The 70,596-nt window shown below is 35.6% G+C and overlaps 7 protein-coding genes and 1 non-coding gene across 11 annotated transcripts; 3 read left to right on the top strand and 5 right to left on the bottom strand.

Annotated features, from left to right (window-relative positions):
* Window positions 1–1,700: 1,700 nt before the first annotated feature.
* LOC140873376 (U6 spliceosomal RNA) lies at window positions 1,701–1,803 on the bottom strand. Its single transcript, XR_012148009.1, has one exon. It is a non-coding gene; the product is annotated as a U6 spliceosomal RNA (small nuclear RNA).
* Window positions 1,804–2,827: 1,024 nt separating this feature from the next.
* Window positions 2,828–10,765, bottom strand: LOC140873043 (protein phosphatase 2C and cyclic nucleotide-binding/kinase domain-containing protein). Of its 4 annotated transcripts, none has more exons than XM_073276012.1 (16): window positions 10,613–10,764; window positions 9,047–10,164; window positions 8,409–8,540; window positions 8,059–8,286; window positions 7,834–7,959; window positions 7,028–7,090; window positions 6,736–6,818; window positions 6,029–6,260; window positions 5,641–5,951; window positions 5,391–5,478; window positions 5,247–5,313; window positions 4,793–5,070; window positions 4,622–4,687; window positions 4,374–4,504; window positions 3,551–3,704; window positions 2,828–3,469 (listed from the first exon to the last, which is right to left on the bottom strand). In XM_073276012.1, the coding sequence occupies exons 2-16, from the start codon at window positions 10,079–10,081 to the stop codon at window positions 3,227–3,229; spliced, it is 3,237 nt and encodes a 1,078-aa protein (XP_073132113.1). In that variant the 5' UTR covers window positions 10,082–10,164; window positions 10,613–10,764; the 3' UTR covers window positions 2,828–3,226. The 4 variants fall into 4 exon arrangements, with proteins under 4 accessions (XP_073132113.1, XP_073132114.1, XP_073132115.1 ...); XM_073276013.1 differs by lacking the exon at window positions 10,613–10,764 and adding an exon at window positions 10,373–10,483; XM_073276014.1 differs by lacking the exons at window positions 2,828–3,469; window positions 3,551–3,704; window positions 4,374–4,504; ... (2 more) ...; window positions 5,247–5,313; window positions 5,391–5,478 and having other exon boundaries at window positions 5,814–5,951; window positions 6,029–6,078; window positions 6,171–6,260; window positions 10,613–10,765.
* A 5,122-nt stretch (window positions 10,766–15,887) lies between these two features.
* LOC140873053 (probable lactoylglutathione lyase, chloroplastic) lies at window positions 15,888–20,303 on the top strand. The gene is made up of 9 exons (XM_073276035.1): window positions 15,888–16,051; window positions 16,991–17,195; window positions 17,288–17,412; window positions 17,568–17,632; window positions 18,012–18,224; window positions 18,409–18,456; window positions 18,719–18,826; window positions 19,452–19,592; window positions 19,922–20,303. The coding sequence occupies exons 1-9, from the start codon at window positions 15,931–15,933 to the stop codon at window positions 19,961–19,963; spliced, it is 1,068 nt and encodes a 355-aa protein (XP_073132136.1). The 5' UTR covers window positions 15,888–15,930; the 3' UTR covers window positions 19,964–20,303.
* An 859-nt stretch (window positions 20,304–21,162) lies between these two features.
* LOC140873277 (probable RNA methyltransferase At5g51130) lies at window positions 21,163–24,892 on the top strand. The gene is made up of 10 exons (XM_073276363.1): window positions 21,163–21,338; window positions 21,448–21,500; window positions 21,615–21,823; window positions 22,400–22,514; window positions 22,624–22,671; window positions 23,393–23,618; window positions 23,893–23,980; window positions 24,082–24,147; window positions 24,366–24,434; window positions 24,516–24,892. The coding sequence occupies exons 3-10, from the start codon at window positions 21,635–21,637 to the stop codon at window positions 24,603–24,605; spliced, it is 891 nt and encodes a 296-aa protein (XP_073132464.1). The 5' UTR covers window positions 21,163–21,338; window positions 21,448–21,500; window positions 21,615–21,634; the 3' UTR covers window positions 24,606–24,892.
* A 3,025-nt stretch (window positions 24,893–27,917) lies between these two features.
* Window positions 27,918–28,727, bottom strand: LOC140873115 (uncharacterized). The gene has a single exon (XM_073276095.1). It carries the CDS (start codon window positions 28,725–28,727, stop codon window positions 27,918–27,920), a length of 810 nt encoding a protein of 269 aa, XP_073132196.1.
* Window positions 28,728–47,916: 19,189 nt separating this feature from the next.
* LOC140873181 (uncharacterized) lies at window positions 47,917–48,582 on the top strand. Its single transcript, XM_073276196.1, has one exon. The coding sequence runs from the start codon at window positions 48,001–48,003 to the stop codon at window positions 48,382–48,384; it is 384 nt and encodes a 127-aa protein (XP_073132297.1). The 5' UTR covers window positions 47,917–48,000; the 3' UTR covers window positions 48,385–48,582.
* Window positions 48,583–49,750: 1,168 nt separating this feature from the next.
* LOC140873180 (putative aldehyde oxidase Art an 7) lies at window positions 49,751–52,473 on the bottom strand. Its single transcript, XM_073276195.1, has 2 exons — window positions 51,760–52,473; window positions 49,751–51,287 (listed from the first exon to the last, which is right to left on the bottom strand). Exons 1-2 carry the CDS (start codon window positions 52,453–52,455, stop codon window positions 49,941–49,943), a joined length of 2,043 nt encoding a protein of 680 aa, XP_073132296.1. The 5' UTR covers window positions 52,456–52,473; the 3' UTR covers window positions 49,751–49,940.
* Window positions 52,474–57,398: 4,925 nt separating this feature from the next.
* Window positions 57,399–59,604, bottom strand: LOC140873362 (protein SPEAR3-like). The gene is made up of 4 exons (XM_073276463.1): window positions 59,272–59,604; window positions 59,056–59,139; window positions 58,286–58,353; window positions 57,399–57,789 (listed from the first exon to the last, which is right to left on the bottom strand). The coding sequence occupies exons 1-4, from the start codon at window positions 59,485–59,487 to the stop codon at window positions 57,609–57,611; spliced, it is 549 nt and encodes a 182-aa protein (XP_073132564.1). The 5' UTR covers window positions 59,488–59,604; the 3' UTR covers window positions 57,399–57,608.
* Between the last annotated feature and the right edge of the window lie 10,992 nt (window positions 59,605–70,596).

Consider the following 70,596-nt stretch of genomic DNA (forward strand, 5'->3'; position numbering starts at 1 on the left):
AGATTAATTTTAATTTTTTTAGTACAAGTACATCAAATATCAAATTAAATCTCAATTGTAACACTAAAGAAAGAAATTGTCCGCACACAACCGACGAAACTTAAGCATGGACTCGAGACGTGCTTGTCTCGAGCAAAGAAACTAACCAAAGCAACCTAAATAAATTAAAAAACTAAACCGCAGTCAACGGGAATCGAACCTGAGACCTATTGGTCTCAGGGCTTCAGTCTTGACCACTAGGCCAAGACCTCGTTGACGATTGAGATTAATTTCAAATGCACACAAATGAGTCATGATTGTAATTTTTGAAATACATCGCTCCAAATAAGACGTAAAAAAATTTCGTGAGACGGATTTTTTTAATTAGTAACCATCGAGAAAAATAGACGTAAAAAAATGTAATTTGGAATCAAGTGGACAAGACCTATAAGGCCATACTTAGGGGTGCAAACGAACCGAATCGAACCGAATAATAATAAAATTTTAAGGTTCGAATTCGGCTCGATAAGAGTATATTCGAGTTCGAGCTCGATTCGAAGTTAGATAATTTCAAATATTTTGGCTTGAGTTCGGCTCGAAATGAAGTTCGAGTTCGAGTTCGGTTCGAAATATTCTAACCTATTCGTGAACTACTCGGATATTATGGTTCGAAAAGCTCGAAATGTATATATATTATTATATAATTATATTATATAATTAAATATTATGGCTCGCGAACTATTCGCGAACTATCGAACAGAGTAATTTCGGCTCGAGTTCGGCTCGAAAAAAAGTTCGAACATGCTCGAATTCGGCTCGAGTTCGATAAGCTCGAATACGAATAAAATATTTATCGAACGAGCTCGTAAAGCTCACGAACATGTTCGATTCGTTTGCACCTCTAGGACCCATACCAATAACAAATTATATTCGTTTAAAGATAATATAGTTTTTTATTTATTTATTTCTGAATAAGTGTTAAAAAAATAAGCTAGATAAATAAATAAAAAGCAGCTAACACACTTTGGCCGTGAGAATAGAAAAGCTCAATTGTAATAATAAAATGTCACCCAACAGAACTTTTAACCAACTCTACCTTAACTTCGATATTTTGATAGTTTTCGGTGTTTTCATAATCGAACCGATGATCGAACCGGTCTACCTAAAAAAAAAGGGTCAAACTGGTCTGATCGTTTTAACCGGATGATCGAACCGAAAAACCGTTTATATAATTTAATATAATAAATAATATATTTTGAATTTTAATAACTCAAAAATTATATAAATAGACAAAAAAATATATTTAACATAGTTGAAAGCTAAATAAATATGTAATTATATTTAAAATATCAATTATAGTTATAAATTATTTAAATAATAAATTATTTAATTTTTTAAAAACAATAATTATTAAAATAATTTTTTAAATGAAGTAAAAATTCGAAATAATATTGCGTACATATATAAAAATATTAAATTTAAAGTTTAAAAAATATAAAAATTTTAAATTAAAAAAAATAAAAAAATTTGAAAAACTGGTTGACCGGTTTTCCAGCCGGTTGGACCGATTTTCCGGTTATTGAAGGCATTTCGGATCGGAGAATCAACTGGTTCCCGATCGAATCGGTTGATCCAATTTTAAAAATATGGATATTTTCAAACCCTTTCTGGACAAGGATATAAAACAAGCATATACGAAATTAGGACAAAAAATAGAACAAAAAAATTTGGACCATTTCTCGATTTATGCGTGTCATCCTTGCGCAGGGGCCATGTTAATCTTCTCTGTATCGTTCCAATTTTATCGGATGTCCCCGAAGGGACGGTCCATGATGGTGAGTGCAGCGTATATAAAGTTTACATAAGCTCTGTGTTTTGCAAATGTGGGAGATATATTGGCTTTGTTTAATTTGGGCTAATGAGTATCAGCCCATATATGTGGCCCGGATTATTCTAGTCCAATTGTGTAAATGCCTCTGAATAACCGGGAACAGCCCGTAAAAAGTAATTTAAACAAATTTTAACTAAAAAAAATCACCAAAAGGCAAAAACTTCCGACATTTTCACCCTTGAAAAAAAATCACCTATTACTCTATTAGCAAAAATCTGTCCATTTATTTAATGTTTTTTCAAAATTATTTTTTAAAAAATCTTTATTTTGTGCATTTAATAAGAAAAATTTAGTGATACACGAATGTACAATATTTTTTACGTATTTGGATTTTTATTTTGGATTGATTAAAAAACTGAAAATTATATTTGTTTATATAGTGCTGAAGACTGAAGTATAGTTGATACTTGATAACAATGAATGTTTTTAGCTTTTTTTTTTTATATATATTTATCATATATATGTGTTGGTTATTGTTTTTCAAAAAAAAATTATTGGTTGTTTGAGTGTTGTTTTTTTTGTTTTTTTGTTTGTTTGTTTTTTTTTTGCTGTACATTTTAGTGCAACAACTTTTGTTTTAATTTGCACCGAAGTCAAAGAAGATAAAAATATTTATTATAAAATACTAGAATTTTAAAGAACAAACTGTATTATACCTAAGTTGTATATATTTGCTATTGACGTGTATTTTTTTACAACTAAACCATATTTTTTGTACCAAAAAATACATATTATTACTATGGATTTTACGAGATAGTAAATATTTTGCCCATAGTGCTTACAATTTCTAAAAAAAACATGTTTATGAATTTTTTTAAAATATATTTTTATAGAAATTACAAACACTGCTTTAGAAATACAAGGATAGTAAAATATCCTACCAACTTGGCTTCTTCCACTGTCGATTAATCATATTATTACTAGAATTGGCCCCGTCTGATGTACCAAGAGTTTAAAAAAAAAAAAAAAAAAAAAGAAACACAAAGCTATGATGCGAACTCTTACAGACAAATTTTCTCAACTTACTAGAATACTTCTCACAATTCAAATACTGAAAAAAAAAAAGTAAAATAAACCCAAAATAAATATGATCGCTCTCGGTAATTACAAAACTCAAGCGTGGAAGTGTATAATTATTATAACCTCTGTGAACGGATTACCAAGGAACAGCAAGAATCAACTAACTTGAATCATGTACATAATACTGAAGTTTTAGTAGAAATGAACCACCAATTTAAGATTACCAACTCATGAATTTGCTATACCAACGGTAAATTGCCATCGAACGATGATGCTGGTACGAATACCTCGATTTTAAAAAAGGAGTTGAACTAAAGGAACAGGTGAACAGTTCTTCTACCAATCTTCAAGCCATTCTGGTGTGTTGAGTTGATCTGCTTCTCGTGGGGAATTGAAGGACATTAACAAATCCTCAGGACGACTTTCCAAGAACTGATTTATACGAGAGACAATATCATGTGGTGCTTGGATAGTACGTTCTCTTATTCCTCTCCACTCTGTGTCTTTAAACCATGGATGGATTTTGATGGATTCGATGCCCTGGCTTCCGAGTCGTTTATGTTCATCTACTTCAAGTAACTGAATGCTAAGAAATGTTAGATTTTCTTTGATTGTGTGATTCTTATATGTGTTGAGTGAGAAGTAGTTTGATAAATTAACCTTGGTTATGAGATCAATGGCTTCAAGGCTGAAACTTTGTGGAAGGGTTAGCTGCCCTTTTACTATTCTAGCGAATGTCAGTTCGCTTTCTCTCCAAGACCCAAAAGGCATTTCACCTTGAAGCATGAAGAAGATCAAAGCTCCCAATGCCCACCTGCACAAAAAGAATGATTAAAGCACAACATGAGAACCAATTTCCTACTGCCAAAAAAATTGAAGCACTTGCACTTCTTTCGTAGAAGAATACAAGGCTGTGTGAGCTGCTAATTTAGGAATTTTCCGCATTGTATCATAATGAGTAAGATTGACCCCATCATATCTAACCATTTCTTGAGCAACAATCTTCAGAAAGTCATATCACACGAGCATCACTCAGCAAACGAAGCAGTAAACAATGGAAGCAAATTACAAAATCTCAAGAGTGTCAAAACAGAAGTTATGTTACTATTCTTGTGATATGGTTGAGAAACATGTCCCTTCAGTCACCGAGGTTCGAGGTCAAGCAAAATTCTTTTTGGGCAAACGTCTAATAGCATGAAGCCTCTAATAGCATTCTTGTTACATACACAGTTGCGGATGGAAGTGTAGTTTCATAGTTTTTCAAGTAGAAATACATTGAACTATCCTTCGATTGAGTTTCGAAGGTGCTTTATGCGGTTAATTTTATTCAAGATACAAATAACAAATGCACAGGCACATGCTATGAAGTTCTTTCCGTCTGTGTGCTAAAATTCTAATTATTTTCTATTGTGATACTTGAAAAAGGAACTTAGTTGTCGTCACCTGATCTCTGTAATTTAGAACCTAAAGGCAAGCAACGTACCAGTCAACTGGAAAACCATGCCCTTTCCCTTGAATTATTTCAGGAGCCAAAGAGTCTGCCATACCACATATAGTGTATGTTCTTTCACTAGAATCACTAGATAACTTCTTACTAAATCTGAAGTCGACTAACTGCAGCGAATAATGAAATACATTAATGTGAGTACAGATCAACTGGTTTCAGGATTTGAGTCCATTAGATCACAAAGAAAAATATTACTGATGGAGAAATAAAAATGATTATCAGACCTGTATATATCCTGTCTGATCAAATGCTAGAACTTCGGGAGACACTCCTCTATAAAGAAACCCATTCTGAATTATAGACAAAAACACCCAATTATGTTTTTGGGGAAAAAAAGAAAAGAAAAAGAAAGGGTTGGCGCCAGAGAAATTTAAGCAATCTCTCAAAGTACGCACCTCGTGCAAAACTTCTAAGGCGATTACAATTGAAGCAGCACAAAACTGTGCAGAATTTTCATTCAACCCATTGTGAATTAATGAGGTCATAGAGCAAGCAATACAAGTGTCTAGAAGTATTGCAGCATGTGTTTGATCAGCAACAGTGCATAAAACTCGAGGTACAAAAGGGGAATGGCTCATGGACTTCAATATGTTTTTCTCCTTCAGAACTAGTCCTTCTTTTCCAAGTTTTTTAACCTTCTGCTTTGAAAACCTTTTCAAGCTAAGCAATTTTTCTGCAATGAACAGACGAATTTTAGGAGCTTCTCACCCAGTTAAGATTATGCAAAAGAAAAAGGCAATGTAAAGTTGCAATGGCAGATGAAAGAAAGGCTTTTTACCCTATTGATGCTGTCCACCGTAAAAAGAATAGTGCAAAATTAATTTTCATGAAGTAATGGGGAGAACAAACCTGAGTCCTTAACACGCACAAGTCCAATCTCACTGACGTCCGTGGAATACAAGCAGGTTTTCCATTCCTGGAGAAGTAGAAATTTAGTTACTTTTCGCATTGACAGTAACATCAAAGAAATCTAAAGAGATATTTGGTGCTTACTAGATCTACGATCTGGATATTTTTCATATCTGAAGTATCCAAATCTCTTACGGGTTCAGAAGACAGATAGGTGGAATATGGTTTCGACCTGATCAAATTTAACAGAAAAATGCATTTATTGTCAAGAATATATAAATTATTACGAGAAAGTGAAAAGGCAGCACGTATGGATTGAGATATATTTCATTAGCATAAGCAGAACATTGTACATGAAAATTCTGCCAATTATACGACAAGTGAAAAGGCGTACTTATCAGCCTGTGAAAGCCTCGGCAGAGGGCCTACAACTGAATCAAAGTTCTCCTTTGTTAAAATGGAGCATACCACATTGCCCACAGCAATGACACTCAAGGAAGATAGGTGTTCTCCCAGAAGTATCCATTCCCCAAAATAGCTCCCTTCAGTCTTCTCCAAAGAAATGCTCTTACTAGACATATCATCATCCAGCTTCTCATCGTCAAGCTTCAGACTTGGAGCATTCACACCTTTAACTGAATCCATGTCAAAGGAAATTTTTACGGCTCCCTTCTGTATAATGCATAAACCCAGGGGGCCCACATTCTGCATTTACATACAAAAGTGAATAAGACAGACAATTAAAAAGCGTATACAGATCCAGGGGGGAAAAAAAAGCATACCTTATCAACTATTGTCTGCCCATCAGTGAAAGACACTTCTAAAAGTGAATCTGCAATACGACTTAGCTGTAAGATAGTCAACCTTGAAAGCAGATCTATTGATCGCAGTAACTTCAATGAGGATAAATTAGTAAACTCTGACATAAGAATTCCTCTAAAATCTTCTCTTTTAAGTGCCCAGAGAGTACCATCGGTCACCGACCGAACAGAAGCTTGGAGAGGCTTGTTGGACCTGGTGGTGACATGAAGTAGGTACCACGTTAACACTTGTACAGTTATATGTCTCAGGATTATATATCCATAGAAATAGGGGCCAACATAAACAAAAGAGAAAAAATATCTCCTCCATTCCCTTTGGAAGCCTTGGCCTTTACATCTCATTTCCGTAAGTATGCGTCATTCTCAAGTCATGTCCAAACAAAGGAAGCTTTTTTTTCCATCATTTTACTACTTCTAATGTTAACCTCGGATTAAGAATACCTGAACCAAAACCCAATTTCCACAAACTGATCCCCATGTAGCAGAAAATGAGAATAATAGGTAGAATTTAAGATGCTACAGTAACCCCAATCAAGATACGGGACATGTAAAACAACATTGTATGGATGTCATGATTCAAGTCAGATACAGCGCAAGATTAACTGCACAAGGAGAATATTGTTTAGACTACATAGCAAGGTGACAGAAAAAAAAAAAAAGATTCTCACATCAACGCCAACTCTCCAAAGGAAGATAATTTTTCAGCAGTGTAGCGTTGTAGCACCCTAGGCACTTCTCCATTTTTCTCTTCCTGGTACACATGTTGAAATAAGAGACTTGTAAAAAAATATAACGAAAAGTATAAATCAGCATAACTCTCATTGTTTCAACTGGAAGGCTGTTTCTATTCTATTGAGATGCATACATAGAGATGTTTCAAGAAGAACGCAGAACATATATTTTCCCCCCAAAATTTACAAGATCTGTAATCAGTCTGCAGAACAAATAGCAAAGAATCACCTGAATTGCAAACACCTCAAATTCTCCACTGCCAACAACATAGAAGCAATCACCTTCTCCACCCTGCAAATACAAATACCAACTTAATATGCTAGCAGCACGGGTATTCTAAATTCTTAAAAACCATCAAATAAACAGACACACGACAAGGACTGAACAGAGACCTACTAAAACCATTCAACATGTACAAACAAAGCCAGGAAACCAATATACCAATATACCATGAGAAAGATATCTTTTCATCTTTAGTTTATCTTATATAATGGTCAAAACAGGAGCATAAATGCCTCATACATTGACAAGTTTATAACATTTATAATTATGTTCTACACAAGAAAACCAAGGCTTCTCCCGCTAACTCAGTAGAGAATAATCATTCATCAATAATTTCGCAAAAATATATCATATAGCCCAAATATAAAAATAAGTTTTGATCATGAGTTTTGTTTATGACAATTATATCTCCTTTGGCCAGACTCAGAGTTTACTTAATTATAGCATTGTGTGAAATCTGTTCCTGAGTATTTATCAACAGCGAGACTTTGTGGATTATATCTTGCACATGATAATATTGAGACATGACTCACTTGAATGTTTATGACAAAAGTTACTTCCCTCAATGATTGGGTTTACGCTTTCATCTGTCACAAAAATCAAGAAAATTATCTAAATCGCTTGTTTTGCTTAGACTCCAAGCAAGACTCTATTCAGAATACACTAGTGCAATAGGCATTCAGTTACATCTGAAACAGATAAGAAAAAATGAACGAGAGACCATAAACATCCACCTGTGAAAAAAAAATTACCTGCTTAACCACGATCTCTCCTGCCTTAACCTCAACTCTTTGCATACAGTCCAACAAAACATGGCATTGAGAGCTTGTAAGTTTTCTGAAAAGAAAATGATCATGCAAGGCCCGTTCAATGTGAGCCTGTCACGTGATGAGGCATGCTTAGTAAGTGATTTGAGATTTTGAGAATAGAAAATTTGAAATTTTTTAGAATGAAAAAAGTGGCCGAGATTGCATTACTTCTTCCTCCCAAGTCTTTCTGTGAGTTGGAGATGAAGGAGCCCACAACTGCCCATTTCCTAGAGAACTTTCAATGGCACGAAGTCGTGCACGGGATATATCATTCCTTGCACGGTTTTTTGATCTCCAGTTCATAAGAGATGGAGACTCAGATCCCGTGACCTCAACCACTTGAGGTACAGGGGGTCTCAAAAAGGCATCAAACTTTGTTGATTGGCCAAATACATCCTGCATGTAAAGATGAAATTACCTGATTAAGTGTTTGAGAAAATAAATAGAACATAGAAGGGGTATCAGATCATATAAAATCAACAATCAAGTGTGCCGATAAAATTAATTAAATTCCTTACATCATCCAACCCATTTACGTGCACCACTATCACAGTAATGTCGTCAGTACGAGTTTCATACTGTAGCCAAAGACGGTATGACTCGGCAACAATTTCAGCACAAGCATCACGAGGGTCCTTGTACTTTGCAACCTGGTAATGAACCATCATTATAAGACGTTTCACAGAGGAACTTACATTAAGATCAACGTGATTTATTGTTCTGAAAAAAAGGCTAAAAAAACTATCAATAAATAAATTAGGAACAGCATGCCCTGAAAATGGATTTACTGAATTGCAACGAGCTTACGTGGGTCTATTTCTTACCATTTTCCATGAAATAAACGGAAAGAAAAAGGAATCTTGACGATACCAGAGGATAATATTTCGTTAGTTTTCACCACAACACCACTTAATCTATTTTATTAATCCATAACTGGAAATGTTTCTAAATTTCAAGTAACTTTCAGCAGCATACTATCTGAATGTAACCTGATAGGCTGATACAAAGGTTACTCAATATTTGCAGAAACAAATAACGTTGTTATGGTGGGTTTCTTTAAATAACTTCAGCAAATAAAGTTCAAATCTTTTCCCTTTTATTGTGATATTTAATTTCAAGGATTGCCGCAGTATAAATACTGGGGGGAAAATTTTACCATGTCCACTACAGTTTGGCTTGAAAGAAACTCAAAGACACCATCACTAGCAATCACGAAGAAAGGATGATTTGATGTCAACTCCATAACAACAATTTCTGGGTTTGCAACAACACCTATTTCCTCAGCTATAGAATCACCAACACTTCTGGTAAAAGCTGTACCAGGGTACATCCCATTTTGCACCCATAATCTAGGAGGATCACCATCATCGCCTTCTTCAGTTCCCCAACACTGAACATCTGGATTTTTGAGTCCTTCAATCTGATCCAAAGTGAGAACTCTAGCACCACAGAGTTTCACCCGTTCTAGTTCATCAGGTCGAAAAGGTGTTTGATCAATGGAAAGGTCAACAGCTACAATATCCTTCCCCCGTTTCTCACCTATGACTGCCCTTGAGTCACCTGTATTTGCAATATAAAGTTTCCTACCACGAACTAGCACTGTAACTGCAGTTGTTCCACTCATGCTATCATCGAGCATGTCAGCATGCAGCTGGGAATTTGTTGTCAAGAATCCAGCATGACAAGCTTCAACTGCATCCATGTGAAACCTACTATTCCTAAGCAAATTTTCACACAACTTCTGCTTCACAAACTGAGAGCATTGAGCTCCAAATTCACCATGGCCATCAAAAACTCCGAAGAAATGATCATCCGGGCTAGTCCCAAATGGTGTATGAATGCAAAAACTGTCTTGATTGGCCTTATCAAGGGCATCAGGGTAGTAGCCTCTCTGAGATAGAAACGAGCACCGTAATTCATAGTCACAAGATGGAACTTTCACAGTGCGTGATCCCTCGGGAGGTAAGAACTGAGCTGACACTCTGGATAGCCTTGTAATATGGGCTTCATGGTCCCTGGTCGATCCTAACTGACGTAACTTATCTCGGGTCTCCATTTCCTCATTATCTGAATGAGTAGGTGAAAACACAGCAAGCTCAGTTGCTGTTTTCACATCTCCACTTTCATTCAACTTATCATCTCCAGAAGAACATAATTCACCAATACACGACTTAGAATAAACACAACCCATCTCTCAAAACACCTAAACAAGAATAACCCAGTCGCTGAATTTCCACGGAATTCCGTTCATCAGGTTTCCCAAGCACTGTATCACTGCCACAGACACACAATCTGGAATAAAAAATCGCAACAAAACAGTAAACCAAAATTTTAACCCCCAACCCAAATTTCCAATTTGAAGAGAATCAAAACCAAAGCCTCGCCCACAAAGAATTCATGCTTTTATATAAAATGACAGTAAAACTCCACAAAAACAATAATTCCAAACTAAAAAACAGAAAGAAAAAACTCGCATTCTTGCCTAACTCAACATATGCATAGTTTCATCAGAATTCTTGATCTGAAGTTCGCACGCGAAGCTTCGCAATAAAAGATAACACTCGTGAACAACAAAAAAAAATAAAACACACACACACACACTAGAAGACAAGCAAAACTCGTCCGACAGAAAAACACGTTACCGATATACTTAATACACTCGCCCAAGTGAAACGTAAAAAAATTAGATGTGGACGGTTACTAAAATGAGCCCGGTACATACTTGAAGAGCTGAGAATATGTGGAGACGAGCGTAAATCCCAGCCTACGATAGAAGAAGAAGAAGAAGAAACAAGCAGGAGTCCGCTATGGAAATATAGAGTAATAAATGTTGGATTTGCATGTGTGGAATGAAAGGTTGGGGGCTTTTTCTCTTTCACCTTTTTGCGTTGGGTGGAGGAAGAGTTGCCACGCGCTTGATGCACGCGCCGCCGTCATTTGGTTGCTGGGGATAATGCAGGACCCACCTGTGGGAACAATTGGACCGTACACAGACCTTTGTTAATTTAAAAAAGGTTGACTCCAAAGGGGTCCTCATTCTACATAAGTTAGAGATTTATTGTTCATTGGCTCAGGTGGAAGGTAAATCGAGTGATGTGTACGAGCGGCAGAGATTTGAATGCAGCACATGACCCAATTCTCATAGCATATCCCACAATATTTCAGCAGGGAATATGCTCCACACGAGGATCGAACTCGCAACGCTGGAGAATTTTTTCTCACGTCACCTCAGGTCTTACCAACTCGCATATTCCCCTATGGGGCGTACACAGACCTTTGTTAGCTGCTTAGTTGTCCAGTAAGTAAATTCATACATAAAAATGATTGCAAATTCTCTTTAATTTCATAATCTCTTTCACTTATTATCGTGATTATGGGAAATTTTGTTTTTATTGAGATTTACAATGATATAGTAACATATTATTTCTTGATTATTTTAATATGATTTCATAAATTTTAGTTGACATTAGTTTGTTTAAAAATTTATATTTGAATTATCAATTGAGTTTAATAAATTATTTCTCTTTGTCAGAAAACAACTAATAATTAGCAAGGTTTTAAAAAACGGGATTAAACTAGAAACGTGATGAAAATGCTAAAATTCAGGTAAAAACGGGAAAAATGGTCAACTCTAAGTTGACCATATTAAACGTGATTAAACGTTTTAATCGAAATTAAACATGATTTTTGTAATAAAAAAAATTACTTTTTTTTATTTTTTAAAAATAAATTATATCAATTTAAAAATCTATAAATAAAACCATTTTCTTCAAAATCAAATAAATAAATCCGATCATATATTTTTCAAAACTTTTTTCTTCAAAATTCTTGTGTTCTGGGTAATGTTTAAATTTTTTGATGTGGTCTAGCTATAGACATTGCTAAAAATTATAGTTTTGATATTTTTTTTGCTTTTAAAAATTTGAAAAATTGTGTGTTACTATTAAATTTATTACATATATGTGTGTTATTTAGCCTATATATTGGTAATAGATAATTAAAATTTTAATAAAAGTTAAACGTTTTTCACGTTTTAATCTGTATTAAACACGTTTAAACTTGTGAAACTTAAAATTTGATCTCAAAGTTTCGTTGGGTTTCGCGTTTTTTAGAACCTTGATAATAATTATGTCATTTCACAATAGACATAAAATTATCCGAGTTAGAGAGGATCCGAGTAGACAACCAGTTCGGATAATTAGTCAATCTAGTCAATCGACAATTTCACACTCTACATAAATCATAAGTTAGGCTTTAACAACATAAAAAAATGGGTCATAATTCCTCCAACATTTTGTTAAGTGATCACCAAAAAATATATTCAAAAAATCGAAGAGAGTGGTTTGATATTGAGATGTGAGCGTATTTTGGAAAGAAAGGGATGTGAGCTATTATGGGATTCTTAAAATAACTTGTGGGCTTGATAATCTATATGTTATTAGAACCAAGATTAAATTTTAATTGTTTAGCAACAAACACAAGTTAGGCTTTAACAACAACAAAATGGAGTCATAATTGGTGTTTTATAAATTTGTTTAAGCTACGTTTAAGCTTTATTATTAGAGCTTACAATTTGGGTTATGCTCGTTGGGTCGGCCTATCCCACCACACAATTTAAGTGGGTTGAGTTGAAATTTTCTCAACCGAATTAAAGGTAGGTCAACCCGCGGCGAGCCTAGGTTGCCACGCGGGCTTGGATTTTTTTATTTTTTTGTACTTTTGATATATGTATTTTTTAATGAAAATTTTGAATTTTTTGTATTAATTAATTTTTATAAAATTTACACGTGTGAAATCAATTATTACAAATTTTATTAATATGTTTCTATTAATATTTATTTATTAAATGAAATTTATAATTAATTACAATGATTTTTATTTATTTTTATTGTAGTAAACCAACCCGCGGGCCGATCCGTCTAACCCGCAACCCACCTTGAGTTGGATTGGGTTGAGGATTTTCAGCCCGCCCTCGATCCGACAAACGGTGGGTTTTTGGTGGTTTGACCCGTATGACAGTTCTATTTATCATACTATCTATCTTTAAAAATAAGTAAATATTAATAAAAAATTTCATTATCATTTATTTTTAAAGGTCATAAACACTACTTTAATGCATTTAAATTAGATTAGATAAACGTTTTCAGAACATAAGATCTCATTTATCTCTTTAAATGAATATATTTGTAATAATATCAAATAAAAACAATCATATATATAAATATGACGAGTTAGTTGATAATGAGCTAATTTTTATTACTCATTGTAGTTTGGTATGAAAGTATTATTTAATATAATATTGATACTTTATGTTATTTATAGGTCGGAGAATCGAGTAGCCCATTCGCTTGCTTCTTTTGTTGTTTTCTTCCACATTTTTTAAATTGGAATTTCTATAGTTTTTTTTATTGATAAATCTTTTTATTAAAGACATTACTCGTGATTAATAATATAAGATCTTTCCGCTAAAAAAAACATAATATTTTTCAGTTTTTTTTCCCATTCACTGTTGAAAATTTTAAAATGTAGGTGAAAAAATCAAATGAAAAATTACTGGTGAATTTTTTAATCCTCACAAATATTGTTCAATGGTTAGCGATAGCCATAAAAGAACAAACTAAAATTGGACGAAATAATTAATAACGAGAGTTACTTTCTAGTGAGTCATGCACTCGTGTTTCTCATTCTCCCCGTTTCCTTTTCAAACGGGTGGCCGAGATTATTTCATGCCGGCGGTCAAGACACATCCGATGAATATATAATATATTAAATTCAATAAATAAAAAATCGAGGAGGATAAATAACAAAAAAATATACGAAGTTGAAAGTAATTGATAAGTGACTCTTTTAAGTTTTTAATTTAAGATGACAGTGAATTCAATAATACAATAGATACAGTAGATAAACTATAATTTTGATTCTGACCTAGTTATTTGTCATCTAACAAGTAACAACAGAAGTAAAAGAATCTTTTTATAGGTTAGATATGTAATTTGACGTTGGCGTCACATCAAAAGATAAAAAAATCGGTTAGTACATGCATACCATGTGGCATACAAGACAAATATTCGGTAAAAAAGATGGAATGTATGGCAAACCACCCATTTTTCTTGAGGCAAATTTTGTAAGCAACGAATTACAAACTCTCAATAAAAAGAAAAAATGAAACACAATTGATGAAACAATAAATATTCAACCGATATGAAAAGAACATCCACGAGGCCTTTTTCAGAATGGATGGATCATCCATTATTTATCCAAACTTGGAATTAATAACGTGGTCCCTTTTCCAAAGGGGGATATATTCAATTATTACATGCCCCTTTCTTTTCATGAGTTGGCTCTACAATTCAGTCTAAACCATATCGACACATTTACTTCATCCTTCATCATTGTTGTTCGACTTTCGGATCATATGATATGATAACCCTCTTTTTCCCTAAATTTATGTCTCTAAATCATAGTGAGAAATATGTCGAAATTGAGTATCATGAGTTAAAAATGTTGATTTCGTTGGAATGAACATTTAAATAAGATATATATATCGTCATAAATATATATATATATATATATATATATATATTTATATTTATGACGATAAATTTGTAATCACTGCTTATCATATAACATGTAAATAGTTATATGCAACATATATGATACGTTCAACACATGCTATAAACCTACGTATTAGTCCAAGCATTTGTCCACGCAATAACATAACTAAATCAAGGTATATGAGTTTGAAAAAAAATATTTTAAAATCAAATTGAACTTCAGCTTCAATCCATGGAATTTCAATTTATCTTTGCCGAAACTAAAAGCGTCGGAAAAAAATATCTCACAATAATCTAAAATCTTTTAGTGTTAGGTGGATGAAAAAAAAAAAAGAAGAAATACAAGAAGAGAGGTTGGATTGGAGCGAGACACATCATGTGGTTTAATTCAATGAACCCATAACATAAATCAAACTACTATTTAGACAGAAAGAAATCGCAAACTCAACTAAACATCCACTCCACGTAAGTTTTCCCAATAATTAATATTGTGCACAAATTATGAACACCATAAATTAATTTTGGAAAAAAATCTCGATGTTATACGTATATAATCTCTAAAGACACTGTTTATAAAGAAAATATAAGACAAAAACTATCACGTGGATTAGTTCAATAGTCGAATGATGTTTTTTTATCAACATTTTTTTTTGACGAGTTTGTTACACATGACTTGCTCAGTGCAGTTCACATGAACAAAATTTGCAAGCTCTTATATTAGTCCAAAAATTTACCCACTCCACATCACAGAATAACAACCACATATTCTCACTGTCATAAAAAAAACCCCGAATGCTAAAAATTAACTAACCAAAATGTACATTTTATTTTTGGAATGGTACTCTAGGCTAGAGCGTGTGGAACGACCACACTTAAAGTTAAAACAACATACATGAATATTGAATCTCAAATCATTACTTTATAAGGGAATGGTCACGAAATCATCATCTATTTTATATTCACGGGGACACATTTTTTAAACCGAACAAGTTGAATGACATGATTAATTAAAGTGTTCGTCCACGTTATACATTCAATCATAAAACCTTTTTCTCCTATTTCATAGTCAATAGCCATTTATAAAAGTGATAATTGATTGATGAATGATGATACATTATTGGCTAGAATCAAAGTGTGTGATCCATCAAGAATAATTTATGAAAAAGGGGGGAAAAAAAGAAAAAGAAAAAGAAAAACAACTATGGGCCAGCCCGACTACATGTGGCCCATTTTGGTTATCGTCCAAGCCCGCCCAGGTCAGACCAGCATACAGTACGTACCTGAGACCTTGGTCATCGTTTGGGCCCAATACATCACAGATTGAAATTGAATTAGACAAAGGAGCAGTGTGCAATTTGATAAGAGTTCGAGGGGGAGAATGAAATAGTGAAATTCATCCAATCAGGTAAAATTCTGTATGTACGCACTGCTGCTACTCTAGAAGAGTGTATGTCTAATAGAGGGAAGAGAATAATTAGATTAAATAATGGTGAGGATAATTCCAATGGCGTCGTCGATTAAACCCTCGCTCTCGTCTCTCAGATTTTCCAAAGCTGCTCGCTTCTCTTCCCCCAATCGCGGACTCGCCTCGGTACATCTCGGAAGTGGTGTGTTCTCTCGATTATTACGATTTTTTTGAGCTATGTATTCAATTTTGTTTCTGCTTTTTGATTCACCGCTCGAACTATATCAGTGCTATTCAGGCAGCCTGCATTGGAAATATGAGGTTATGTTCTTAATTGGTTGAGTGAATTTTAGTTAGTATGTAGTTCAATTGCTTTATTGCTCAAGTGTATCTATGTTTTAACTGCCTTATTGCAAGCTAAGAATATGATTTCCTTTATTTTTGCAAAATATACTGATGAAAGCAGCTTGTTATCAACTTTAATAAGACTGCCCTGGTTTTATTACAACATTTTATTGGATTCCTCAAGTGTGAGCGGTATTTTGAACTTAGTTCTTTTATGATCTGTTGAAGAACCTGATTATAATTTTATATTATCTTCGATTGCTACGTATTTTAGTTATCTATATTTGTTTTTGGGAGAAGTAGTATGCACGCTTCGATCAAGACGTTTGAGGTGTTGCCTAATGTTGTCTGCTGTTGGGATTTGATGGGATCTTCGATAACATTTATGGTAAATTCAGTGGAAGAGGGAGACATTAAACATATAAAATGAGATTATGAATAAAGCCTTTTATGGCCAGATTGGAAGGCGAGCATCTTGAGTACGCCGTATATTCTAGTTGAGCTGAGCTAGATTATGAAAATAGACTTGCAAAGAATTGTTGAATCTTGAAATTGCTCAATTGCAAGTTTCAGATAATTCAAAACCCTGTTGCAAATCGTAACATATTACAAAATATAATATGCGCTACTTGATATTACCTTTTTTAAGCTTAGAACGATATTGAATTTATTTTCTAGTTAATGACACTCAAACCTGATGCTTACAGGTCAAAATAGAATAAAGAAATATGACTAATGTGCTTGTATAATCGGTTTCTCCTAGTGTAACTTACGTGATCATCTGTATATTATCCAGCTGTGCCTCAGTTGCAATCATTTGGACTTAGAACTTGCAAGTTCCTTAAAGGAGCAGCCATCATACCATCAGTTAGTGCTGCAGGAAATGTGGCACAGGCAAGTACTGCTGCAACACAAGAAAATACATTAGATTGGGCTAAAAAAGACAACAGAAGAATGCTTCATGTTGTTTACAGAGTTGGGGACTTGGACAAGACAATAAAGTATGCTTTTTTTTATACCTAGCTTTTCATCTGGGCGTTCTGGTTGTGCCTTTGCAGAATGGTTGTTTAAGGGTCATATAATGATGCTGCAGGTTTTACACTGAGTGTTTAGGCATGAAACTGCTCAGAAAGCGTGACATGACTGATGAAAGATATACTAATGCGTTTCTTGGATATGGACCTGAAGATACTCACTTTGTGATTGAACTCACTTACAGTAAGCTATTGACAGTATTGTTATTTCAATCTTCCATTGACTTCTCAGGACATGCTTTCACATGCATTAAAATTTTCCTTTTTGCGTGTGGACATTGCTATCTACTATTGGAAAAGTTGACTTACCTCTGATTTTTTTCCCGGTGATCCTGTCAGATTACGGGGTTGACAAGTATGACATTGGTACTGGTTTTGGCCATTTTGGGATTGCTGTCGATGATGTGAGTTTTTATTCGTGTCTATAGCTATGCTGTAGATAGTCTGATGATTTGTCAACCGTGACTTTGAAAATGCAATTATTTGGTTTTCAGTCGCCTTATAGACTATCTTTTTAACCTGGACAAATAATTACATTTTGGTGATTCTTAAGTGCCGTGGAATGATTTTTCTTTTTATTTTACTATCAACATGCCTCAACATATTTGTTTTGCAGAATTTTTCTTTTTACTAGTGATACGATGATTAGATTTGTGAAAAAAAAAATAGCCAGAATAAGAGAATCTCCTGATGCATAACAGCAAAATACAGTAACAGAAATACCCCAACACTTTTATTCCTTAATAACTGACAGATTTCCTCTTTCATTGTTGGAAATCATAGGTAACAAAGACTGTAGAACTAATAAAAGCTAAAGGTGGAAAAGTTACGCGAGAACCTGGTCCTGTCAAAGGTGGGAAAACCGTAATAGCATTTGTAGAGGATCCTGATGGTTATAAGTTTGAACTTTTAGAGAGAGGTCCTAGTCCTGAGCCATTGTGTCAAGTGATGCTTCGAGTTGGAGATCTTGATCGGTCTATCGATTTCCATGAGAAGGTGAGATTGCTTCCTTTGATGAATGTATTTGGTTTACATGTTCAAAGCTGAGGTTCTACTTCCCAGTTGTGTATTGTGTAATATGACCCATCCATCATTAACAGTTCTTTTTTTTTGAAGGCATCGTTAAGTGTTCTTACCTTTGCATGTTTGTGTAAGTTTTGAATTTTCTCTCACATTTCAGGCTTTTGGAATGGAGCTTCTTCGCAAGCGAGACAATCCTGAACAAAAGGTGATTCTCTCTCTACCCCCACCCCCACCCCAAACCCAACAAACCCAACCCCCCCCCCCCACCCACAAAAAAAAATAAAAATAAAAAATAAAAAAACTTAAAATAATAATAACAATAATAATAATGTGAGGGAAATAACTTTGATTCAATATATTCCAACTATTTTGAAGTTATCAAAGCGAAAGTTAGGTGCAATCTACTCTCTAACCCCCTATCCTTTTCCCTTTCCTTCACAACTGATTGCTTTCTTTCTGCTGTAAAGTACACGATAGCCATGATGGGTTATGGCCCCGAAGATAAAAATGTGGTACTGGAGTTGACATACAACTATGGCGTGACCGAATATGACAAAGGCAATGCGTATGCCCAGGTTTGGATATTATGTTAAGAGTTTTATTCTAAGTGAGCCCACTCTTTGCACGTCTATTGCTTTGTTATGTAGAATCAACATGTTAATACTTCTGTAACATGATACAGATGCTAGATATGACGACTTTTTAAAATTCCTAGATACGTCAATTGACATTAAGGCAGCTGATGGCACGGTTTATTTCAATGTGTTGATGTGTTTTCTATCCTGAACTAATTTACAGATATTGGACCAATAGTAGATAATGAAAATTTAAACATGTCTTATGGTTCTACTTTTCAAATTGAAAGAACTTGGCAAGCTTAAAATGTCTATAATATATTAACATGAGAGAAAAATAAATTCATTCTAGACACTTATTAAAAAATAGTGGTTGCAACTTCTTCATTTTGTGATCTGCCATGTTGACAGTTGTTAATGCGTGAGTTATTTACTGCTCGACATTGTATGATTAATTTTTTGGAAGTCGCTGCAGAGTGCAGTCTTCGCTCTGTAGTAGTCTGATTCAAACTTTTGGCTGACTGATTATTACCTGTAGATAGCCACCAGGACAGATGATGTATATAAACTTTTGGCTCTGTAGTAGTCTGATTCGAACTTTTGGCTGACTGACTGTTACCTGCAGATAGCCATCGGGACAGATGATGTATATAAAACTGCTGAAGTAATTAAGCTCGCTGGTGGGAAGATTACCAGGGAACCTGGACCTCTACCTGGTATTAGCACCAAGATTACTGCATGCCTGGATCCTGATGGTTGGAAAACGGTACACCCCAACTTCTATTAGGAAAAAAGACCACTTGCTTTATATTTGTTTTTGAGTTGCTAAGTTTTCAAGATCAGCTGTGAGAAAAATAATTCAGATTGAACGATGACTGCTCTTCATATTTCCTAATCATTTTGGAATTTAAAGATTGTCGAGAGGATTTTGAGTTTGACCCAATAACTGGCTCATATTTTTGGACCACTTGAAAGCAGTCTTTTCATTCATCAACATCAAAGCAAGGGTGGGCTCGTTACAACTGAGGTCTTATGTTATATTATGTCATAACACAGTTATTTGAACAGTACATGCTCTTTACACAAACCTTGCAGGTTTTTGTTGATAACTTGGATTTTCTCAAAGAATTGGAGTGAGTGAGTTTCCTTTAGAAATCGTCATGCCAAATCCAAGGAGAGAAGCAGGGATTTCGGATCTAACATTGCCCCTACTGCTCTTGTCAAATGATGCACCGCGAGTTCTCAATCAGTTATAGCACTCAGCTCCGTTTTGTAAATCAAATCGCATCGTGTCTGTCAGATAAGTTATAAGAGCAGTGGGCGATTAGGAACTGTGTTTGGTTAGGTTAAATAATCTCTTTGATAGAACCCTGTCACAAAGAAAATTGTCCTTTCAAAATTTGTATGATATTTATGTCAAATGTACACTCATACTTCTTTTTGGCAAAAATAAAATGTTAAACAATTTACTTTTGTATCCCCAGATTTCTCGATACGAAGATGTGTATCTTGTAAGTCGGTCTCAAGGATATTTATTTATGAGATCAGTCGACCCGATTTGTATATATAATGAAAAATAATATTTTTAGTATAAAAAATAATATTTTTTTATTATCCGTTTTATCAAATTAATTTGTAAAACGGTCTATCAATGATTTTTTGGTGACTTCAAGCTTGAGAGCCAACTGATGGGCCAAATGATTTTAAACACATTTGGAACAAGTAATCAGAGCAATCACATATTTTACTATCAAACCACAGTACCAAACACCGACTGCCACACAACTTTACCAGGAAATGCCAAGTAAAATCAAGCAAAAACCTAAAAATTATTAGGCTTGTTTGTGTTGTGACTAGCACTCTAGCAGAACTCTTTTGGTGCGACCACTATCAATCACGAGGTTAACATTATAATTAATGGCGATAATATTACAATAAATTTATATGATGTAGTTAAAACTTAAAAGCATTCATTTCGAATAAAGCATTCATGTCTAAAGTTTACTACTAACTTCAATTAGTTTAGTTGTGATATCATAATAATTTTACTTCAAATGAATGCTTTTATCTTGTAAGTGTAACATATTAATGTTAATTTTTTAATTAGGATAATTTATAAAATTTTGAATATAACAATGTTACATGTTAATTATAATTAACTACTGGAGTGATTAATTGGCTGGCACTCTTCATAATTATTTTATATTATTATTATTATTATTATTATTTAAGGTGATAAAATGAGATTAAAGTAAAATAAAAAATTATTTTATTAATTGCAATTTTAATAATAATGACTCCAACTCTTCGATTGCCCATTGTAAAACCCTCCTCGTTCAGGTTTTTTGTTCCTTGGGCTACCTCCTCTTTGTTTGTTCCGGCCGTTGTTGATCATACGCGCGAAGCCCGCCTCCGCCTCCGCCTCCACCTCCACCTCCACCTCCACCTCCACCTCCACCTTCACCGCCACCGCTGTCTTCGCTGTTACTTCACCGCTGCTCGGCGGCCATTGGTAAGCTTCTCTGATTTCCGGCGTTTTCCCTGGGTTTCTGCTTGGAACTTGCTCTTCCGAACTCAATTCAATTACAAAAGTTTTCTCTTACTACTTGTTATATATACAGCTCCACGCTTCTGCCTCCACCGATACAGTTGTTCGTTGGCTCCAGAGAGCTAGGTAAACCTATATACTCTTTTTGCGGAGAAGCCAAGAGAACCAAGAAATTTGGTTCAGCAGGTGCAAGAGGCGATTTAATACGATTTGCATTAAAATGTGGTCTTTATATTGAAGGGGCGCGTAGTTCGTGAAACATGGTTGGAGAAGGCGAAAACAATGGCAATAACAGATACTCGAAAAGTCGCAAGAGAAACAAGGACGATGAGCAAAACATGGAGCCCAAGGCTGCTGTAACGTGTTCTACTCCACAGGAATCCTCTAAGAGAAGGAATAAAAAAGAAGTTGCAATCTTTGGAAATTACAGAAACTACTATGGATATAGGGTATTCTCTCGTCTTTTCAACACTTTTCATTTATATCATATTATGTTCCATAACATCAGTTGTTATGCTGGATTATTATGTGTGAATGAATGAATTTCTTTTCTTTTATTTAGGTTCATATTTGCTAGAATTTGATCACCGTTTAATTCTTCCTCTCTCTCTTTTTTTTTTTTTCCTTTAAGTTTAAACAAATTGTTAATTTCTGGTTATGGTGGTTTAGGTTGAATTCTTTTAAGTAATATTTGCTTTTATATCAATTTATTTAGTGTTTGTTTTGTTTATTATGTATATGTTGAGGGTGTAATCTCTTCGGCATCTCCCAGAGTCTTTTGTGTTATTATGTCCTCATGGGATAATTTATTTTGTCACTGAAATTGCAATCTTACTTTGGTTACGCTGCCCTTTGACTCAATGGAACAATAAAATTGGTTTGACCATCCGAACTCTGCCTTTGAATTGTAGAAGATTGCAAATCAGTAATTGTCACAAATAGTACTGTGGTACTACTAAAACTTTATCTGATTCTTTATTGACTGACACTGAATGTGGGATTTGTCATTTCTATGGTGTTATAAGGTTGGTCAGGACTTGGATGAAGATCCTAGATTACAGGTGATGAAGGGTGAATGGTTCGAGGGAAAGGATTGCCTTGACATTGGCTGTAACAGTGGGTTGATCACTATTGCTATTGGTAATCAATTATCCCATAACCTAAAAGTTTTGTGCTATTTGATTTTATTCACCAATCGTTTACCTTTTATGGCCGGTGAGGAGTCCATGATTTCTATCCTTTTTTACAGCAAAAGCATTTGGATGCAGGAGCATTCTTGGAGTTGATATTGATGGAGGTAACTGTTTCAAAGTTTTAGTGTTACACATCAAGTGCTGAAAGTTTAATAATATATGTAAATGTCAAATAAGCAAGTCTAGGAGCTGTGAAACTTCTGCGTTCTATTTTAGTAATGTAGTTTTTATCATGCTCGAATTTTATACTGTGAATTTTCTATGCATCCCTTTCTTTTACACCAAATTAAATTTTTTTTTTTTATCATAGTTGATAAACTTGAAAAATGTTATTTTACTTGTGAAACTCTGGTATTAGCGTTGGATGATTAAACCACAAACCAATTCTTCACATATATTTTTTATTTGCTTATAATGCTTTAGTATTCCATATACAAGTTAATAAATAGAATTAGTTTGAATAATCAAGAACACTTTCCTATTTCCGAGAGTGATCCATCACGCGTGGCAGTTAATTTATGTTATTAGCCTTGTGTTTTTTTCTGAGAGAAGTGAAGTCGAGGTGTACGTGATAGGGTAGCTTTTCTCCTCCCCTACACTCCCTGTTCAGAAATCAGAAGTTAAAAAATGAAAGTAGCGTTTGTGAAACCCAAGAAATATGCTATTTGGATACCAATATTCTCTTGGCTGTAGAATTTGTTCTGAGAAATTCTTCTTGGTCAATGACTTTTTCATGTATGGATGTGATTTGTTATGCCAAGCACCAAATTTTTTTGAATGTTATCTTTGGACTGGAAATAATGAGAGTAATTCATTATATTCCAGATCGAGTTCAGGATGCATATTGGACTCTCAGGAAACTCGCGAAGACAAGTGCTCATAACACATCGGCTGACACGGAGTTGGGAAATGGCTTGAAGAACCATGCAAGTGTGTCACTGACAGAAGCTGCATTGAACAAAGATCTGTTAAAGATAGTTTCTTTTCAGAAAGGAAATTTTGTTCAGAGTTGGCGTCCACCAGCAAGTACACGCTACAGTGCAGTTCTTTGGTAATATTTAGGAGCTAGTTCTGGCTACAATGATATGATTCTCTGAATCTTATGGTTCTACCGGCCTATATGACTAGTTAAATCCTGAACGAACCAAGATATGGCAGATACAAACCCTAAAAAAAGGCATATCTCACCTAATTGATTCAAGTTACTCTGAAAGTACCTTCTGTTTGAATCATGTGTAATCTTTTTGCCCCTCTGGCTCTTACTCACATTAAGTTTTACTTACCTCTTTGTTGTGACTAATCATTTTTTTGGGTTCTGTCGCTAGTTTAAGTGTGACCAAATGGATACATCTGAACTGGGGTGATGATGGGCTAATCACTTTATTCAGGAGAATCTGGACACTTCTCCTACCGGTATTTCACGTGCACAGTTATATTTTAGTTGTCTCAACAATTTTTATTCATATAAATTACCTGAAATTTTTTTTTTTGTGAACTGTGCATTCTTGTGGCAGGGTGGTGTTTTCATTTTGGAACCTCAACCATGGAGCTCATATTATAAGAATCGTCTTGTGTCTGAGGTATATTCTTTCCAACTAAATGCATATGAGAAATTTTTTGGTATACTAGATCTGAGCAATCAGATTATCCTAGCCCTTAGGGGTTTTATCAAATGGATGTAAAAGATGATTATTTCAAGAGTAGGAGTCGAGTTCTTCTTCTTAAACAATTGAAGCGAAATCACATAATGTTTATTTGGCCAAATTTCTCCTGAAACATCCATCTGCTTATTTTGCAGATTGCTGCCGCTAACTATAAAAACATTGAGATATCTCCAGAAGATTTTCAGGATATACTGCTAGACAAGGTAATATGCCCGACTTATTAAAATTTTTCGAAGTTACATTAGAAAGTTTCTGATTTTGGAATTCTTGTTTGACAATGGCAGATCGGGTTCCGAAGGGTAGAAAACATAACGTCGGGCTTATCTGGTACCAAATCCGGATTCAACAGACCAATCTTGGCTTTCTGGAAATGAAAAATGAATGCTTGAATGGCAACACCTTATAAAAAAAAAGACCCGTATTATATTTTTTGGTAACCTACCTTGTCCTGAATGATTCCAAAAGTTGATAGATATACAGGAGGGGACAATATTCAAATATCAAGAGACAAGAGCAAATAGCAAAGGTTAGTTAAGTTAGTTATTTAACTTGATGAAATTATCCAATATTTATCCAATTCGTCCCTTTTGGTTTATATCTATTGAATCCATCATCAACTTCAAGAAAAGATTTATGGCTAAAAGTTAGAATTCATTCTTTTTTCAAATACATTCGTGGGTACTGCACATTTTCCGAATTTGCGTTTTTAATGTAATTTTCGCCAATATATTTCTTCAAATCGTACGTGTGGTAAAAATTGGAAAGATTTAGAATGTGTTCCATCTAAATATTCTGTTTTACTATAGATTTTACAGCAAATAATGCAATTTACGCGTAATATTCATAATTTATTTTCAACCTATATATTTCAAAAAATAACTACAAATACATCCTTTTAAATCATAATTATAATCATTTTATAATAGTTAATTTTTCTGAATTTTTCCCTAGCAGCCTACTGCTATTCACAATTTGTTAACACTTGTGTACAAACTTAATTTATGAATCAGTTAAAATGAATCAAATTCAAATTATCACACGACATAAATTTTAATTGAGGTTTAATCAACACAGTTTGATGCGAACTTAGGATCTCTTGTAAATTAATTATGAACAAGTTTTTTCACTCGATTTTTTTTGAATAAAAACAAGGGAAAAAAAATCGTGAATATGAGTCGTACATTTGAGTTGGTAAGATGTATGAAAAAGAAAAACAATTTTAATGTTTTATAATAAGAAATACATTCGATCATTAAAAATAATATATTATGAAATATAAGATCATATTTCAAAATTAATCCCAAGTTCGCTTGTGGATAATACTATCGTTCTAGGGCTTTAAATCATAATAATAATTTTTTAAATTCTTGCTATTTATAAGCAAATAAAATTAAGGGAGAATTACAATTTTGGTCCTATAATTTGCACATTTTCTATTTTTGGTCCTGTTAAAAATAATTTTATAATTTTAGTCGGGGCTAACTGCAAGGACCCCCTGTAATAGGCAAAAATAACAAATAACCCTCTGTATTCAATTAATAGGCTAGCGTGTCCTTTACTTTTCAAAATTATGGCTGACAGCACCCTCTATCTTGAATTTTATATGCACGCGCCTGAAACGCATCTGCTGTTTTTTCTTTCCCTCTCACATCTCATAAATATACGGAAATGCCCTTAAGCCCAAGAGTAAAATAATATTTTTATCAAATTGATGGTGAACTCACATGAGCTGAATGGACATTTTGTTTAAATTCATTGCTTTACTAAAACATGTCGAGAAAAGTTTGGGTATATTCTAATTTGTTTTTAAATCATATTTATGAGGTGTCTTTAAACAAACACATGCTTAATCATTTTTTTTTCAATTATAATTATCGGTTCAATCAGAAAATATCAAATAAAAAATCAAGAAACTGAAAATGCATAAAATTTATCATCCATATATACTTTATAATCATCAAAATATAATCATCAAAATTTGAAAACATGTGCGAAATAACAACATTCGTGGTCTATTACATCCTCCACAATAACAATATTCATCATATACATAATGGGCTGGTTTAGATTGATCCTAACCGGATGATTATGAATTTTAAGACCTCTGTCCTATCCATTAGACAATGGATATTCTGCTCAGAAACGAAATGTTCCAAATATTCCTGAAAATTCTTGCTCCCTCCGCGTCGCATCGGTTTTTCCTAGACCTCAAAGACTGGCACCTCCTTTTCACAAATTTGCCAACAATCAAAACTTGCATCTCAACTACTGCTTCTATCACAATCAGCACTTGCATCTCAACCATGGCTACTACCACCATCAGCCCTTGCACTGGAGCTTGCATTTGTTGCCTTACTTGATTGATATGTATTAGCCTTTGCGCTCGAGTTTGAATACACTGCTTGGCCCGATGCATATATAATAGCACTTGACCATGCACTCGCACTTACAATACCATCTGATTTTTGGATCTTTCTTGCTGCTGCATCCAACTCCTGTCAAAATGATTTATTTTTTAAATATATTTTGTTACAGCCACTAAAACACAAGTTTAAATACCTGAACAGAGATGTTTGATGCTTGTGATGTTGTCCCTGTATGTGTTGGTTGTGTGGCTTTTTGTAGAGCCCCACTTGGATGATCATCAACCTACAAGAAAAAGAAGTTCAATTAATGTATTTGCAAATACATAGTATAAAAAATTCACGTGTGACCATGCTTTCAACCTTACCTTGTACATCTTTGACTTGGGATGAATAGGATTGGTGCATGATGCTTTTTTGTGGCCAAGTTCCAGACATCTTGAACATTTATGTTTAAGTCCCTTTCTTGTGGATGTGTTATGACTCTCATCAGCTTCTTTTCTCCTCAATTTTTGTGGTCTTCCTTTCTTTTTCCAAAAAATAGGAGCATGAAGAGGTTGATAGCTTGTTTTGCAGTAATCAGCCTGTCCAGGCACATCATGAACCATATGAGAATAAACTCTCATGTATTCTGCCTTACTGTAGCATTTATGCACATAGTCCTCCAACCTATGTCTACTCTCACCAATAGCACTGCATGCATGACAACAAGGATATCCACAAAGTTGGAACATGCCACAAGAACAAGTCCTTTTCATCAGTTCAACAACATACTGTCTCACAACTCCATCATTGGTCAAACACTGAATCTGGTATTCAAGCTCTCTTGAGTATATTGCAAAGCAATTTCTAGAAAGTTTCTGACATTTCTTAATTTTTTCATGATGTTAGGACAAATATCCCCGGCATACTTTTCCATTCCTAGCCTTTTTACTTGAATTCTCTTCATCAGTTTATTCCTAATACTCTCAAGCATTGTTATGATTGGTTTATCTCGAGCATCCAAAATGTAACTATTAAAAGATCACAGAGGTTATTAACTACCACATCAGACAAACAAGTATTGGAGAAATTACTTCTAGCCCAATGAACAAGTGGAATTTTTTGAAGCCATTCAGCTGCTGTCTCATATTTGGCATCAACTTTTGGGTCAACTCGAGCAATCTGCTTCATATATGCATTAAACTCATTTTTGTTTGCTGTTGTAGCAGCTTTCCAAAACAGGTTCTTCAACTCCAATCCCCGAATTTTTTTTTGAAGTTTTGGTACATGTGTCTTAAGCAATATCTATGCTCAGAATCAGGCACCAACTCCTTCAAAGCTTCAATAAGCCCCTTCTTCAATAAGCCCCTTCTGTATGTCTGAAATAAAAGTCCACATGTTCTCCCCTAATCCACCAATGTCATCCAACAACTCACGAAGAAACCATGTCCAATTTTCCCTATTTTCTACTTGCACCACAGCTAGTGCAATAGGAATCATATTATCATTCCCATCTCTACCAATAGCAACTAGCAACTGGCCACCAGGAACAGTCTTTAAAAAACAGCCATCAAGACCTATTATCGGTCTACACCCAGATAACAAACTGTTTTTCATTGCCTGCAAACTAAAATACATCTTGTCAAATGTTGGTGGGTCGTAATCTTCCTTTCTCCTAATCACAAATTTACTATTTGGATTGAACTGCAGAACTGTTTCACAATAATCCCATAAAAGTTCATATTGTAGATTATCCACCCCCCTTATTTTTTGTAAAGCAGTTTTTTTTGCTCTTATGATTTTCCATTTGCTAACTTCTACAGCACACTTTCTCGTTATCAAGTTCTTCAACTGATCTATCTTAATATCAGAATTATCTCTCACAATACTTTCAATCCTTTTGGCAAGATACTTGTAATTTGCAAGTTTGTTTACATGGGATTTTGCACGTGTATGTTCACCTTTAATTGTTTTTATTTGAAATGTAGGGCCACCCATAATCAATGATGCATGAATTCTCCAATTACAACCATTTTTACAAACAGCAGTAATCCTACAATTTTCATTTTTCGGCAACAACAATTCATACCCTTCCCTGACATTGTAATCTCTCAAAACCTCCCTAAATTCTGTTTCACTTTTGAACTTCATACCTACAATTAGCTTAAAGGTTTTCATGTTCTGCCCTCTTTATAAACCGGATGCCTAGGAGCATCTTCATCTGATTCATCCATGCTTAACAAATCTTCATCATCCTCCCCTGGATCACTAAACCAATCAGACCCCAAATCAGGTTCATCTATCTTTCTTTTATCCCTTGCCTTACTACTACCTTTATTATTATTCATTTTCATAAATTTCCTCAACACATCTCCCCTAGCAATAGTCCTTTCAGAAAAAATATCATCATCAGAGCTCACTTCAACATCCCTCAAAACTTCATTGGGTACATCATACTTATAACCATTGCAAGTCTTATCAAAAGAATCACTAAGATCACTGATCACTGGTTCATTATCACCACAAACAAGAACATTTCGAGGAATATTTTGCTCAGCTGGACAAAGAGTATCAATCGTCATATGAGCATTTTCGAGTGCGAAAGATTCACGATCAATAGGTACAGACATATCTCCAAGTATATATGGCTCAAATGGATCACATTCACGTTCAACAAAAACATTTTACGGCACTACCATATTTTGTCAATCCACAAGATTTCCCCAAAATATTTCTTCAGATTTCATCGAAATTTCCTTTAAAAACTCTCATTGAACAAAAAATACTTACTTTTTTTTTGCTTCCCTAGTTGGGTCTTTCTTGATTGAAAATACTTTACTTTTGCTTCCTTTGGCACTTGCTTTACTTTTTTGCTTCCCTCAAAAACTCTAAAAAGTTTAATCGATTGTTGATGATTTGTGGGTAGGGTTTCACAGGGTTTTCATCGCCTGACGATCTGTGGTAGAATCGATGGTCTTGACATTTTTTTTCCAAGAAGTTTTATTTATGATTTGTGGGTAGGGTTTCACAGGGTTTTTTTTTAATCTAAAACATTCCCATATAAAAGGGTAGTCAGTGTAAAAAAAAAATGGGTCGTCGTATATGTTTTTAAAAATATTACGAAATTGTAATTGGGGCACGTGAGCTTTTATTTAAGAAATTGAAGGACTAAAAGGCCTGTTGATTTAGTTCAAGGGGCTACGTGTGTAACGCCCCGTTTTTATCTTAAATGAGTTTATTTGAGTTAATCAGAGATTACAGAGTTCTCGAGCCGGTTTGATTTTGATCAGGGTCCTTTTTGCAAATTTTGGAAATTTCAGGGACTAAAATGCAAATATGGAATTTTATATATTATCTACACTTATTTTGACTCTCAAAAGGAGCTCCTCCTCTTCCTCTCAACCGTGAACTCCATTGAAGCTTGGGGAAAACGTTTCCAAGCTCTTCCAATCTCGGTTTCCAGTCGATCCGTCCGTTAGAAATTAATTCTGAAGGCAGATTATCGATCACTGCAGTGAGAGCTCTGTTATATTGTAAGTTCTTCTACGATCGGATACATTCTAGTTTTTGGATGTTGTTAGAATCGTTCTAGATTCGAGTATGTTGTTCTCTACAGAGTTCTGATCGTTTATTATCTGTCGGTTTTGAATTAGAGCGACGTTCGAAATTGTTATGATTTTTGGAAGTATTATTCGAAAATGTGGGTTTTGAGATTTGTTGGGTTTATCTTGTTGTTGTGGTTTTAGCATTGAATTGAGTTGATATCAGTATTGAACTGCTGTCTGCGTTGCCGGTTTGTTCAGTTTATAGCCGTTATGCCGTCGGTTTGAGTTTTGAGGGTTTCGAACCGTTTTTGAGTTGTTGAAATTGGCTTGTAAGTTGGTCTTTGTTGTTGATCAATCTCTTGTATCTGAACAGATTCGTTTGGAGTTGTCAAGCCCTGAGTTAGCAGCTGATTGATCGTTTCAGAGTTGGACGAAGATCGGTAATGAGATTTACCTTGATCCGTAGTTGTTGTTTAGATTGTATAGTTGTTGATACGATCTTTTGTTGTAGCTTTCCTGGAGTTGGAACTACTGCATTGAAAGGTAAAAGCAGTCATCGTAGCGGGATAGCATACTCGGGACTGTTGGTTCTCGAGTTCCCTTTTTAAATCACATATTGCATTGATACTTGTTCTAGCACGTGGAACTTGTAATTGTTGATTGATTGAGTTTTTATTATGTGGCTTATGTTTATGTTTCTGTTATGCATTCATCTTGAGCCTACTTTGATTTCAGCGGGCAGAACCGCCCTTTTTGTTAGACGTTTGGGAACTATGATTGAGTGGCCTAGGTTGTAGTATTTCGCCTAGTGCTAGCATACTCATTATGGTTGCTCAAAGTCTAGAGGAGTGGGATACGTGGCACCACCTCGATTGGGAGAGTCGGTGAGTCGTTACGTGATCTCATCCTCGGGATCCCAAAAGCAGAGCAATACTCCCGTGTTTATTAGAATCGATATCCTGGTTTTAAAGACATGCATATCATTAACTTCGACTTGAATATGTGGTTTGATAGCATGTTGTGTATTCATTACTTGATATGTTGCTTTTACTGGGATTATCATTCTCACCGGTTATCCGGCTGTTGCTTTGTTTTGTATGTATACTTGGCAACAGGTGGGGCAGGAACAAGTCAGAAGAGGCATGGTTAGCTTCGAGGGCAAGTAGTAGAAGTGAGACTCGGTTTAGAAGTCGAATTAGCATGTTTATCTAGTTTAAGATTGAAGCATGTTAGAACTCGAACTTGATATGTTTTGTTATTCGAATTAGTTGTATTCGGATTGTAATCAAAAATCGAAGTATGTTGTTGTTGTATCGATTTAGACTTCTGGTTATTTTTAGGCCTTCTGAAAGCATGACTTGTTATGGCATGTTTCCCTACACCCTGTTATTGTAATTGTATTTGAAGGCATGTCGAACCAAGCACGGAATCCTTTTTTTTTCCCGCAGCCTGAGCATTTTTCTGCCCAGGCCTTCCGCGCGCGGGCGAGGCGTTCCTCCCGCGCGCGCGAGGCCTCCGTTGGGCCTCTGAATGGTTTGCCCGCGCGCGCGCGAGCTTGGTGCCTCGCGCGGGCGCGAGCCTTTGGTTGGTCTCGGGATCGTTTGCCCGCGCGCGCGCGAGCTTGGTACCTCGCGCGGGCGCGGGCCTTTTAAAAAAAAAAAAAAAACTTTTGAATTGTTTTAGTCTTGGATTCTTGTTCGCTTACTTGTTGTTTAATCCGAGATTAGTGGTTTAAAATCGAGGTCTCACATTAAGTGGTATCAGAGCGTTAAGATTCTTGGTCGGACTAGAGTGAGCGGGGTAGATCGAGTCTGTGTGTAATGACTCCTCGCATGTGTTTGAATTATTTAATTGTGTACTTAATTCCATGCGAGCATGCTTTATTGTTTGAGCATTATTTGAATTACATGGTTGTGTGATTTAAATTATTAAAGCATGATCTACTTGAGATATAACTGTTTCTGTTCTCGACTGGTATTCGGTATTCCAAGCGGTTGTAAGGGCACTGATGGTAGCGATTGAGTTGTCTCGTGTGCTAACCTTTGATTATCAGATGGGTCCTCGTCGAGTGATAAACAGAAACACACCACCAGTTATCCCTGCGACTGAACAAGCTAGCACTGAAGTTGATCAGTTGGATGCTTCAGCAACTCCTATGGAAACCTTGCTGAAGAGGTTTCAGTCGTTCAATCCGCCATTGTTGATGGGTTCAGAAAATCCAGTTGACTGTGAAAGTTGGTTGGATGATATGGATCAGTTGTTTGATTCCATTGACTACACAGATGACCGCCGAATCAGGTTAGTAATTCATCAGCTGCGTGGTGGTGCTAAGAGCTGGTGGATCATGACAAAGAAAGCATTTGAGAGTAGAGGTACAGAGGTTACTTGGACTCTTTTTAAATCTGAGTTTTATAAGCGGTTTTTCCCTATCTCGTATCGTAAAGATAAGGGAGCAGAGTTTGCAAATCTGAGGCAAGGGAATCTGAACATTGAAGAGTACGTGGCTAAATTCGATAGTCTGTTGCGTTTTGCACCGCTAATTGCCGGAGATGAAGAAGCTAAGGCAGATCAGTTCATCAACGGGTTGAACCCCGATGTCTTCACGTTGGTTAACACCAACAGGCCTAGCAACTTTGCGGATGCCATGAATTACGCAAAGAGAGCAGAAGCAGGCTTGTGGAGGCAAAGAGGTAATCAGGGGGCACCTCAGCAGCAGAGGCAGTATCAGAACCAACCATCTCAGTACCAGAATCAGCCACCTCAACATCAGAACCAGCAGCAGAGGTATGAAGGTGAAAACAGTGGGGGAAACAGAAAGGATCAGTACAAGGCAAGAGGTAAACAGTTCAAGAGACAGGGGAACAGTTCGTCCAGTTCCAGTGGTTCGAAGCAATTCGGTTCAGGACCGAGTTCTGGGTCATCATCCTTGTACTGCAGCAAGTGTGGAGGAAGACACTCACCGGATCAGTGTGTGGGAGTCTTCGGCAATTGTAACACATGTCAGCAACCGGGGCACTTCTCTAAAGTGTGCCCTCAACGTAATAGAGATAGAGCTCAGAGTGGGAGTTCGTCTAGACCTGCAGCTCAGCCGGAGAGGCAGTCGTCTGCAGTGCACTCTTTCCAACCCCAGCAACAGCAGAACAGACAGGGAGGTAGCTCTAGTGCAAATCAGCCTCCGAGACAGCAAGCACGAGTCTTTGCATTGACAGAGGATCAGGCTCAGGCAGCACCTGACGATGTCATAGCAGGTAACTGTTCGATTTTCGGTCATTCTGCTCATGTCTTGATAGATACAGGTGCTTCCCATTCCTTTATCTCTGAGAAATATGTGTTATTGCATGCTTTGCCAACTGAATTGTTGCCTACAGTAGTAGCTGTTACTTCACCTTTGGGTGGAGGAATTGTTTCTGTCCGACTAGTCAGGAACTGTGAATTTTGTTTCGAGGGGAATTTGTTAGAATTCGACTGTATTGTGCTTGGGTTGTCAGATTTTGATTGTATTGTCGGGATAGATGCTTTAACCAAGTACAGGGCGACAGTTGATTGTTTTCTGAAGGTTGTCAGGTTCAGACCTGAAATGGCAAACGAGTGGAAATTCTTTGGTAAGGGTTCTCGATCTAGAATTCCTTTGATTTCAGTGTTATCTATGACTCGTTTGTTACAGAGAGGTGCAGAAGGATTTTTGGTTTATGCGGTTGATGTACTGAAATCTAGCCCAGCTTTGGTTGACTTACCAGTGGTTAGAGATTTTGCTGATGTGTTTCCGGAAGATGTTCCTGTATTGCCACCCATTCGAGAGGTTGAATTCAGCATTGACTTAGTGCCAGGTACTCAACCTATTTCAAAAGCTCCTTATCGTATGACACTTGTTGAATTGAGAGAGTTGAAGGAGCAGCTTGAGGATTTGATTGCCAAGGGATACATCAGACCTAGTGTATCGCCTTGGGGTGCTCCTGTTCTATTCGTTCGGAAGAAGGATGGTTCTATGCGGCTCTGTATCGACTACCGCCAATTGAATCAGGCTACAGTTAAGAACAGGTATCCTTTACCCCGAATAGATGACTTGTTTGATCAACTGCAGGGTTCTTCTGTTTACTCTAAGATTGATCTGAGGTCAGGCTACCATCAGCTGAGAGTGCGAGAGAAAGATGTTCCTAAGACCGCATTCAGAACGAGGTATGGTCACTTTGAGTTTATAGTCATGCCGTTCGGTTTGACTAACGCTCCAGCTGTTTTTATGGGTTTGATGAACCGTATCATTCAGCGTTATTTAGATGAGTTCGACATTATTTTCATCGATGATATTCTTATCTACTCGAAGAACCATACTGACCATGCAGAGCACTTGAGAATCGTCTTGCAGATTTTACGAGTTGAGCAGTTGTTTGCCAAGCTATCGAAATACGAATTCTGGTTAGATCGAGTTGTCTTTCTCGGTCATATTATTTCTGAAGATGGGATTTCTGTCGATCCCAGCAAAATCGAAGCGGTTATGAATTGGCCTAGACCGACATCAGTACCTGAGATCCGAAGCTTCATGGGTTTAGCTGGTTATTACAGTCGTTTCATCGAGGGTTTCTCGTCTATTGCCAAGCCTATTACCCAGCTGACTCAGAAGAATGCGCCTTTTGTCTGGACTACAGATTGTGAGGCTAGCTTTGTTGATCTGAAGAGGAGACTGACCAGTGCTCCAATTCTTTCTATTCCGAAGGGTACTGGAGGTTTCACAGTGTATTGTGATGCTTCTAACCGAGGTTTGGGTTGTGTTCTTATGCAGCATAAGCATGTGATAGCGTATGCATCGAGGCAGCTGAAACCGCACGAGACTCGTTATCCTGTTCATGATCTTGAACTTGCAGCGATTGTATTTGCTTTGAAGATCTGGCGTCACTATCTTTATGGTGAGTCTTTCGAGATCTTTTCTGATCATAAGAGTCTTAAGTACTTGTTTTCACAGGCAGAGCTGAATATGAGACAGAGAAGATGGTTAGATCTGTTGAAGGATTTCGACTGTGAGATCAAGTATTATCCAGGGAAGTCGAATGCAGTTGCAGATGCCTTGAGCCGAAAGCTTTGTTCTTTATCTCTTTCAACTATCGGTGTTTCTCAGTTGGTCGATGATTGTTGCACTTCTGGTTTAGAGTTTGAAACAGATAGGGAGACTATCAGAGTGTTTGCTATTCAAGCCGAGCCGGAGTTGTTTGTTGCAATCAGAGAAGCACAGAAGTCTGAGCCGAGCATTCAGGTTTCGGTAGAGAAAGTCAGAACTGGGCATCAGTCAGAATTCCAGGTTAGAGATGACGTTTTGTTTGTGAATAACCGTATTGTTGTGCCTGATATTTCGGAGTTGAGACAGCGTATTCTCCGAGAGGCTCATTGCAGTCGGTTTAGCGTTCATCCTGGAGGTCGTAAGATGTACAACGATCTGAAGAGTCAGTTCTGGTGGAAGAGAATGAAGGACGATGTTGCGAGATTTGTATCTCGGTGTTTGAATTGTCAGCAAGTGAAAGCAGAGCGGAAGCGACCAGGTGGTCTTTTGCACAGCCTATCTGTTCCTGAATGGAAATGGGATCACATTTCTATGGATTTTGTCACGAAGCTACCACGATCCGTTCGAGGATGCGATGCTATTTGGGGTAGTGATCGACCGATTGACGAAGTCCGCGTGTTTTATTCCGTACAGGATGACGTATCGCCATGATCAGATGGCTGAGTTGTATGTTAGCAATGTTGTGAGATTGCATGGTGTGCCGAAGTCGATCGTTTCAGACAGAGATCCTAGATTCACTTCTCACTTCTGGCACAGTCTTCAGGGGGCACTTGGTACTCGATTGCATCTGAGTACAGCTTATCATCCTCAGACAGATGGACAGTCAGAGCGGACTATCCAGACGTTGGAGGATATGCTGCGAGCGGTAGTGCTAGACTTTGGCACTAGTTGGCAGGATTCTTTGCCTCTTGTCGAGTTTTCTTACAACAACAGCTTCCAAGCGAGTATCGGTATGGCGCCTTTTGAGGCTTTGTATGGTAGAAAGTGCCGATCTCCGTTGTTTTGGGATGAATTGTCCGAGTCACCAGATTTGGGACCGGAGATGCTTAGAGATATGGCAGAGCAGGTTAAGATCATTCAGACCAGAATGAAGTCAGCTCAAGATAGACAGGCGAAGTATGCGAATGTCAGACGTCGACCTCTGAGTTTTGAGCAGGGAGACCGTGTATTCCTTAAGATTTCTCCGTTCAGAGGCACCGTCAGATTCGGTAAGAGAGGAAAGTTATCTCCGAGATTCATCGGTCCGTACGAGATTCTCGAGAAGATAGGCGATCTTGCCTACAGACTTGCACTTCCTCCGTCTTTATCTGGTATTCACGACGTTTTTCACGTCTCTATGCTGCGAAAGTACCAACCAGATATTTCTCATATCCTTCAGCCTGACGAAGCCGAGTTAGACGAGACCTTGAGCTATTTTGAGCGACCGATTCAGATCCTTGATCGGAAAGAAAAGCAACTCAGAACCAAGTTGATTCCGTTGGTGAAAGTGCAGTGGAGCCGTCACGGAGTCGAGGAAGCGACTTGGGAGACAGAATCTGACATGAGACAACGTTTTTCAGAGTTGTTCGGATGACGTGAGTTCTTCTTACTGTCTTTAGTTCTTTATTCTATCTTATGAGTTGTGGTTCTCGTTGATTTCGAGGACGAAATCTCTTCTTAGTGGGGGAGAATTGTAACGCCCCGTTTTTATCTTAAATGAGTTTATTTGAGTTAATCAGAGATTACAGAGTTCTCGAGCCGGTTTGATTTTGATCAGGATCCTTTTTGCAAATTTTGGAAATTTCAGGGACTAAAATGCAAATATGGAATTTTATATATTATCTACACTTATTTTGACTCTCAAAAGGAGCTCCTCCTCTTCCTCTCAACCGTGAACTCCATTGAAGCTTGGGGAAAACGTTTCCAAGCTCTTCCAATCTCGGTTTCCGGTCGATCCGTCCGTTAGAAATTAATTCTGAAGGCAGATTATCGATCACTGCAGTGAGAGCTCTGTTATATTGTAAGTTCTTCTACGATCGGATACATTCTAGTTTTTGGATGTTGTTAGAATCGTTCTAGATTCGAGTATGTTGTTCTCTACAGAGTTCTGATCGTTTATTATCTGTCGGTTTTGAATTAGAGCGACGTTCGGAATTGTTATGATTTTTGGAAGTATTATTCGAAAATGTGGGTTTTGAGATTTGTTGGGTTTATCTTGTTGTTGTGGTTTTAGCATTGAATTGAGTTGATATCAGTATTGAACTTCTGTCTGCGTTGCCGGTTTGTTCAGTTTATAGCCGTTATGCCGTCGGTTTGAGTTTTGAGGGTTTCGAACCGTTTTTGAGTTGTTGAACTTGGCTTGTAAGTTGGTCTTTGTTGTTGATCAATCTCTTGTATCTGAACAGATTCGTTTGGAGTTGTCAAGCCCTGAGTTAGCAGCTGATTGATCGTTTCAGAGTTGGACGAAGATCGGTAATGAGATTTACCTTGATCCGTAGTTGTTGTTTAGATTGTATAGTTGTTGATACGATCTTTTGTTGTAGCTTTCCTGGAGTTGGAACTACTGCATTGAAAGGTAAAAGCAGTCATCGTAGCGGGATAGCATACTCGGGACTGTTGGTTCTCGAGTTTCCCTTTTTAAATCACATATTGCATTGATACTTGTTCTAGCACGTGGAACTTGTAATTGTTGATTGATTGAGTTTTTATTATGTGGCTTATGTTTATGTTTCTGTTATGCATTCATCTTGAGCCTACTTTGATTTCAGCGGGCAGAACCGCCCTTTTTGTTAGACGTTTGGGAACTATGATTGAGTGGCCTAGGTTGTAGTATTTCGCCTAGTGCTAGCATACTCATTATGGTTGCTCAAAGTCTAGAGGAGTGGGATACGTGGCACCACCTCGATTGGGAGAGTCGGTGAGTCGTTACGTGATCTCATCCTCGGGATCCCAAAAGCAGAGCAATACTCCCGTGTTTATTAGAATCGATATCCTGGTTTTAAAGACATGCATATCATTAACTTCGACTTGAATATGTGGTTTGATAGCATGTTGTGTATTCATTACTTGATATGTTGCTTTTACTGGGATTATCATTCTCACCGGTTATCCGGCTGTTGCTTTGTTTTGTATGTATACTTGGCAACAGGTGGGGCAGGAACAAGTCAGAAGAGGCATGGTTAGCTTCGAGGGCAAGTAGTAGAAGTGAGACTCGGTTTAGAAGTCGAATTAGCATGTTTATCTAGTTTAAGATTGAAGCATGTTAGAACTCGAACTTGATATGTTTTGTTATTCGAATTAGTTTGTATTCGGATTGTAATCAAAAATCGAAGTATGTTGTTGTTGTATCGATTTAGACTTCTGGTTGTTTTTAGGCCTTCTGAAAGCATGACTTGTTATGGCATGTTTCCCTACACCCTGTTATTGTAATTGTATTTGAAGGCATGTCGAACCAAGCGCGGAATCCTTTTTTTTTCCCGCAGCCTGAGCATTTTTCTGCCCAGGCCTTCCGCGCGCGGGCGAGGCGTTCCTCCCGCGCGCGCGAGGCCTCCGTTGGGCCTCTGAATGGTTTGCCCGCGCGCGCGCGAGCTTGGTGCCTCGCGCGGGCGCGAGCCTTTGGTTGGTCTCGGGATCGTTTGCCCGCGCGCGCGCGAGCTTGGTACCTCGCGCGGGCGCGGGCCTTTTAAAAAAAAAAAAAAAAAACTTTTGAATTGTTTTAGTCTTGGATTCTTGTTCGCTTACTTGTTGTTTAATCCGAGATTAGTGGTTTAGAATCGAGGTCTCACATTAAGTGGTATCAGAGCGTTAAGATTCTTGGTCGGACTAGAGTGAGCGGGGTAGATCGAGTCTGTGTGTAATGACTCCTCGCATGTGTTTGAATTATTTAATTGTGTACTTAATTCCATGCGAGCATGCTTTATTGTTTGAGCATTATTTGAATTACATGGTTGTGTGATTTAAATTATTAAAGCATGATCTACTTGAGATATAACTGTTTCTGTTCTCGACTGGTATTCGGTATTCCAAGCGGTTGTAAGGGCACTGATGGTAGCGATTGAGTTGTCTCGTGTGCTAACCTTTGATTATCAGATGGGTCCTCGTCGAGTGATAAACAGAAACACACCACCAGTTATCCCTGCGACTGAACAAGCTAGCACTGAAGTTGATCAGTTGGATGCTTCAGCAACTCCTATGGAAACCTTGCTGAAGAGGTTTCAGTCGTTCAATCCGCCATTGTTGATGGGTTCAGAAAATCCAGTTGACTGTGAGAGTTGGTTGGATGATATGGATCAGTTGTTTGATTCCATTGACTACACAGATGACCGCCGAATCAGGTTAGTAATTCATCAGCTGCGTGGTGGTGCTAAGAGCTGGTGGATCATGACAAAGAAAGCATTTGAGAGTAGAGGTACAGAGGTTACTTGGACTCTTTTTAAATCTGAGTTTTATAAGCGGTTTTTCCCTATCTCGTATCGTAAAGATAAGGGAGCAGAGTTTGCAAATCTGAGGCAAGGGAATCTGAACATTGAAGAGTACGTGGCTAAATTCGATAGTCTGTTGCGTTTTGCACCGCTAATTGCCGGAGATGAAGAAGCTAAGGCAGATCAGTTCATCAACGGGTTGAACACCGATGTCTTCACGTTGGTTAACACCAACAGGCCTAGCAACTTTGCGGATGCCATGAATTACGCAAAGAGAGCAGAAGCAGGCTTGTGGAGGCAAAGAGGTAATCAGGGGGCACCTCAGCAGCAGAGGCAGTATCAGAACCAACCATCTCAGTACCAGAATCAGCCACCTCAACATCAGAACCAGCAGCAGAGGTATGAAGGTGAAAACAGTGGGGGAAACAGAAAGGATCAGTACAAGGCAAGAGGTAAACAGTTCAAGAGACAGGGGAACAGTTCGTCCAGTTCCAGTGGTTCGAAGCAATTCGGTTCAGGACCGAGTTCTGGGTCATCATCCTTGTACTGCAGCAAGTGTGGAGGAAGACACTCACCGGATCAGTGTGTGGGAGTCTTCGGCAATTGTAACACATGTCAGCAACCGGGGCACTTCTCTAAAGTGTGCCCTCAACGTAATAGAGATAGAGCTCAGAGTGGGAGTTCGTCTAGACCTGCAGCTCAGCCGGAGAGGCAGTCGTCTGCAGTGCACTCTTTCCAACCCCAGCAACAGCAGAACAGACAGGGAGGTAGCTCTAGTGCAAATCAGCCTCCGAGACAGCAAGCACGAGTCTTTGCATTGACAGAGGATCAGGCTCAGGCAGCACCTGACGATGTCATAGCAGGTAACTGTTCGATTTTCGGTCATTCTGCTCATGTCTTGATAGATACAGGTGCTTCCCATTCCTTTATCTCTGAGAAATATGTGTTATTGCATGCTTTGCCAACTGAATTGTTGCCTACAGTAGTAGCTGTTACTTCACCTTTGGGTGGAGGAATTGTTTCTGTCCGACTAGTCAGGAACTGTGAATTTTGTTTCGAGGGGAATTTGTTAGAATTCGACTGTATTGTGCTTGGGTTGTCAGATTTTGATTGTATTGTCGGGATAGATGCTTTAACCAAGTACAGGGCGACAGTTGATTGTTTTCTGAAGGTTGTCAGGTTCAGACCTGAAATGGCAAACGAGTGGAAATTATTTGGTAAGGGTTCTCGATCTAGAATTCCTTTGATTTCAGTGTTATCTATGACTCGTTTGTTACAGAGAGGTGCAGAAGGATTTTTGGTTTATGCGGTTGATGTACTGAAATCTAGCCCAGCTTTGGTTGACTTACCAGTGGTTAGAGATTTTGCTGATGTGTTTCCGGAAGATGTTCCTGGATTGCCACCCATTCGAGAGGTTGAATTCAGCATTGACTTAGTGCCAGGTACTCAACCTATTTCAAAAGCTCCTTATCGTATGGCACTTGTTGAATTGAGAGAGTTGAAGGAGCAGCTTGAGGATTTGATTGCCAAGGGATACATCAGACCTAGTGTATCGCCTTGGGGTGCTCCTGTTCTATTCGTTCGGAAGAAGGATGGTTCTATGCGGCTCTGTATCGACTACCGCCAATTGAATCAGGCTACAGTTAAGAACAGGTATCCTTTACCCCGAATAGATGACTTGTTTGATCAACTGCAGGGTTCTTCTGTTTACTCTAAGATTGATCTGAGGTCAGGCTACCATCAGCTGAGAGTGCGAGAGAAAGATGTTCCTAAGACCGCATTCAGAACGAGGTATGGTCACTTTGAGTTTATAGTCATGCCGTTCGGTTTGACTAACGCTCCAGCTGTTTTTATGGGTTTGATGAACCGTATCATTCAGCGTTATTTAGATGAGTTCGACATTATTTTCATCGATGATATTCTTATCTACTCGAAGAACCATACTGACCATGCAGAGCACTTGAGAATCGTCTTGCAGATTTTACGAGTTGAGCAGTTGTTTGCCAAGCTATCGAAATACGAATTCTGGTTAGATCGAGTTGTCTTTCTCGGTCATATTATTTCTGAAGATGGGATTTCTGTCGATCCCAGCAAAATCGAAGCGGTTATGAATTGGCCTAGACCGACATCAGTACCTGAGATCCGAAGCTTCATGGGTTTAGCTGGTTATTACAGTCGTTTCATCGAGGGTTTCTCGTCTATTGCCAAGCCTATTACCCAGCTGACTCAGAAGAATGCGCCTTTTGTCTGGACTACAGATTGTGAGGCTAGCTTTGTTGATCTGAAGAGGAGACTGACCAGTGCTCCAATTCTTTCTATTCCGAAGGGTACTGGAGGTTTCACAGTGTATTGTGATGCTTCTAACCGAGGTTTGGGTTGTGTTCTTATGCAGCATAAGCATGTGATAGCGTATGCATCGAGGCAGCTGAAACCGCACGAGACTCGTTATCCTGTTCATGATCTTGAACTTGCAGCGATTGTATTTGCTTTGAAGATCTGGCGTCACTATCTTTATGGTGAGTCTTTCGAGATCTTTTCTGATCATAAGAGTCTTAAGTACTTGTTTTCACAGGCAGAGCTGAATATGAGACAGAGAAGATGGTTAGATCTGTTGAAGGATTTCGACTGTGAGATCAAGTATTATCCAGGGAAGTCGAATGCAGTTGCAGATGCCTTGAGCCGAAAGCTTTGTTCTTTATCTCTTTCAACTATCGGTGTTTCTCAGTTGGTCGATGATTGTTGCACTTCTGGTTTAGAGTTTGAAACAGATAGGGAGACTATCAGAGTGTTTGCTATTCAAGCCGAGCCGGAGTTGTTTGTTGCAATCAGAGAAGCACAGAAGTCTGAGCCGAGCATTCAGGTTTCGGTAGAGAAAGTCAGAACTGGGCATCAGTCAGAATTCCAGGTTAGAGATGACGTTTTGTTTGTGAATAACCGTATTGTTGTGCCTGATATTTCGGAGTTGAGACAGCGTATTCTCCGAGAGGCTCATTGCAGTCGGTTTAGCGTTCATCCTGGAGGTCGTAAGATGTACAACGATCTGAAGAGTCAGTTCTGGTGGAAGAGAATGAAGGACGATGTTGCGAGATTTGTATCTCGGTGTTTGAATTGTCAGCAAGTGAAAGCAGAGCGGAAGCGACCAGGTGGTCTTTTGCACAGCCTATCTGTTCCTGAATGGAAATGGGATCACATTTCTATGGATTTTGTCACGAAGCTACCACGATCCGTTCGAGGATGCGATGCTATTTGGGTAGTGATCGACCGATTGACGAAGTCCGCGTGTTTTATTCCGTACAGGATGACGTATCGCCATGATCAGATGGCTGAGTTGTATGTTAGCAATGTTGTGAGATTGCATGGTGTGCCGAAGTCGATCGTTTCAGACAGAGATCCTAGATTCACTTCTCACTTCTGGCACAGTCTTCAGGGGGCACTTGGTACTCGATTGCATCTGAGTACAGCTTATCATCCTCAGACAGATGGACAGTCAGAGCGGACTATCCAGACGTTGGAGGATATGCTGCGAGCGGTAGTGCTAGACTTTGGCACTAGTTGGCAGGATTCTTTGCCTCTTGTCGAGTTTTCTTACAACAACAGCTTCCAAGCGAGTATCGGTATGGCGCCTTTTGAGGCTTTGTATGGTAGAAAGTGCCGATCTCCGTTGTTTTGGGATGAATTGTCCGAGTCACCAGATTTGGGACCGGAGATGCTTAGAGATATGGCAGAGCAGGTTAAGATCATTCAGACCAGAATGAAGTCAGCTCAAGATAGACAGGCGAAGTATGCGAATGTCAGACGTCGACCTCTGAGTTTTGAGCAGGGAGACCGTGTATTCCTTAAGATTTCTCCGTTCAGAGGCACCGTCAGATTCGGTAAGAGAGGAAAGTTATCTCCGAGATTCATCGGTCCGTACGAGATTCTCGAGAAGATAGGCGATCTTGCCTACAGACTTGCACTTCCTCCGTCTTTATCTGGTATTCACGACGTTTTTCACGTCTCTATGCTGCGAAAGTACCAACCAGATATTTCTCATATCCTTCAGCCTGACGAAGCCGAGTTAGACGAGACCTTGAGCTATTTTGAGCGACCGATTCAGATCCTTGATCGGAAAGAAAAGCAACTCAGAACCAAGTTGATTCCGTTGGTGAAAGTGCAGTGGAGCCGTCACGGAGTCGAGGAAGCGACTTGGGAGACAGAATCTGACATGAGACAACGTTTTTCAGAGTTGTTCGGATGACGTGAGTTCTTCTTACTGTCTTTAGTTCTTTATTCTATCTTATGAGTTGTGGTTCTCGTTGATTTCGAGGACGAAATCTCTTCTTAGTGGGGGAGAATTGTAACGCCCCGTTTTTATCTTAAATGAGTTTATTTGAGTTAATCAGAGATTACAGAGTTCTCGAGCCGGTTTGATTTTGATCAGGATCCTTTTTGCAAATTTTGGAAATTTCAGGGACTAAAATGCAAATATGGAATTTTATATATTATCTACACTTATTTTGACTCTCAAAAGGAGCTCCTCCTCTTCCTCTCAACCGTGAACTCCATTGAAGCTTGGGGAAAACGTTTCCAAGCTCTTCCAATCTCGGTTTCCGGTCGATCCGTCCGTTAGAAATTAATTCTGAAGGCAGATTATCGATCACTGCAGTGAGAGCTCTGTTATATTGTAAGTTCTTCTACGATCGGATACATTCTAGTTTTTGGATGTTGTTAGAATCGTTCTAGATTCGAGTATGTTGTTCTCTACAGAGTTCTGATCGTTTATTATCTGTCGGTTTTGAATTAGAGCGACGTTCGGAATTGTTATGATTTTTGGAAGTATTATTCGAAAATGTGGGTTTTGAGATTTGTTGGGTTTATCTTGTTGTTGTGGTTTTAGCATTGAATTGAGTTGATATCAGTATTGAACTTCTGTCTGCGTTGCCGGTTTGTTCAGTTTATAGCCGTTATGCCGTCGGTTTGAGTTTTGAGGGTTTCGAACCGTTTTTGAGTTGTTGAACTTGGCTTGTAAGTTGGTCTTTGTTGTTGATCAATCTCTTGTATCTGAACAGATTCGTTTGGAGTTGTCAAGCCCTGAGTTAGCAGCTGATTGATCGTTTCAGAGTTGGACGAAGATCGGTAATGAGATTTACCTTGATCCGTAGTTGTTGTTTAGATTGTATAGTTGTTGATACGATCTTTTGTTGTAGCTTTCCTGGAGTTGGAACTACTGCATTGAAAGGTAAAAGCAGTCATCGTAGCGGGATAGCATACTCGGGACTGTTGGTTCTCGAGTTTCCCTTTTTAAATCACATATTGCATTGATACTTGTTCTAGCACGTGGAACTTGTAATTTGTTGATTGATTGAGTTTTTATTATGTGGCTTATGTTTATGTTTCTGTTATGCATTCATCTTGAGCCTACTTTGATTTCAGCGGGCAGAACCGCCCTTTTTGTTAGACGTTTGGGAACTATGATTGAGTGGCCTAGGTTGTAGTATTTCGCCTAGTGCTAGCATACTCATTATGGTTGCTCAAAGTCTAGAGGAGTGGGATACGTGGCACCACCTCGATTGGGAGAGTCGGTGAGTCGTTACGTGATCTCATCCTCGGGATCCCAAAAGCAGAGCAATACTCCCGTGTTTATTAGAATCGATATCCTGGTTTTAAAGACATGCATATCATTAACTTCGACTTGAATATGTGGTTTGATAGCATGTTGTGTATTCATTACTTGATATGTTGCTTTTACTGGGATTATCATTCTCAACGGTTATCCGGCTGTTGCTTTGTTTTGTATGTGTACTTGGCAACAGGTGGGGCAGGAACAAGTCAGAAGATGCATGGTTAGCTTCGAGGGCAAGTAGTAGAAGTGAGACTCGGTTTAGAAGTCGAATTAGCATGTTTATCTAGTGTAAGATTGAAGCATGTTAGAACTCGAACTTGATATGTTTTGTTATTCGAATTAGTTTGTATTCGGATTGTAATCAAAAATCGAAGTATGTTGTTGTTGTATCGATTTAGACTTCTGGTTGTTTTTAGGCCTTCTGAAAGCATGACTTGTTATGGCATGTTTCCCTACACCCTGTTATTGTAATTGTATTTGAAGGCATGTCGGACCAAGCGCGGAATCCTTTTTTTTTCCCGCAGCCTGAGCATTTTTCTGCCCAGGCCTTCCGCGCGCGGGCGAGGCGTTCCTCCCGCGCGCGCGAGGCCTCCGTTGGGCCTCTGAATGGTTTGCCCGCGCGCGCGCGAGCTTGGTGCCTCGCGCGGGCGCGAGCCTTTGGTTGGTCTCGGGATCGTTTGCCCGCGCGCGCGCGAGCTTGGTACCTCGCGCGGGCGCGGGCCTTTAAAAAAAAAAAAAAAAAAAAACTTTTGAATTGTTTTAGTCTTGGATTCTTGTTCGCTTACTTGTTGTTTAATCCGAGATTAGTGGTTTAGAATCGAGGTCTCACAACGTGCCACATTAAGCTAATACAGGGCGGTACAATGCAATTGTCCCTTTTAGTCCTGTAAGTTGCATTTTTTTTTCATTTTTGGTCCTATTAACATTAATTCGCATTTTTAGTCCTATAACTTTCATTAATTTTTCACTTTAAGTCCTATTAACATTGAATTTACAATTTTAGTTCTGTAACTTGCATTTTTTTTCATTTTTAGTCCTTTTTGCATTGAATTTTCACTTTTTTGTCTTGTAACTTCTATATATTTTTTCTTAGTCATATTATCGATAAATTTATATTTTTAATTTCATAAATTTCATATGTTTTTTATATTTTTATTTATAATATATTATGATTTACATATTTTAAAGCTTTTAAAATTTAAATAAATTAAATAACAAAAATTCAACTAAAATTATTCAAAACAATTTTACACTAAATATCATCTTATAAAATACATAATATAAATAAAAGTATTAATATAATGTGAATCATTTTTTTTTGGGTTTAGTTTTGATATATAATATGAAATCAAAATTTTTTAATTTAAATTTTATATCCGACCAAAATTCGATTTTCGTTTTGTATTTTGTTTCTTGCGTTTGGATTTATGGTCTTTTTTATTTTAACCAAGGCTTAAGTACTCACGTCATCTATGCTTGTCACAAACAATTTTTGTTACAAATATAAATAAAAAATGAAAAAAATTACAAATTACATGGTATAAAAATAAAAATTCGTCTTTAATATGACTAAAAATAAAAATTAAGTGTTAACAAGACCATTGAATTCCCCTTTAATATGATTAAAAATAAAATAAAATTATATGGTTCGATTTCATATTATATACATAAAAACTAAATCGAAAAAATGATTCATATTAAATTAATATTTTTATTCATATTTTGTATTTTATAAGATGATATTTAGTGTAAAAAAATTTCGAATAATTTTTAGTTCAAATTTTTTTGATTCATTTAAATTTTAAAGTTTTAAAATATGTAAATCATAATATATTATGAATAAATATATAAAAAATATGAAATTTATTGAATTAAAAATATAAAGTCATCGATAATATAACTAAAAAAAAAATATATGGAAGTTACAAGATAAAAAATGATAATTATATCTAAATTGGACTAAAAATGAAAAAGAATGCAAGTTACATGACTAAAATTGTAAATTCGATGTTAACAAGACTTAAAATAAAAATTCATGAAAGTTACAAGACTAAAAATGCGAATTAAATGTAAAAGGACCAAAAATAAAAAAATAATGCAAGTTACAGGACTAAAATTGCAAATTTACTTTTAACAGGACCAAAATGGAAAATGTACAAATTAGAGTACCAAAATTATACTTTTTCCTAAAATTAAAAGGTTGTGCTTTATTGTGTAAAATATTCGAGCACATTTTGTAGGAAAAATAATTACCGGGATCTCTAAAAAATAAAAATATAAAGGTTTTGTTTTTGTTTTTATTTTTAAACAAAATATAAAAGTTCTTTGAACATAATACTTACTAGTACACTAAACACATGCATTGCATGTGCACATAATATAATTTTATAAAAATAATAATTAAAAATTAAGATAGTGGGATAGTGGGGATAAGGGCTTAGTTGATGTCACCCGCAGGATAGTATCTTGCGGGTGGCATCGACCTTACTGGGATAAGATGTGGGAGTTTTTTAATCCCAAATTACATTTTTACCTTTTAATCATTGAATATATTTGAAAGAATTATAAATAAAAATTTGAAAATCTATTAAAATGACCGAAGTTAGTTATTTTAATGAGTTTATCAATTATAATATAGTAAAAATGTTAAATATTAAAAAAAAAAAAAACTTAATGATAAAATATATTGTATGATTATACATATATAATAATTGGATCCGAAGATGGTAATAATAAACAAGTCCTTCAAGCAGAAGGTTCAAATCTAGATTCTAGACGGCAAAAAATCCGAACTTTACAGTAGAATCGTATTCTTCAACAAGAGGAAATGCTCGGAAAAGATGTTGAGAAGATGGTCGCGATAGGCCTTGTTTGGGGGGCGACGAATGCCCTAATGCGCAAAGGTGCACTCATATGGGACCAAGCGCTTAAATCTACGCCTCAATCAGACGCGTCCCAGATCAAGAAATGGCTGAAGCTTCTGTTGATTTGGCAGTATACTTTGCCTTTCCTAATTAATCTTTCAGCATCAGCCGCTTTCTTTGCCATTTTGAGTGATTCTCCTATTTCTTTAGCTGTGCCTGTGACCAATGCCACTACCTTTGCCGCCACTGCAGTTTTTGGGATGATTCTCGGAGAGGAAACTCATGTGGGGTTGGCCTTGTTGGGTACTTTTCTTATTGTATCGGGGATATATATTTGTGTTGTGTAATCGGTTTGTGGGATCAATTCTTGGGGTCTTGACTCGGTTCTTGTAATCTTGTTGAGTTGGTTTTGTATTGACATATGCTATGTAGTTGAAAATATACGACGCAAATTTAGTAGTGAGGAGAGTTCTGGGTGTTCTTGTACTGTCTCTGATTAGGAACCTGAGGATGCAATAAGATTTTATGGTATTCGGATTCTTTAATTTATGTCGATGCTCCCCTTTCTGGATATCACACATTTTCCTGAACTTAACGATGGACATGCTTCATTGCTGCTTATGATTTGTGGTTTTGCTACATTACTCTGGTAGTGTTTGCTGACAAGTGCTCCGTACAAGCTCTCCCAAACACCACCTCGTTACTTATCGTTATATTGCATTTTATTGCTAATAATGGAGTTGCTGTGCTTTAAACTCGTAACATTATCCTCCTGTGAAAGCAGTAGTGTGGATATCTTTACGGAAATCCTTCTGAACCAGTAGCATATAGCATTTTATTCTTCGAACCTTCCAACTTACCCGGCCTGAGTTTGTAGCCTAGCTTTCTGAAGGCAATGATTATATATCTTGTATCATCGTCTATGAAACTGTAAAGATCGCTTTTTTCCCCATACTCTCATCTCTGTTGCCTCACTATCTTGGGACTCCTACATCATGCTTTTCTTCAGTGGGCGTGGCTGCCAAAAGCACCATCCTGAAGTAGTATTGGCAACACCTGGCCATGCCGTAGGATGGTTTCTATCAAATCCGGAAAATCTCACTTGAGGCCTGAGGGAATGGACTAAATCCTCCAACGGAACCTGGAATTTCTCGTGTGGCAAGAATTTTGATTCTGGTGAGGTACTATTTGAGTTAAACCATGTAATTTCATTTAGTGTCGCTGAAAGGCTTGTTTCATGTTGGATTATTGATTTTTTACGTGGTAAACTGGTATTTGAGTGCTAACCCTTGAAATTTCTTTCAAGGTCATGAGCTATCTGAGGTTCAGCTGTTATGTATTGAGATTAATCAAAAGATGAGAGTATAAGATAAGAAAACTACAGATATCGTCGAAAATATAAAGAATTTCAGCCTTGCATAATATAGGGTTCTCATTAGGATCAACGGGTTCACGCAATCCGCAGGCACATGTGCTAGGATGATTCATGCACGTTCTGCTTTGCACTCGTTACAACACTTGAGTTATCACTGGAATCCATGTAGAGTGATATGGAGAATGCAATAATACCGAAATGGTGAAATGGAAAATAAAGAATGGTATTTGCAATTTGTTCTCTGATGGCAAACAATCATTCATAGACAGTAATAAATAGTGATCTTTTCTTTGAGATAGTTTTAATCGGCAATCTGTGTTTCTTGATGAATCTTGTGGTGCTCCACAATGAAAACACTTTTACCTGGCAGTGTGCAGTAGGCAATAGATCTTGTATTCTGAACAATATAATGTAGTCAAAGAATCAAATTAATTTATCGGATCAAGTGTGGGGGACACAACCCAGTTACTGTGAGATTTCTGTGTTTCTTGTTAGACACAGCATATTATAAGAAGATACAAAGGTCTTCTACTCAATATGCACCCACATTCCACGGCTAGGCACATCCTGGTGAACAACAAAGAGAAGATAGTATCCCGGAGGAGCAAGCCTTCCAGACGGTGGAGCAACCACGGTAATTCCTCCATCACCAGCTTTCTTCAACTTCAAAATCAGAAGCCTCTGATTCATCGAGTAGCCATGGGTTGTAAAAGGCGGTGAGTACATTGTAACCTTAATCTTGCTATAATCTATTTCTCCTGCACTCGATTGAACGTGAATATTAAATTCACCTCCGTACATAAGTTTCTTGTCCGAGTCATCTTCAACTATCACCAGGCGATTTTTCTTTAGCGCAGGAGCCAAATACGGCGGCGAAAACTTCTCCACTCGAAGCTCGGTGGGGAATATCATGGTTGGTTCGTCAGCTTTATCGTGCATGTAATAGGGATTCGTGTTGCTTCCAGCTACAAGAATCTGCCCATCCGGTAAAACAGCGGAAGTCGAGTGATACATACGTGCAATCTTTGATGGGGCCAACTCTTTAAACCGTTGACCCGGTTCTTTCTTAGGAGAATACAGTACTGGGTTCAGATTAGGAATATCTGCTGCATTCCATGCAGAAGTACCCGCCTTAGCGCCATTGATAATCAGCACATCTCCAGTTGGCAGCAGCAGCAAATCCCCCATAACCCGAGGCGAAGGCATGTCTTCTTTCTCCCAGTTAGACCCTATCTTGTTCAGATTAAGCCTTCCACAGTCTTTAAAAGCTGCAAAGAATTCTCTTGGGCGTTTCATATCGGAATTAAAGAAAGAATCACGAGTGTTTCCTCCACAGACAATCGCTTCAACCTCGAGTTTACTCTCATCATCATTTTCACTAAGGTCGATTGGGAGAAGGGCAGACATACCCGATGGTGGGTAGTTTCTTGTCCCGCCCGGCAAGTCAGGGAGCGTGCGAACTGTTTCTCCCGTGTATGGGTTGAGAATGATGGACTTGTAGTTTGCAAAAACGAAGAGGTTTCCATCTGGGAGGAGGTTTACAAAAGGGTAGAGATTGTTTTCTCCCCTTTCGTTTGTTTGGTCTAGGAGAGGGAGACCCAACATTGTTGTCGTAGGTTCAAGCTGGTCAGGGGCGAAGATTTCATAGTTGTATGAGGCTCGGCCACCGATTAGGACGAAGCTGCCATTTTCGAGGGTATGTTGGGTTGCATACCATCTGTTGCCTATCAGAGCCTTATCGTTTTCTTTAAAATCGCAGTATTCGCAGGGCTCCAGGATTCGGATGCTTCGGAAACCATCCTGGTTGCCACCAGTGGAGACGAGGGCACCTTTCATTGACAGGGCTCCGGAGGAGCACCATGGATCGGTAGTCATCTGAAATTTTTTATGAAGTTGAGTCATAGTTCAAAAACATTATTGTGCGAAGCAGATATATATCAATCTTTTCCTTTTTTCCTCCATTTAACAGACTCATGCTAAGAGCGAAAAATTCGTGAAATTTTAAAAATATATAAACCAAGATACCAAAGTTAATCTTGATCAACCAATCTGCTGATCATGCAATTTGTTAATTTTTACTTCATGTGTCTTCCTGATCAAGCATGCAAAAATATGTTATCCAAAACATCGACCACTTTATAAACTCAATATTGCATGCATGCATAATGTCTATTGATGGAGGGCGAAAGGCCTCCTCTGGTGAAAAAAAATACTCAAATCCCTGCACTCAATATATATTTGCAAAAAAATTTAAATTTTCACCTCAAAATATATCAAAAGCCTAGCTAGATTCTCTGAGGCACGTATGCAACATCAAATGACACATAACACAAAGAATGAATCAAACCTTTAAGGTTCTAATTTCAGCCGTCTCCACATCATATTCTATGGCATGCGCAGTGCAATCTTGATCCGGGTCTTTCTTTTTCCCCCCAACCCGTGGCTTGCATGTCCTAGGATTAGATTCTATGTCAGAGAAACCAAGATTTGTTGTATCGTACCATACAGCCTTGTTATTAGGTAGCAATTGTATATGCATTGCAGAAACCCCGGAATTCTCGGAATGAATCACCCAAGAACCTAGGAATTCGGCATCTGGATCGCCTTCTTCTGCAGTGGCCACATTTTCTGGTTCGCCTTCTTCCTGGGCAGCATTTTCTGCAGGTTCGTATTGTTGGCCTTGCCCAGATTTCCACATGTTCCCAAGAAATGGTAAGAATGGAAACCGGAGATTCGGAAACAGAGATGGAGATTCGTGGTCGTTGGGGACGTCTTCTTCGGGAGGTTGGTTGGGATTCTTCGGGACGATTTCGGGTTCACCTTCTTGACCATCGTCGTCACCTGGTGTGTTTTGGGAATATGCTGGATCATGATTTGATCCGTATTCTCCGGTTTCAGGTGTTTCTCCATTGCCGGTGGTGCCACCGCTTCCATAATGGTTGACGGATGAAATCCGGGCGGTGGCGCAGCCGACGAGGAGAGAAAGAAGAACTAGAGTTTTCAGCAAATTAGCCATTGAAGAGGCTTCAAAGGGTTGCCTCATTTTGCTCTTGTTTCCCTTTGTATCTTGGTTTGCATGGGACTTTTATAGTGGTAAATAAATGAGGAGTTTTTTTAAGACAAGGCTAAGAATTATGAATTTTAATTATTTTTTTAATTCTATTAATTTTTTACGGATGTGGATCGAGAATATATTTAGGAAGTCATTAGCTTCCAATTAAAATTCCGTGTGGGCCCTAGTTTGTTTAACTTGTTTCGAAAATAAATCATGTTTAAAAAAATTATAAATAATTAAAAATTTAAGTAATGAGCAACCAACATGAGCACCTACATGGCTACATGAGCAACGATTGACGTAAAAATCACTGATTGGAAGTAGAAGGTGTCACGTTAGCCGTTGCCCATATAAATGCTCATGGTGGTTGTTCATTATATCAAAACTTTATATAATATATATATATATATATATATATATATATATTGAAATATATCTATTTCATATATAAGTAATTATATTATTTACATTATTATTTCACAACAAAATGTAAGAAAAGGCACTTGTCACCTCTATTTCAAATTTTCAATCTCAATTTCTCTAGGACGTACATTATGACTCTATTTAGTAACGAAAGTAGGGGTAAAAAATAGAAAGGCAAAATATGGAATTCAATGGTATCGATAACCTTTTCATTTTGGAAGAGTCCTGCGCATAATAAATTAAAAATATTTCAATAAATGTTGGAAAAGTTAAATAAATTAATAATAATTACATATTATGATATTAATACACTTCTATTAATGAATTTCCGGTTCTCGTCCTATGGGATGCTTTAAAACAAATAAAAGGTCATATATGTTTTCTTGGTTTATTTAGATGGAAAAAAAACCCTAAGATATTATTTTGGTACGTGGTATGAGATGATCGAATGATGTAGTAAAATGATAGTAAAACCCAGGATTTTATGAAATTTTAAATCAGTTTTTTTCTTCAATGTTCGTCGATCATTCAATTATTTTTAAAATTTTGTTTGCCCTTTTGGCGACCGAGAATCAATTCATGTTTAGTTTTGGAATGTAAATTATATATATTCTATCAAATTTTATTTTGATTATGAATTCTGCATGTGTTGTTCTTCGTCATTTTTTCGGTGTTATCCGATCAATTAACAGATGCTTCTGATCGTGTGAATCTTGTGTTTAAACTTCATTACACATTATTCTGATTCATCTTATTAATATTCATGCCTAGCCTAATCGAAAGTTTGATTGTTTGTTTTTTTTCCTCTACTGCTCTCAGCTTCCACAAACTGGTGTAACATTCTATGTTACACCAATCATTGATTGGCACGTGTGAGAATTTACATGTTTAAAAAACTGTCACGCCAATTGAAACGTAACAAGTGAAATTAACTGTCAATGTAACATAAAATATTACAGGAATCGTCACAGGTGAATTTTTCTATACACACGATACTTTTGGTTATTTTCAAAATATTTTTTCTTATATATATGTTTTTGAGATAATTTTCTTATATAATTTTTCTTAGGAGTGATATTATACTCATCTGAACATTTAGAAACATAGATATGAATTACAAAATACTTATAATTTAAATATTTTGAAAAATGGATAAGATATATTAGTTATATCTGAATTATAAATGTATCAAAATATACTTTTGTGATATTTTTATTAAATAAGAATGGTGTATATTGGATATGAGTGTTTTTGGTACTAAAATACACAAAAACTATTATTAAATTTGACGAGTCAATTTTTATGAAAGTGATCTCCGATCCGATCCAACTCATAAAAAGTACATGGATCGAGTCGACCCTTCTCACAAATATATATCATTTAGATCGTTTACAAAGAGCTACTCACTAAAAGGATGTTATACCAAAACAAGAAAAGTAATTATTTTAGGGCCCCGTTAAAGATAGTACGGTATAGATGTTTAAACTCTCAGTTCCATTATGTCAAGTATGAGTACTAATAAATTGAAAATTTGTATCCTGAAATCATTGTGTTTTTATATCGTTTTCGGGAGCACTTTTTAAATGAACGGTGTGGGGACCTCAGGTTGCTAATCTCATCTTAGGGTAAATAATGATTAATAACACAATTAATCAAGTATTAAAATAAATACTCAAACCAAATAAATTTTTTTTTTTTTAAAAAAACCTGCACCTCGCTCGATCGGTTAAATCCTACCGATCGAGCGAGAGGGAAATTTCTCTTCTCGGGTTTGAGCATATATTGGTCTCGCTCGATTGGTCAAATCCTACCGATCGAGCGAGCTCAAAAACTACAATTCTCTGTTTTGCATTTTATGGCCTCGCTCGATCGGTCAAATCTTGCCGATCGAGCGGCCTCTCTGCCCAGAAAATCTGTAAAATTGATTTGCTGTCAAAGCTGAATTTCAATCCCATAATTCATGCAAATCAACTCAAAACATGATTTATTAGTTTCAAATCAAGCACATAAACATAAACAACCTCTCAAGCATCTATACATGCATTTGTTACATCAAACAAATCACTAAATAATGATAGACGACATAAACTATCTCAAGTTTCATACATGCATTCCAAAACCAACAAGTTCTAAGGTTTGATGCTTCTATATCTCAAGACTTCATCTACAACCCGAGTCCTCACTTGCTAGACTCTCTCTCTCAGCTGTCAATGATGTCGATAATCAGCTTCTGCCCTATCTGTTGTCATGCACACATACAAAACAAGACAACATCGGATAAACTCCGGTGAGAAAACAATCTCAGTATAACCAACATATAGAAAGCGTTAAATAAATCATAAACGACTCTATTTAAACTCGACTCAACAAATAGAGTAGTTAACGCTTCTATTGATCGATCGAGAATTGATTCATATACCTTCATTGCCATCAAGATTCGTAACCGATCTTGATATGGATATCTATCTATCGTAGCCATTTTGGGCTAGAAAATAAGGTTAACAACAACCTTGGCATAGAATTAATTCATTATAGTATCATATCGACTCAAATTCAAAGATCCACTACCTGGGATGGATCGACAACATAAAAATCAAATCAAATTAAAACATAAACACATATGTGGTTTTTAGCGGGACAACTCAAGAAGAATCGATCTTGAGTTTCAAAAGCCCTGACTCTTGATGTCGTCATTATACCTTCGTATATCTCGGTTCTAAATTCTTCAATCTGAAATATAACAATCAAAATACTCATATCAAACTTCATTCAAGCTTATTATATCAGAAACGAATCAAAACCATCAATAGATCGTCAATCAATCTCATTTCAAACCTCAACTTCTTCTTATTCGATTTAACTCGGCGTCTTGTATTGTTAGCCTTCAAACTCAACTGAAACGGAAGAATAAAAATGATATAACATTCATAACATCTAGATAAAGACTTCAGCTCAGGTAGAGGCTATCAAAACAGTCTAAAAACTCGCTTCAACGGCGTAGCGATTGAAAATCGGTAACCGACGAAATATCAAAATCATTTCTAATCATTCAAATCATTCGGTCAATATATATCAGCTGAATTTATCACCCCAAACATCATATCAGCTGCTATAATTCTCAATATACATGCTATAAGTCATAACCAATATATTCAATTATCCAACTTCGATCCGATATAGCATAAACAATTGATAGAATGCTAAGAACATGACAAAAGCATGAAATCTGATCTCTGCTCAATAACTGATTTCGAAATCCATATAAAACAACACAAAACTTACACGAGATCGAAGCCCTCGCCGTAAGGATTTCAGAATAATTTCCGGAATCGAAATCGGATAACCGGTTCAAAAGTTATAAAGATTTGAAGATCATGAATTCAAAGAAAATGGAAGAAGATCTCGGCTCCTGCTCAATTTTTCTGAAAGTTTATGCATATCACACGTATGCATGTTGATGAAGCAAATAACATCTGATAACTTCAAGCATAATTGCAGTTTAGTTCCTCGTACTTCAAAAATTGCAATTCAGTCCTCGACCCTCTTTTTAATTCAATTTCAATCCTAAATAATTTAAGAATATTAGGATTTAAATCAAAACTCTAAATATTCCCAAATTAAATATACTCGGATTAAAATCAAATTAAGTTCGAATTAATTTAATTAATACTGGGCCTTACAAATGGTAGGTTGTAATATAATAAAATTAGATTCAATTTTAAAAGTTCAAATGTAAAACACACACACAAATTAAAATTATAATATAAATATTTTTTAAAAGTGATCAAAATTAAAAATAGTGTAAGCGTAAAAAGATTTCCCCCGGTGAGAAAAGGCGAAAAAGAAGGGTCGGACAAGCTTATCATGTTAACACATTGAAACTAAACGAATTTAAGTCAATAAACTTTTTCTAAACTTGTTTCATAAAGTTGGTACATCTTAAAAAGCGATGTTTATTAAAATATAAATACACCTTTCATATCTCTCAATCAGCAAGCTTATACGGCCAAAAATCCTTTTTTTAAAAAAAAAATCCCAACAAATATATAATAAATTTAGTTGCCATGCTCTCAAGTTCATGAGAGCTTAGGATGAGATATTTAATTAATCCAAGCAATCTCAAAATTTAAAAATTGTATGTTATTAGATAATAGGCAATCCAAGTCGAGCTTGCACGGAATTTTTTATATACTTATGAGATACTAGCATAAGGATAGTAATCATATATTAGTTCAATTTTTTAAATTTGGATAAAAATAACAACAATGCTTATCTCTATTTCCAGAAACAGAAAATGGAGCATATTTAGGGCACACAAGATCTTGAAATCCACATGCATGCTTCATTTTGCCCAATCAATTAGGAACCAAATAAATAACCCGAATATATTCCATAAAAAAAAAATATATAAAACCCATGAAACATCAATCGATCCTAACGTTACATATTACCAAATCTTTGGCAAAAGCTAGCTAGTTAATCATATCAACATTTATTGAAGTATCATATCTCAAATTCAAGCACAATCTGTCAATTTCTCCAGCCCAAACAATGCAAATTTATTTTTTCTCTATTTTGGTTTTGTTTCTGCAGTCAGTGCAAATCGATCATAATCTACATTTCGAAATTCGAATAGACACCAACAAGAAAATATATGAACAGCTTTTGTGAGTCTACATATGATTAATGAGCGTCGAGTAGGATTTCTCTCAAAATGATCACAGCCTGAGCTCCAAATCTATGTCTTGGGAACCACTTGATTCAGAATGTTGATTGTTTTCGGCGAACGAATCGTCCAGGTCGTACTTGTCATTGGTATTGGGATCCAAGAAAGATCTTGTAGTCATTCTTGGCTGCACAAAATGCGGGTGTTCTAAACCTGCATTGCCTGGTGGCCATCTGTTGAGTTCAAAGAATATTGTTTAGAATTATTGCATCAATTCTAGACCTCGTGTTTTAATGCAAGAATCATGAAAATAAATCAATCGAGAATAGCGAGAATCCTAGCTTCGGAACTACTTTCGTGTTCTTTTGTTTTTGTGTGTCGATCAGCGAACCAAGCGGTTGACGCTTTAGCTAAAGCGGCTGGTTCTATGTTTGGTTGTGAAGGTGGGATTACCCCTACGTCTTCTTTTATTTCGGATGTAATTTTTTATGATGTACATTGTGGAATGAATTTGATTTTCTTTAAAAAAAAAAATCAATCTCGAATAATTTAAAGAGAACCTATATGTATGATTCTTGATTTAATACTACTATGTCACATTTGATTTTTGATCTATATTTCTGTAAATATTTCTCGTGTTTCTATTGCCTTTCCGAGAAAACACAGCAAAAGATTATGGAAAATTATAAAATGGGATGTAACAAATGTTAAAAAATGTAACCAACCAACCTTGCAACATTGCCTTGTTGTGATTCTCCATATCTGATATTTGTCCTATCTAAATCTTGGAAGGCAATCTGAAATAAGGACATGTTTGGAAGGTTAAACCATCAAATTTACTTAATTAACTCGCAAGATAGAGAAAGTTAAGACATTTAGGCAAATATAGAAGTTGTTCAAATTCAAAGATCTTTTCAACTTTGTATGTAAACCAAATCAATTATAGATTGATTAATTTATATTCATCCATCATACCTCAATTAACCCAAAATCCAGAATATATGGTAGCTGATAAAGGAAAAAATAAAACCTCAGATCTTATCATTTAGCTTTTGTTCAGACAACAATTTTGTACGAGTATGTAAATATGGAAGTAAATCTATACATTTAAAAACACTATAAATAAATTTATCATAACAATAATAATAATAATAATTTTGGAAGAGCGGACTGCACTAATCGTGATAGGAGTTAACTTTTTCCTAAAATCTTGGATAGAATTCTTGACCCCTCTAGGGTTACAAGATCACATAGAAATTTCAAAATGTTTTAATTTGTTCAAAAAACGTACACGATAATTATTATAATTATAATTATAACATGATGATAAAGATCGCAAACAAGATCAATGATCAAATCCCACCAGCTAAATCGTATCAAGTCAAAAACCTATTATATTATGTTGTTGTACTGTAAAGTTACAGAATCCTAATTTAAATATTTTTCAAGATATATTAGTAAATTGTGATGATATATATCAATGCAAAAAATGATTTTACCGGAACTCCATGAGCTGCCGGAAAGCCGTAAGGAGGAGGAGAAGGCGAAGATGCATACGAGCTTCGTAATCTCATATCTTCTTGCTGATCAAATCATCAAGAAAGTCCCATCAATAAATCATCAAAAAATTAAATAAACGAACAAAAAAATATATATTATAGATCAGCCGAAAATGTCTAAAGAAAATATATATATATATATATAAAAAAATTAACCTGACTGAAACTTTGTGTATAAGGGTTATGAAGTGAAGGAGGATAAGTGCGACCCAATTCACTGTGTAACCTAATCTTCTCAAGCTGAGCGACACCGAGTCCTCTCTGTGGCTGCTTCGGCTTATCCGAACCGTTCTTTTTGCCTTTTCTGGACGAAGAAGAAGACGAAGAAGAAAACCCGCTACGATTTCCTTCTCCAAAATAATTGCTTCCCATGTTGAAATGAGATTTTCTTGGAAATTTTAGTTTTGGGTACTCTATGAGAATATTCAGATGCTGCTGGGCCTTTTAAGCTGTCAAGACTTTGGGTTTCAGTGATGTATTATTGCAGTATCGCTGGATCAGATTTTGTGTAGATTTTTATGTGATTCATTGCGTTTACATTTATAGCTTCATCAAATCCCTCATATTATATTCTTCCCTATCGAAGAAATCTGATGAGTAGTTTGAGTCTTATTTTTCTCATAAAATATGCAATTTTTTTTTTTAATATTTTCTTTCATCCCACTCACGCGCATATATGCGCGTTAGCTTTGTTTGTTTATATACATTTTGTATTTTATTTATTTATTTTTAGAAAATTTTATGTATCTCGTTGCCTAAAAAGTTGGTTAGCATGTTATATTATTTTATCTCAAAATGGAGGGATCCATTTGTGAATTTATTTAGCATGATATGATTTTTATTTAAGTAAGTATTAATAGCATAATCTAGACTTTAATTCCAGAATGGTTGGATTCGATTTGGTACATGTATATAATTATCTCATGTTATATTCACGAAACAATGCTCAGTATGAAATATATTATAAAATATATGCAAATAAATTGATATTAATTATGCAAATATTTACAATATCAACCGTGTTTTTTCACGCACTACATTATTATTACGTAGTATTTAGCATTTACATGATTCTCGTAAACAAAATAAGAAGATTACAATTGAACGAAAGTAGAACAAATTTAAACTTTAGTGACAAAATCGAAAGAAATTCAGGAATTAGTAACTTTTTGTTGAAAAAATAAGAAAAATTATTCATTGTGATGATGTTTAAATTTCTCGAAATTTAGGAAATTTGCACTGGAATCACCTGTCAACGACGTGATGTATTCAAATTAACGTGTAATTATTATTTTATTTTTTTGCAAAAAAATAATCTAGATCGATATCTATAAGCACCCTTAATATATTTAAAACCAAATAATTTCTTATAAATTAGTAAATTATGTATCCAAAAAATGAAATATACAATGAAAGATGTCAAGCATTTATACCGATATCATATACATATCATGTGCTAATTGTATGAGGATTTTCTCATTGATAGGAAAATATATTCTTTCATTTATAACCATGGATATCAACGCTTAAAATGAAAATTAAAAGCAAAGTCATAGTACTAACACTCAATTTTGACAAATAAGATGATTAACATAAGGGGGGAAAGACAGCTTATAGCATAAACTTGACTACTTTCCAAAAATTTTAATACTGAAAAATCTATCATATATATGAGGATTATGTAACCAACTTATATACTCAATATACCAAATATATATAGGTCTTGAGTTAAGTCTCACAATTTTTTCCATTACGTTCATCACGATTCACGATAAAATCGATCCTATCCAGCACAATATTTTAATTAATTTGTACAACATTTTTTTTATCAAAATTTGTACAACATGTTTACCCTTTGATATCATTCTCCACATGATAATTAGCTCATATTCAAGATTGAATTTATTTGTATGATTTGTAGTTAGAATTTAATATGCTTTAAATGGATTTACTAAGGAATCTGAGTAGAATAGATATGCCCTTGTTGGTTCCAAGAATTTTACTTGGTCCACGGTTCAAAGTCACTAATTTTTTATTTTCATAAAATATATAATATGTTAGTTTAAAAATAGAGTAGCCATGCACCAAATCTAATCGAGCTGTTCGAAGCACGATTTGTGGGTCATATTTTATGAGTTGTGTTTGTGGTGGAAAGTGTGACTAAGAATCCTCACATTTCTTTAAATAAATGTAAATATTGATTGCTCCATGTCATGATATCATACCTTTTCCATGTCGTTAAATTAAATACTAGTAATCAAATGCACGCGTTGCGTACTTGTATAACTCATTTTTAACGAAAATAAAAAAATAAATGGTGAATAAAAAAATACAAAAACAACATTGTCATATATAAATATCCAACAAAATAATATGAAATTTTGGAATTAAAGAGCTATCAAAAGAATAGTAAATTAATTTATTTATGATAAATTGACACTGCGATGACGGACCATGACACTAAAAAGATTTAAGTTTAATAATATAGTATAAGTTAACCATTCAGTCTATTCATAATCGGACCAATAATTAAATTGATCAATTCTTAAAAAATAGTTCAATCGATCCGATCAATTCAACGGGATTCGGATCGGAACACTATTATATTATGTAAAATAATAACATAATATAGTGAATAATATAATTTAAAATTTGAAGTTCTTAAATGCATATATAAATAACAAATTTTTTTAGTAATTTTAAAATTTAAACGACAAAAAATGTATTTAGATACAAGTTCAATTAGCGGAAACGGAAACGGAAACTATCCCGATATCCACAGAAAATGTGCAGGGAGGAAATAAAAAATTTTGCTAGAGCATGCGCGAATATTATTCACTGGACATTCGATGTGAGAAAACAATCAAACTATTTGTAAATAAAATTATATATTTCTTAAACAAAAAAGAATAAAAACAATCTCAAATACTACTAATATTTCTTAACAGTTTTAAACATAAATAATCATATGGATAGAAAGTTTAACTTTTAGGTATAATAATTAATTTTTTTGGGAAGGAATATAAGAAATAACAAATTTTAAAAAATAGGTGAAACAATTCAAGGTCAATAATTCCGACCAATTATTTACCAGTTTAGACTGATTTTGGTTGGTGTGACCGTTCAAATGGTTTTTTTAATTGGCTTGGACAATACCGTGATCGATCGAACCGATCGATATGGTCCGGTTTTGAAAACAATATGATTTAGATTGTGGATGACATGTATTTACCTAGAAAGTTTGGATTTCTACTGTTTCGTAAAGATCTGATTAAGCTTTAATTAGTGATAATGCACACAAGAATATATAAATATATATATAGAGTCTAGGGTGCGTGGGGTTTCACGTGCACCCGTGCCCAAACAACTCCGATTGTCTTGAAATTTTTACGGTAGAATCGTCTCGAAAATGCGAATCCAACGATATATCATATGATAAAAATTTCAATCTCGGTAGTCGGAAATGGGAAGATGACCGAAAATTAGGTGAAATATGCAATTTCCGGTCATCTTCTTATTTCCGAACACTGAAGTTGAAATTTTTATCATATGATATATCGATAGATTTGCCTTTTCGAGACGATCCTACCGTGAAAATTTCAAGACAGTCGGAATTATTTTGGGCACGGGTGCACATGGAACTCCACGCACCCTAGGGTCCGTGGGATCAAAACTCATATATATATATATATATAAACAAAGAAAACAAATTAGTTTCTGTATTTGAGAACATTAAATTATGAGTACGATGGATCAATCGACAATCCGATCCATATCTATTATGAAAAGTAATGACAATAAAAACTGCAAAATAATAATTTTTACGAATTATGTCAGCTTAGAAATTCTTCTCACATAATTGATGCATAAAATAATTAGGAAGTTTAGAGTTAAATCTTATCATTTAACTTTTGTTCAATGAGACGACAATTTATCTTAATAATTAAGAAAGTAAATGTATGCATTTCAAAATGTTTTGTACAATACGAACAATGATATATCTCACAAGCTATAGATATATCTTGTATAAAATCAAAAATCTCTTATTACTTTATATTGCACGAAAAGCTTACCAAAAAAATCCTAATTTACGTAATTTTCAAGATATAGTAAATTGATTGTGATGATATAAATTGAATACATCTCATATTAGTAAATAAAAAATGATTTTACACTGACTCCATGGGCTCCGGTCTAAGGAGGAGGGTTAGTGATTATATATACAAACTTCGTAATCCAATACACTACCGATCAAATTTTATGTATATAAGATCATCAAACAAAAAAAAAAATCTCAATACGAATCAAAAAAATAAGGCAAAAACTTGTATGAGACGGTCTCAAGGGTTATATTTATGAGACGGATCTTTTATATGGGTTATCCATTAAAAAATATTACAATTTATGTAAAAAGTATTACTTATTATTATAAATATGGGTATAATTGACCCGTTTCACGGATGAGACCGTCTCACAAGAGTGTTACTCAAAAAATAAATAAAAAGGAGGGAATATCATGGCTACTATTTCTTTCTCTAAAATAATTGCTTTCATATTGTGTTTTTTTGTAAATGAAATTTCTTGATACCTTTGGATTTTAGATTGCATATATGTGGATGAAATGCATTAATAACCTGAAATTTTTGGATTGCCGTTACATCACAAATGCCTGAAATTGGAAGCTTTAAGTTGGGGATGATACAAAAAAAAAAAAAAATGTTGGGGATGATACAAAAATAGAGATATGCTAAACAAAGAAAGCAACTTAGTTTATCTTTTCGAGAATATTAAATTACGGGTAAACGTAAACATCTTGTAATTTATGAGACAAGTCGATCCGATTAATATAAAGTAATATATTTGACAATAAAATATATATAATAGTTTTATATGAGTTGGATAGGATCAAAGATCTTTATAAAATAGATTTGTGAGACCGTCTCATACTCTCATAGAATTTATGTTAAATTATATATATATTCTCATATATTTGACTCACATTTCATAATATACATATATAATTTTATTTTTTATTTTTTGATGCATCTAACAAAACCAAAAACCAAACATTTAAGGATCCAAGAAATATTACATTTCGTTATATATATATATATATATATATATAGTGTTTTAGTATTAAATAATTCTAATCTACGCAAATACATAGTGATAGTGATATAGATATGATATTAGTGCATTCTAATTTATTTCTCTTTCCCTAATCAAATCACAAAGTGAGCATGATGTTAAAGATTTAGTCGATCAATAATCTTGCATGTTTGTTTTATCTCTCGACTTCGCTATTAAAAAAAATTACCTTTGAGAATGATCTCGACGATTAACTGTATAAATAAGCAAGAACGAGCTTAGAGAATTAATAGCAAGGAAAAATACAATACTTGATTGAGATAAGAATCGATCATTTGTTGAGGTCTTCATTCTTGAATGAATTACAAATGAGATCCTTTCATTAAAAACTAGTATTTCACCTGTGCGATACACGGACTATATCTTGTGTATAATATAAATAAATTTGAATCAATGAAAATATTGACTATACAATTAAAATGTTAATAAATTTAATTTTACAATGAGTAATAAGAATAATAAGATTAAAAAATTACTTTTTAAAATGGCAAAAAAGTTCAGCACACTCTATCCCAAAGTAAAAAAATTGCATTTTCAGTGATGTCAACAACTCTCACTTGTATATTGAACCTAATGAAAGAATGATTCAAAAATAAGTTTCATTAAATAATCAATGTAATATATGCAAATTATGATATATTTTTTTTAGAAACCCTCGTAGTTCCTTGACTATCGAAATGGTCACACTTTTTCACAGTAAAATTTTTCACCCACTGCATTGAGTTTCTTAGGACATTTTTTGTATGACAAATACCATCAATTTTCATTTGATTCTACGAATACTATTTTTGCAGATACCCAAAAACTACCTATCTGTAAACAGTACAGATAAATATTCAATTACAAATACTCATATTATTAAAAAAAAATCAATCACATTCACACCTCGTCGTTTTCAGACGATTGTTCTATATATAGTCCTGAAAATATCCTTTGAATTTCTAGGTTTCTCGATAAAAGTTCGGGCACATGGCAATGACATTGTGTTGATTGAATTCTCTGGAGTACTGCTTAATTGATGTGATCCTAAATCCGAAAAAAAATTGATTTTATGTAAATTATCAAAATAAATTTATTAGAATTTTAAACAAAATGAAGTAATATAAGAGTAATATTACCTGTTTAAAAATTCCAGAATTTCGCGTATTCACCTTTTAACATCAATTTGTTGACATAAAATGTATTTGAAACACCTACTTAATTTACCTTTATATATTCTTGCACGATACATTTGAAGAACCACAATCACCGACTCATCACCAATTGTATTAAAAAACGTCATCATTTCATCTAAGAAACTTTCCAGCAAAGTGCATGGTAATTAACTTGTTGTGCCTAAAAAATTATAAATATACATAGAATATATCAACATTAAAATTTCTTATGTCCAGAAAAATGTTAGATTATAAATACTTTTACACTAAATCTTCAATGGAAAAATCAATTATCTTTGTAGGACGTTCATTGATTTCTCTGTTTTAGGGTTTTCCACTTGAAATCATTACAACAATCACATATAAAAAACACACAATGATCAATAAACACATTAATATTTAATAATAAAATGCTAACATCATTTAAATTCACGAAACTTCAAAAATTAAACATACCAAAAATTTTATTTTCATCGATGATTTCTGTGCTTGTCAAATCTTTGAAGTTCTTGAATTCAAATATCTTTGACGGAAAATTATGATCTTTTATTTCGCATACATTTGTTTTGTTGATGAGATTAATTTTATATATGCTCGAGGTGGTTTTGATTTTCATTTTATTTTGTGCAACGATCATGTCTTTGATGGCATAAAAACGTCTTTCTTTGAGTATTGGCCTCAATTTGTCAATGACACCATATTTTATGGTTGCATGTATGCGTGTTCCCTGGAAGCGAGAAAAAACATAACAAATCGAAGTTAGATTGATGATAAATTTAAATCGCAAATATTTTATGTACCTCAGTATTTTGGAATATACATTTCATTGTAGCTAAGATCTTCCATGCTTTTATATGGAGGTAGATCATAAATAACGTATTAATCGTAATTTCAGTGCCCAATACCAATCTGAAAGATTTATTTCACGAATAACTTTGAACAACGGTGACATTTGGTGAGTATTGATTGGAAACTATGTTGTGATTTTTTTATTGAAGTTGAAAATATAATTATATTTATACAATAATTGTGCTCAATTCAATATTGGAAATGTTCTATATTTTTGATAATTTTTAGATTTTGTTGTATTTAAGAATGAGCCGAGAAGTTAGTAGTGATTGTATAGTTTTAATAACGGTAGTGATTTTATATGCTTTTAATTACGGAATTATAGATAATGATTTTGTATAGTTTTAATTACTGTTTTTATATTTTTGTATGTTTTTTATACGGAATTAAAAATGAAAATATTATTTAATTTTTAATTACATAATATTGTGATTAGGTTTGGAATTTGAATGTTTTGTAAAGATTCCTCCCTAATCAAAATATGCCAAATATAAAATAACTGATTTAATAATTTGTAGAAGTATGATTTTTTTTAAGTCAATCTTTTTTTTAATGTTTAGAATAATTTAAATAATATTCTGTAATTTTAATTTAATTAGATATATATATATATATATATATATATATGAAAAATTATGGAATGTTTAATTATATAAATAGATTAAAATATTATGGAATGTTCTATATTTTTGTTATTTTTTTGATTTTGTAGTATTTAAGAACGGGCCAAAAAGTCAGTAGTGATTTTGTATAGTTTTAATTACGGTAGTGATTTTGTATAGTTTTTAATTACAGATTTATAGATGCAAATATTATGTAATTTTTAATTACATGAATATTGTGATTAAGTTTGGAATTTGATTTTTTTATAAATCCCAACCTAATCAAAATATTTCAAATATAAGATAATTGATTTAATAATTTTTAAAAGTATGATTTTTTAAAACCATCTTTTTCCGTTTTTGTTCTGAAAAATTCCATTTTCGAATCTTAGGTTGAATTTTATTTTAAATGTTTATTTGTGATTTTTAAATTTTTTTTAAAGCAAATATTATCAAAGAAATGTTGAAATCAGGGAATAATGTAAATAATGTTGTGTCATTTTAATTGGATATATATATATATATATATATATATATATATATATATATATATTTTCAAGTGCCCACCTATCATGTCCACCACCATGCCCACTAATGATGTGGCACTATTCTATTGGATGTGATAAATTGTAGGTCCAATAAAATAGTGCCACATCATTGATGGACATGGTAGTGGGCATGATAGGTGGGCACTTGAAAGAAACTCTATATATATATACATAAATAGATGCAAATATTACGTAATGTTTAATTATATAAATATTGTGATTTAATTCCGTAATCAAAATCGAAAATATTTTATATTTTTGTTATTTTTAAGATTTTATTGTATTTAAGAATGGGCCGAGAAGTCAATAGTGATTTTTTATAGTTTTAATTACGGTTGTTATTTTGTATGGTTTTTTATACGGAATTAAAAATGCAAATATTATTTAATTTTTAATTACATAATATTGTGATTAAGTTTGGAATTTGAATGTTTTGTAAATATTCCTGCCTAATCAAAATATGCCAAATATAAAATAACTGATTTAATAATTTGTAGAAGTGTGATTTTTTTAAATCAATCTTTTTTTTTCGGTTTTGTTCTGCAAATTTTTATTTTTCGAATCTTAGGTTGGATTTTATTTTAAATGTTTATTTATGATTTTTAAAATTTTTTTGAAAACAAATATTAACAAAGGAATGCTAAAATCAGATAATAATGTAAATAATGTTGTGTAATTTTAATTGGATATATATATATATATATATATATATATATATATATAAATAGATGCAAATATTATGGAATGTATATTAATATTGTGATTTAATTTCGTAATCAAGATCGGAAATGTTTTATATTTTTTTTATTTTTTAGATTTTATAGTATTTAATTAATTACATGCTGAGAAATATTTCATGATTTTGTATGGTTTTTATTTACGAAATTATATATATATATATATAAAGATTATGAAAATATACATAAAGACTACGAAATTATATATTTGTATATAAATATATGTAAATATTCATACGTAATTAAAAAATGATATATAATTTACGAAATGATGTTTATATGTTTATATATATATTTATGTTTACATTTATATTAAACATTTTTCAAATCTTTGGAATTTGTTTTAAATAATTCATGATTTTCAAAAATATTTTGAAAAATAAATATTGTAAATATACATGTATGTATATAAAAAAATATATATATATATATAAAAAGATGCAAAGATTATGGAATTATTAATGTATATATATGTATATAAAAAGATGTAAAGATTTTGTAATTTTTAATTAAATGAATATTGTGATTTAATTATGGAATGTTTGATTTTCGTTTTTAACTGTAGTAGCCCGTGCCCTAATTGAGTAATTAAAGGATTAATGCTAATTAATTGAATTGGGTATCGGACGGATCGAAAGCTCCGAAGGCACGATCGAAAGCTCCGAACAGGATCGGAAGCTCCGATGAGCGATCGGAGGCACCGATGTTATTACGTTAGGCATGACGTGTGGTTGGATCGGAAGCTCCGATCAGGACCGGAAGCTCCGATCACCCCTATCCGGAGTCAACAAGTGATATTTTGACATGTGGCACATCAGGATCTTCGGAAGCTCCGATGGCAGGATCGGACGTTCCGATCGGGGTTCGGACGTTCCGATCAAGGATCGGAAGTTCCGATCGTTGTCTATAAATAGAAGGCCGAGACTTCACTTTCATTTGCCAATTCCGAGTTCTCCTTTCCCTTCTAGTCCTTTTGGAGCTGTTCTAGTCTTCTTAGGCTTGGTCCGGAGGTCGGCGAGGCGTTCGGTAGTCGTAGCGGAGTTGTGCCCAAGTTCTGGAGGCATCGACATCAAAGGGCTAACGACGGACGAAGGTATAGTTTTTGCTTCCTATAAATATTCAGGAGTATGCAATAGCTTAGTTAAAGCTTTTAGAGCACTTTAATGATAGTAGTATCATTGGGCAGTGTAGAGCAGACTATAGGCGTGGACCTAGAGTTGGTAGAGCTTGCACTGTATTGAGGTACGAAGTACTGTTCGAGATATCCTGACTGAGTATGCATGTATTATGTGACTGCATGATTTATATGCCATGATATTATGCTGCATTCATTTGCATCTTGCTGTATCTCTTTCGAGATGTCTGTTAGTAGGGTTGTACCCTATCCTGTTAGTGGATGGATTTCCATCGATTTGGGTCCGGCGTATCCACGGTTATCTCGGTATGGGAGCCACCTCCTGAAGCGACGGCATAGCGTGCTACATACCAGGGCCCGGTCTGTCTCTGTTATCTGATCCTTGACCTCGAGTCTATAGGGAGTTCACTTTGCATGCATGTATACTCATACTCAGTACTGAGCGTTTTATGCTCACGTCTCGTACTCTGTATTTTCTGGACACCCTATTCCATGGGGCAGGTTTGCGATTGGACGAGGAGGGTGGATCCAGGAGAGGCTAGTCAGTGGTTGGCCAGCTGGAGCTTCGTCTAGGTTTTATTGCCGTTGTTTGGGTTTATACAGCTATTCGATTTGGTTGTATATCATTGGATAAATTACAGATTCTTTTTCTTGGGATTGTATGTTGTTATTGGTTTCCGCAGTTTTATTCTGATATCTGTTTAATTAAGTAAATTGCATGCATAAGTTCTGTTTAGTAGGTGATCCAGGTAAGGGTCTCTACATTTATGGTATCAAAGCATGCAAAAGATTTCTTGGGATTTAGTCTCATCTTGAGGTATTTTTGTAGATGTCAAATCGTGACGACCGGAGTTCTCATGGCAGTGTTGGTGGGCGTTGGGGTGATGCCGACCGGGAGCCTCGTCGAGAACGACGTCATCGTCACCATGACGACGAGCGTTTCACTGTGCGTCGATTCTTAGCTATGGGTCCTAAGCCCTTAGTTGGAGGTGAGTCTCCGGAGGATGCGGAGAACTGGTTAGACCGCATGGAGACGACTTTTCAGACTTTTCAGTGCACCGAGGAGCAGAAGGTGGAAACCCTTGGCTATCTTCTGGATGGGCGTGCGCGCAGGTGGTGGAGGTTTACTTCTGCACCTTTTGTTGCGGCGAGAGGAGTGGCCACCTGGGCCGAGTTCCGCTCAGCTTTCCAAAAGCGGTATTTTCCTCCTGCACTCCGTCAGTCAAAGGCAGGCGAGCTACTGAGTCTGCGACAGGGAACCATGTCCATTGATGAGTATCAGCAGAGGTTCTTTGATCTGCTATCCTA

This window comes from Henckelia pumila, unplaced genomic scaffold (genome assembly GCF_033568475.1).
Source record: "Henckelia pumila isolate YLH828 unplaced genomic scaffold, ASM3356847v2 CTG_525:::fragment_3, whole genome shotgun sequence".
Classification (NCBI taxonomy): domain Eukaryota; kingdom Viridiplantae; phylum Streptophyta; class Magnoliopsida; order Lamiales; family Gesneriaceae; genus Henckelia; species Henckelia pumila.

What these genes read in the sequence shown, in the direction of transcription:
- LOC140873180 (XM_073276195.1), bottom strand. Translation starts at nt 52,455, where the DNA reads ATGAGGCAACCCTTTGAAGCCTCTTCAATGGCTAATTTGCTGAAAACT. An exon ending in CTGAAATTAGAACCTTAAAG is followed by an intron (nt 51,288 to 51,759) that starts GTTTGATTCATT and finishes AAAAAATTTCAG; the next exon opens with ATGACTACCGATCCATGGTG.
- LOC140873277 (XM_073276363.1), top strand. Translation starts at nt 21,635, where the DNA reads ATGGTTGGAGAAGGCGAAAACAATGGCAATAACAGATACTCGAAAAGT. An exon ending in TCTGGACACTTCTCCTACCG is followed by an intron (nt 23,981 to 24,081) that starts GTATTTCACGTG and finishes TTCTTGTGGCAG; the next exon opens with GGTGGTGTTTTCATTTTGGA. An exon ending in AGAATCGTCTTGTGTCTGAG is followed by an intron (nt 24,148 to 24,365) that starts GTATATTCTTTC and finishes CTTATTTTGCAG; the next exon opens with ATTGCTGCCGCTAACTATAA.
- LOC140873181 (XM_073276196.1), top strand. Translation starts at nt 48,001, where the DNA reads ATGCTCGGAAAAGATGTTGAGAAGATGGTCGCGATAGGCCTTGTTTGG.
- LOC140873043 (XM_073276012.1), bottom strand. Translation starts at nt 10,081, where the DNA reads ATGGGTTGTGTTTATTCTAAGTCGTGTATTGGTGAATTATGTTCTTCT. An exon ending in GCCAAACTGTAGTGGACATG is followed by an intron (nt 8,541 to 9,046) that starts GTAAAATTTTCC and finishes GTTCATTACCAG; the next exon opens with GTTGCAAAGTACAAGGACCC. An exon ending in CATGGTTTTCCAGTTGACTG is followed by an intron (nt 3,705 to 4,373) that starts GTACGTTGCTTG and finishes CTTTTTGTGCAG; the next exon opens with GTGGGCATTGGGAGCTTTGA.
- LOC140873115 (XM_073276095.1), bottom strand. Translation starts at nt 28,727, where the DNA reads ATGAAGTTCAAAAGTGAAACAGAATTTAGGGAGGTTTTGAGAGATTAC.
- LOC140873053 (XM_073276035.1), top strand. Translation starts at nt 15,931, where the DNA reads ATGGTGAGGATAATTCCAATGGCGTCGTCGATTAAACCCTCGCTCTCG. An exon ending in CTCGGTACATCTCGGAAGTG is followed by an intron (nt 16,052 to 16,990) that starts GTGTGTTCTCTC and finishes TATATTATCCAG; the next exon opens with CTGTGCCTCAGTTGCAATCA. An exon ending in AAGGCAATGCGTATGCCCAG is followed by an intron (nt 18,827 to 19,451) that starts GTTTGGATATTA and finishes TGTTACCTGCAG; the next exon opens with ATAGCCATCGGGACAGATGA.
- LOC140873362 (XM_073276463.1), bottom strand. Translation starts at nt 59,487, where the DNA reads ATGGGAAGCAATTATTTTGGAGAAGGAAATCGTAGCGGGTTTTCTTCT. An exon ending in ATACACAAAGTTTCAGTCAG is followed by an intron (nt 59,140 to 59,271) that starts GTTAATTTTTTT and finishes TGATTTGATCAG; the next exon opens with CAAGAAGATATGAGATTACG. An exon ending in CGGCAGCTCATGGAGTTCCG is followed by an intron (nt 58,354 to 59,055) that starts GTAAAATCATTT and finishes TCCTTATTTCAG; the next exon opens with ATTGCCTTCCAAGATTTAGA.